The 57,016-nt window shown below is 46.5% G+C and overlaps 3 protein-coding genes across 4 annotated transcripts; 2 read left to right on the forward strand and 1 right to left on the reverse strand.

Moving 5' to 3' along the window:
- Positions 1 to 4,538: 4,538 nt before the first annotated feature.
- On the forward strand, positions 4,539 to 6,892 carry LOC115132672 (twist-related protein-like). Of its 2 annotated transcripts, XM_029665393.2 has the most exons (3): positions 4,551 to 5,233; positions 5,402 to 5,605; positions 5,802 to 6,892. In XM_029665393.2, the coding sequence occupies exons 1-2, from the start codon at positions 4,798 to 4,800 to the stop codon at positions 5,569 to 5,571; spliced, it is 606 nt and encodes a 201-aa protein (XP_029521253.1). In that variant the 5' UTR covers positions 4,551 to 4,797; the 3' UTR covers positions 5,572 to 5,605; positions 5,802 to 6,892. The 2 variants fall into 2 exon arrangements, with proteins under 2 accessions (XP_029521254.1, XP_029521253.1); XM_029665394.2 differs by lacking the exon at positions 5,802 to 6,892 and having other exon boundaries at positions 4,539 to 5,233; positions 5,425 to 5,587.
- A 1,541-nt stretch (positions 6,893 to 8,433) lies between these two features.
- Positions 8,434 to 16,035, forward strand: LOC115131261 (RNA polymerase I subunit F). The gene is made up of 4 exons (XM_029662836.2): positions 8,434 to 8,764; positions 14,030 to 14,171; positions 14,325 to 14,533; positions 14,973 to 16,035. The coding sequence occupies exons 1-4, from the start codon at positions 8,466 to 8,468 to the stop codon at positions 15,421 to 15,423; spliced, it is 1,101 nt and encodes a 366-aa protein (XP_029518696.2). The 5' UTR covers positions 8,434 to 8,465; the 3' UTR covers positions 15,424 to 16,035.
- A 17,898-nt stretch (positions 16,036 to 33,933) lies between these two features.
- LOC115132673 (transmembrane protein 196-like) lies at positions 33,934 to 46,236 on the reverse strand. The gene is made up of 6 exons (XM_029665396.2): positions 44,945 to 46,236; positions 44,383 to 44,861; positions 42,855 to 42,911; positions 34,953 to 35,088; positions 34,581 to 34,723; positions 33,934 to 34,454 (listed from the first exon to the last, which is right to left on the reverse strand). The coding sequence occupies exons 2-6, from the start codon at positions 44,545 to 44,547 to the stop codon at positions 34,386 to 34,388; spliced, it is 570 nt and encodes a 189-aa protein (XP_029521256.1). The 5' UTR covers positions 44,548 to 44,861; positions 44,945 to 46,236; the 3' UTR covers positions 33,934 to 34,385.
- Between the last annotated feature and the right edge of the window lie 10,780 nt (positions 46,237 to 57,016).

A 57,016-nucleotide genomic window follows, 5' to 3' on the forward strand; every position in this document is an offset into this window, starting at 1 on the left:
CCTGTGTTTCCTGTCTCTCTGTACTAGTGTATTTATCCCTGTGTTTTTCTCTGTCTGTATTTATCCCTGTGTTTCTGTGCCAATGTATTTATCCCTGTGTTTCCTGTCTCTCTGTACCAGTGTATTTATCCCTGTGTTTCCTGTCTCTCTGTGCCAGTGTATTTATCCCTGTGTTTTCTGTCTCTCTGTGCCAGTGTATTTATCCCTGTGTTTCCTGTCTCTCTCTGTGCCAGTGTATTTATCCCTGTGTTTCCTGTCTCTCTGTACCAGTGTATTTATCCCTGTGTTTCCTGTCTCTCTGTACCAGTGTATTTATCCCTGTGTTTCCTGTCTCTCTGTGCCAGTGTATTTATCCCTGTGTTTCCTGTCTCTCTGTACCAGTGTATTTATCCCTGTGTTTCCTGTCTCTCTGTGCCAGTGTATTTATCCCTGTGTTTCCTGTCTCTCTGTGCCAGTGTATTTAGTGTATTTATCCCTGTGTTTCCTGTCTCTCTGTGCCAGTGTATTTATCCCTGTGTTTCCTGTCTCTCTGTACCAGTGTATTTATCCCTGTGTTTCCTGTCTCTCTGTACCAGTGTATTTATCCCTGTGTTTCCTGTCTCTCTGTACCAGTGTATTTATCCCTGTGTTTCCTGTCTCTCTGTACCAGTGTATTTATCCCTGTGTTTCCTGTCTCTCTGTACCAGTGTATTTATCCCTGTGTTTCCTGTCTCTCTGTACCAGTGTATTTATCCCTGTGTTTCCTGTCTCTGTACCAGTGTATTTATCCCTGTGTTTCCTGTCTCTCTGTACCAGTGTATTTATCCCTGTGTTTCCTGTCTCTCTGTACCAGTGTATTTATCCCTGTGTTTCCTGTCTCTCTGTGCCAGTTTGTCTTGTATGTTAGTCAAGTCAACCAGCGTGTTTTTCACGTACTCCTTTTGCTATTCTCTTTTTGATAGTCCACCCGGTTCTGACCCCTGCTTGACTCTGGACTACTGACCTTGATTCTGTCAGCCCTTCGGTCGCTTTAGGACTCTGAACTGGTTCTGACCCTTTTGCCTGTCCACGACCATTCTCTTGCCTTCTCCTATTGGATGAATAAACATTGTAGGACTCCTATTGGATGAATAAACATTGTAAGACTCCTATTGGATGAATAAACATTGTAAGACTCCTATTGGATGAATAAATATTGTAAGACTCCAACCATCTGCCTCCTGTGTTTGCATCGGGGTCTCGCTTTGTGTCATGATAGATTAGTCAGACTGGTTAGATTGATTGATGCTTCCTTTCACCATCATCTACATTTCCTGTTAGAGAACACCTGATCAGATATTCATTTTATTGTTACGTGACTAGGAGTAGTGGGTGCAGAGGGTTAAGGACAACCTGTGAAAGAAAGGTCACGCCAAACCACCAGGCGCATAAAATGACCGGCCCAAAAACAGGACCCAAACAGTCCGGGAAAAATACAAAAATAACACATCCACAAAACCGAAACAGAGAAACAAGCCCGCACAAAAGCAGACGTGCATAACCGGGTTAAACAGCCCTAAACAAACCCCAAACAAGAAACAGATGTAACCAATAAAACAAAACCAACAGAAAACGGAAAAGGGATTCGGTGGCAGCTAGTAGACCGGTGACGCCGAGCGCCGCCCGAACAGGCAGAGGAGCCACCTTGTCACGTTCTGACCTTAGTTCCTTTGTTTTAGTATGGTCAGGGTGTGAGTTGGGTGGGTTGTCTATGTTAGTTATTCTATGATTTGCTATTTCTGTGTTTGGCCTGGTATGGTTCTCAATCAGAGGCAGCTGTCAATCGTTGTCCCTGATTGAGAACCATATTTAGGTAGCCTGTTTTCGATTGTGTTTTGTGGGTGGTTGTTTTCAGTCTTTATGTGTCTACACCAGACAGAACTGTTCCGGTTGTTTCTTTGTTGTTTGGTTATTCAGTGTTCAGTTTACCTTATTAAAAATATGAACAGGTACCACGCTGCGCATTGGTCCTCACCTTCTTCCACCACAGACGATCGTTACACACCTTTGGTGGAAGTTGTGACATTTATGGTGGACCTAGACTGGAAAACACTTGATCAGGATCTGAGTGATGAGATGTCAGACTGATGATATTGATTATATTATTGTTTTTATGGAATGTCACATTTTAATGGGTCTGTGGTAACTATTTATACTTTTTTATAGTGTTGTAAAAAGTGTTATTAGCATTGTTATCTTGCAAACACCTGGGTTCAGTTTACTTTTAATTCACCCCAAGTGAAATGATATGTGACTGAGCAAAACTACAACTCGTTTTGTTTTAATAGGTTGAACTGAGTTGATTGTCATGGGTTCAATTATCATGGGAAATCAATGAGAATAGAAAACTGAATTGATGTCATTGAAAAATGTGCTAGGCTAGAGGAGGAACAACAGTATCCAACTGAAAGAGGTTAGTCTGTAGAAAATGAGGGGATCCAGATTGGGACAGATTGTGTTGTTTCATCAGCATCTAATTGTGTGAGAGGGTTCCAGAGTACAGGTCATTGGAGAGAGGTGATTAGAGAGGGTTCCAGGATAGAGGTCATTAGATAGAGGTGATTAGAGAGGGTTCCAGGATAGAGGTCATTAGAGAGAGGTGATTAGAGAGGGTTCCAAGGTAGAGGTCATGAGAGGTCATTAGAGAGGGTTCCAGGGTAGAGATCATTAGAGAGGGTTCCAGAGTAGAGATCATTAGAGAGAGGTGATTAGAGAGGGTTCCAGAGTAGAGATCATTAGAGAGAGGTGATTAGAGAGGGTTCCAGAGTAGAGATCATTAGAGAGAGGTGATTAGAGAGGGTTCCAGAGTAGAGATCATTAGATAGAGGTGATTAGAGAGGGTTCCAGGATAGAGGTCATTGGAGAGAGGTGATTAGAGAGGGTTCCAGGGTAGAGGTGATTAGAGAGGGTTCCAGGATAGAGGTAATTGGAGAGAGGTGATTAGAGAGGGTTCCAGAGTAGAGGTGATTAGAGAGAGGTGGTTAGAGAGGGTTCCAGGATAGAGATGATTAGATAGAGGTGATTAGAGAGGGTTCCAGGGTAGAGGTCATTAGAGAGATGAGGGAAAACTACCGCATCAGCCTGTGTGTGCGCGTGTCACAGAAGTTCAGACCATGGAGTCTGTGACCTAGCCCTAGAGTGGTGTACTCTCCTATAAAAGGGCGGGCTAGGTCGCTGACCGGGCACTCCATGGTCTGAACTACTGTGACACGCACACACGGTTCAATATAATAATATAATGCCATCACCACTTATTATGGAGGCCTTTCATTATAACCAGGTGTATCTCTCTATAGGATACCAACCTAAACTGAAAAGGTTTCTGTGATTGTCACGAATTGCTCTTTTGCATAATATCTCAAATACATATTTAATCTTTCTCATGGCCTACTATTCATTCATGAGTCACTTGCAGGGTTATTTAATTATTTTACTAGACAAGACAGTTTTAAGAACAAATTCTTAGTTACAATGACGGCCTGGGTGGGTTATCTGCCTTGTTCAGGGGCAGAACGACAGATGTTTTCCTTGTCAGCTCGGGATTCAATCTAGCAACCTTTCGTTTACTGGTCCAATGCTCTAACCACTAGGCTACCTTCCGTTAATTGCGAAATGTATTAATGACGGTGGTCTTATGACGAAATCCGAATATAGTTTGGTCCCTGTGTGTGTGTGTGTGTGTATGCGTTCGCGCGCGTGTAGGTTCGCTCTCTGCGGCTTTCCCCTCCACGCACTTCCAATGTTTGCATTGCGCTCCAGCCGTCCACCGCATCAGCGACCCGCTGTGAGCTGGGATCCGCCCTGTGAGCTCCCTGGGCCGGCTTGCCTTTTAAACCTGAGCCGCTCTGCCGGGGTCCCAGCGGGGGGCAGAACCACTTAGCTGCATACCTTAGAGTAAAGACAAATAAACAGTCAATCTTCGGCTACGGAAAACCTGCTGTTTACCTTTCTCTTTTCTGATAGAAATGGCTGAAGTTCTCACTGGCTTGTCTTTGTAGCATAAAAAAAAGAAGATTTAACCTTTCTTTAACTAGGAAAGGCATAGAGTGATGCAGAATAGGTTATAGAATACATATATTATCTGAATAAGCTATTGTCTAGGTCTGTTTTCATGACCTCATACAGGAATTAAGGTAAATTAAACCTGACTGTTTTGCGTATAGAAATCCATAAATATGTGTGGTCGTTTTGACACATCTAATTGCGCATGAGTGCTCTATAGGGCAAAAACGCGAAGAGGAAGATCTGACACCCACGCTCCATCCCTTCCATTAGGTTTTTCAACAACTTGTCCGCTTTTAATACGTTAAAAGATAGAACATTTTACTTTTTAATAGCGACTGTGCTCATGCGCAAAACACAAAACATTCAGAAATAATTTCTGGGCGCTTTGTTGTTTTTGGCTCTCGCAAAGGTCTAACAGACTATGAGCGACCTTATCCCGCCCACCCACCCCCCTGACGTCACCTCACCATCTCACCCAATCACAGCGCTCCCCAAAATCCACACTCCCGCGCGCTGCATGGTTATAAAGATATCCAACCGGCAGAGTACCTTCTCCGTGACACACGGGGCTGGCGCGAGACTGGATCAATGTTAACTGTCTACACTCCTCTCTGAAAGGAACAAACGAGTGTGGGAGAGAGTGAGAGTGAGAAAAAGATAGAGAAATAAGGATCTTTACTCCTGTCTTAAAGGGACAGGATCCACCAGGTTTCCAGGATGCTGTGACCCTGGTCAGGGGTTTAGGTCATCGGTCAGGGTTTAAGGGATCAGGTTATGTTTGGGGACATGATGTGTTCCCCGGTGGGGTCTCGGTCTCCGGTCGACAGCGCTGGGAACAGTGAGGAAGAGATTGACCAACACCGGAGGCCACGTAGAGGCACCAGAAAACAGTGGGCAAGCCGAAGGAGACCGAGGGAGCAGGATGAAGATGAAGAAGATGAAGGGAACCAGAATATCCAAAGCCCGGGGAAGAAGAGGGGGAAGAGGAGAGGAAGTGACTGGAGTGACTGGAGTGACGTCAGCAGTGTGAGCGGCCTACCCAGGTCTCTGGAGGACACGCAGAATCAGCGTGTCATGGCTAACGTACGGGAGCGACAGAGGACCCAGTCACTCAACCAGGCCTTCGCCTCGCTACGACAGATCATTCCCACGCTGCCCTCAGACAAACTCAGCAAGATCCAGACGCTCAAACTGGCCACGCGCTACATAGGTAGGCTACTTTCTGTTGTTATACTCAATTAAGCAACCAATTAACCAATTATACATTTGAGGTGCCAATCCGTTAAGCACTTTGGGCTGTAAATGTCATTACAAAAGGTGTCAATCAAAAAAAAGATGATGAAAGTGATGAGAATGATGAAGATTATTCTTATTCTAGACTTCCTCCATCACGTGCTGCAGGGCGAGGGGATGGGCCTGGATTTGGACGAGGAGCATGTGTCAGGAGCAGCCAGCTGTGGTTACGTGGCCCATGAGCGTCTGAGCTATGTATTCTCAGTGTGGAGGATGGAGGAGGAAGCATGCTCGGGGTCTGCTACACCACACTAGTGCTCCCTCCACTGCAGGGGCACAACCAAACAGGGTAGGTTGTGGTTTTATTCCTCACAACTTTCTTACCCTCCTAACGTGATTGATGTACAACACACAAATAAAGGCAAGTTCGATTATCAAATGACACTAGTCAATATCTGTTTTTGAACAATATATTTAGTAACATGATTTAAATTTGATCAAAATATCAGACATGGTAACTAATCCAATATTTTATTTATCTACAGATTATCCAAGAGAATCCATATTGGTTGGGGTGGTTCAACATGCTACAACTGGACTGTGGTACACCGGAGAACGCAGGACTAAACGGCCTAGCATGATGGAACATCTCGTAACGACGAATGTTAGAGACATAAACAAAGATTTTACAACACTTTCTGTACTGTGTATCTCTATGGTGGGAGATATGCAGGATTGTTTCTGTGTGCTTGATTCCAACAATCCATAGGCCTTATAGGGGTCACACAGGGCAGATAATAGATCAAAAACCCATCCGTGGACAACTGTAGCTCATTTTGGTCTGTTCTAGACTTCACGCACAGACATAGAGACTGTCAGAATGCTCCACATGACCTCTACCACAGGAGGTTGGTGGCACCTTAATTGGGGGATAAGGGCTCATGGTAATGGCTGGAGCGGAGTTAGTGGAATGGTATCAAATACATGGTTTCCATGTGTTTGATGCCATTCCATTTGCTCCGTTCCGGCCATTACCATGAGCCGTCCTCCCCTCAGCACTCTCTACACTCTATTTCTCTCCATGGGGATTGGCAACAGATGAAGTTCCAGTCTTTGTATCAACAAACTCACACAAAGTTATACAGATTATTTTCTCCTGGCTTCTGAAATATCAATGTATTGATTGATGTTACAATGAAGAATGGGTCCATTTCTAAATGCATTTAAAATGTTGTAGTGTTGTAAATATCTTTAATTATCTTCTGAAATAACAATTAGTGTATGTTTGAATTGACATTTTTGTCATTTAGCTGATGGTTTTATCCAGAGCGTGTAAATATACAGTAACAGTAGACTACCGATGTTTGCAGGGTTGAGGAGGTTACTTTCTAAATATCATCTGTTACTTGTCCAAAATTGTCATCAGTAATTTAATTTTGGGATTACCCAAATTTAGTAACGTAAATCTGATTACTTTCCCCTTAACTGGCATTAGAAGACAAAAATGATCCATAAAATGCATTTGGTGTGTCATCATACTGGTCTCTGACTTGTGGTCAGACTCGCTCAGGTGGAACAAATGTAAACTTGCATCTTTTTTCTCCAATGCTGAATTGAACGTAATTGAGAAAACAAAGTGATGTCATAATGTTGTTGTTTTTTCTTCTCGCAAACATCCTTTCTGAATTTAAATCCAAGAAGTAATCATCAAGTTTTTCAAAGGTTATCTGTAATCTCTTTAGAATATTTTTGCTGGTAATGTAACTGATTAGTTTAGTTGTAATCAGATTACATGTAACTGAGTTACTAAACCCTGGATGTTTAAAAAGGGCCAAGCTGGAGCCATATCCCATACAGGACGCTGCCATCTAACGGTTCAAATGAAACTGACACTACATCGAGAGAACGCCTGTACATCCAACAGCACAGGGTAACACACCACTACCCCTCTAACTTCACCACTACTCCTATAACTTCACCACTCCCCTCTAATTTCACCACTACTCCTCTAACTTCACCACTACTCCTTTAACTTCACCACTACTCCTATAACTTCACCACTACCCGTCTAACTTCACCACTACTCCTTTAACTTCACCACTACTCCTCTAACTTCACCACTACTCCCAACTTCACCACTACTCCTCTAACTTCACCACTACTCCTTTAACTTCACCACTACTCCTCTAACTTCACCACTACTCCTTTAACTTCACTACTCCTTTAAACTTCACCACTACTCCTTTAACTTCACCACTACTCCTATAACTTCACCACTACTCCTTTAACTTCACCACTACTCCTATAACTTCACCACTACCCCTCTAACTTCACCACTAATCCTTTAACTTCACCACTACTCCTATAACTACACCACTACTCCTTTAAACTTCACCACTACTCCTTTAACTTCACCACTCCTTTAAACTTCACCACTACTCCTTTAACTTCACCACTACTCCTTTAACTTCACCACTACTCCTTTAACTACACCACTACTCCTTTAAACTTCACCACTACTCCTTTAAACTTCACCACTACTCCTTTAACTTCACCACTACTCCTTTAACTTCACCACTCCTTTAAACTTCACCACTACTCCTTTAACTTCACCACTCCTTTAAACTTCACCACTACTCCTCTAACTTCACCACTACTCCTATAACTACACCACTACTCCTTTAAATTTCACCACTACTCCTTTAAACTTCACTACTACTCCTTTAAACGTCACCACTACTCCTTTAACTTCACCACTACTCCTATAACTTCACCACTACTCCTTTAAACGTTACCACTACTCCTTTAACTTCACCACTACTCCTTTAAACTTCACTACTACTCCTTTAAACGTCACCACTACTCCTTTAACTTCACCACTACTCCTATAACTTCACCAATACTCCTCTAACTTCCTGTATAATGATTCTAGTGGAAAAACGGCATCATGACACACTATTATGTTTGAGTTTCTTGAATGCATTTCAATCATGGCACACAATCAATGAAGCGCTGTATCTGTCTAACCCAAACGCCTACGTAGAGAAGGGGGTCAGTGAACGTGGAATGGAAAGTGTGCAGGTTTAGTTTATGACTACTCCTCTCCGCTAGGAGACGACATAACAAAAACACCGACTGTCTAAACTCGCGGTCCCTCTTCACTACGGAAGTCTTCCCTCGTCGACTTCCTTCCTGCTGTCTCCAGCATCATGGCGAACTTGGAGCAGACAGAAGACGACCCAAAACACGCAAAAATGTCCACCGAAGTCTCAGTTTTAACAAATCCGACAGCAAACGGACCTTCTGCGGCAGGCGGTGGAGACCCAGGCGCGTTCCCAAGTCTGATCCCGTCGTTCGCTAGCGCATGCAAGTTGGTGTCAACGCCGTACTCGTGTCTGGTCATGGACACGCACAGAAGACATATTGCCCTGTCGCCCATGTACCTGAAGAAGAAACGGACAGGGATCCAAGAGGAACTGAACACCGAACTGCTAAGATACTCAGAAAGGTAAAGCTATGGGTTGAATATGCTAGTTAGTTAGCTCACGAAGTTGCTAGTTATCTGCGATGTGCTGTTGGCTTAAACGTGTTATAATACGCATGTAGCTCGTACTAGTGTAGATCCGACGCATGCGCACCAGAGGTAGTCTGGCGGTAAATATGTATTGCTCAAAAGTGCTTTATTTCGCACTTTGGATAAATGACAGTTTGCGCATACAGAAACATTTTGGCTACTCTAACGCTCTTCACTTTGGCGAGTTAAGAAAGTAGTTAGTTATGTTGAAGCAAGTCACTAAACAACTCGTTAGTGAGAGCGTAGCTGAACAACGCCATGGACCAGAGCTACCTAGCCACTATGCTTCCTACTTTGCAGTTGAAATCTATATCATTCCGAAATAGTTACTATTTAGAATATATTTGCTGTTGCATGCCTGATATCGAGAACAGTGTCACAAAAGACGTTGATGGTCATGGCCCTCTACCAAAACCTGCGCGCTCTCCTTCACTACAGCCAACATGAGTAAAACGTTTAAACGTGTTAACCCTCGCAAGGCTGCAGGCCCAGACCCCAGACGCGTCCTCAGAGCATGCGCAGACCAGCTGGCTGGTGTGTTTACGGACATATTCAATCAATCCTTATCCCAGGCTGCTGTTCCCACATGTTTCAAGAGGGCCACCATTGTTCCTGTTCCCAAGAAAGTGAAGGTAACTGAGCTAAATGACTACCGCCCCGTAGCACTCACTTCTGTCATCATGAAGTGCTTTGAGAGACTAGTCAAGGACCATATCACCTCCACCCTACCTGACACCCTAGACCCACTCCAATTTGCTTACCGTCCCAATAGGTCCACAGACGACGCAATCACACTGCCCTAACCCATCTGTACAAGAGGAATACCTATGTGAGAATGATGTTCATCGACTACAGCTCAGCATTTAACACCATAGTACCCTCCAAACTCGTCATTAAGCTCGAGACCCTGGGTCTCGACCCCGCCCTGTGCAACTGGGTCCTGGACTTCCTGACGGGCCGCCCCCAGGTGGTGAGGGTAGGCAACAACATCTCCACCCCGCTGATCCTCAACACTGGGGCCCCACAAGGGTGCGATCTCAGCCCTCTCCCGTACTCCCTGTTCACCCACGACTGCGTGGTCATGCACGCCTCCAACTCGATCATCAAGTTTGCAGACGACACTACAGTGGTAGGCTTGATTACCAACAACAACGAGACGGCCTACAGGGAGGAGGTGAGGGCCCTCGGAGTGTGATGTCAGGAAAATAACCTCCCACTCAATGTCAACAAAATAAAGGAGATGATCGTGGACTTCAGGAAACAACAGAGGGAGCACCCCCCTATCCACATCGACGGGACAGTAGTGGAGAAGGTGGAAAGTTGTAAGTTCCTCGGCGTACACATCACGGACAAACTGAAATGGTCCACCCACATAGACAGACAGCGTGGTGAAGAAGGCGCAGTAGCGCCTCTTCAACCTCAGGAGGCTGAAGAAATTCGGCTTGTCACCAAAAACACTCACAAACTTTTACAGATGCACAATTGAGAGCATCCTGTCGGGCTGTATCACCGCCTGGTACGGCAACTGCTCCGCCCACAACCGTAAGGCTCTCCAGAGGGTAGTGAGGTCTGCACAACGCATCACCGGGGGTAAACTACCTGCCCTCCAGGACACCTACACCACCCGATGTCACAGGAAGGCCAAAAAGATCGTCAAGGACAACAACCACCCGAGCCACTGCCTGTTCACCCCGCTATCATCCAGAAGGCGAGGTCAGTACAGGTGCATCAAAGCAGGGACCGAGAGACTGAAAAACATCTATCTCAAGGCCATCAGACTGTTAAAACAGCCACCACTAACATTGAGTGGCTGCTGCCAACATACTGACTCATCTCTAGCCACTTTAATAATGAAAGAGTTGATGTAATAAATGTATCACTAGCCACTTTAAACAATGCCACTTTATATAATGTTTACATCCCCTACATTACTCATCTCATTTGTATATACTGTACTCTATACCATCTACTGCATCTTGCCTATGCCGTTCGGCCATCGCTCATTCATATATTTCAATGTACGTATTCTTATTCATTCCTTTACACTTGTGTGTGTATAAGGTAGTTGTTGTGAAATTGTTAGGTTAGATATTACTGCATTAGCACTAGAAGCACAAGCATTTCACTACACTCGCATTAACATCTGCTAACCATGTGTATGTGACAAAACATTTGATTTGATGTAAAACACTACTAACATTGGGTGGGTTCCTTTTGGACTCCGTCGGCCTAAGGCAGCGCAAGAGGTGTCACTACAGACTAGAGGTCGATGATTTTTCAACGCCGATACCGATTTATTGGAGGACCAAAAAAGCCGATACTGACTAATCAGTCAAAATGTATTTAACATTTTTATTTGTAATAATGACAATTACAACGCTACTGAATGAACACTTATTTTGACTTAATATAATACATCATTAAAATCAATTTAGCCTCAAGTAAATAATGAAACATGTTCAATTTGGTTTAAATAATGCAAAAACAAAGTGTTGGAGAAGAAAGTAAAAGTGCAATATGTGCCATGTAAGAAAGCTAACGTTTAAGATCCTTGCTCAGAACATATGAAAGCTGGTGGTTCCTTTTAACATGAGTCTTCAATATTCCCAGGTAAGAAGTTTTAGGTTGTAGTTATTATAGGAATTATAGGACTATTTCCCTCTCTACCATTTGTATTTCATAAAATTTTGACTATTGGATGTTCTTATAGGCACTTTAGTATTGCCAGTGTAACAGTATAGCTTCCGTCCCTCTCCTCGCTCCTCTCTGGGCTCGAACCAGCAACACAACGACAACAGCCACCATCGAAGCAGCGTTACCCATGCAGAGCAAGGGGAACAACTACTAGAAGGCTCAGAGCGAGTGACATTTGAAACGCTATTAGCGCGCGCTAACTAGCTAGCAATTTCACTTCGGTTACACCAGCCTCATATCGGGAGTTGATGGGCTTGAAGTCATAAACAGCGCAATGCTTGATGCACAACGAAGAGCTGCTGGCAAAATGCACTAAAGTGCTGTTTGAATGAATGTTTACGCGCCTGCTTCTGCCTACCACCGCTCAGTCAGATACTTAGATACTTGTATGCTTTTATGCTCAGTCAGATTATATGCAACGCAGGACACGCTAGATAATATCTAGTAATATCATCAACCATGTGTAGTTCACTAGTGATTATGATTGATTGTTTTTTATAAGTTTAATGCTAGCTAGCAACTTACCTTGGCTTACTGCCTTCGCCAAACAGACAGTCTCCTTGTGGAGTGCAACGAGAGAGAGGCAGGTCGTTATTGCGTTGGACTAGTTAACTGTAAGGTTGCAAGATTGGATCCCCCGAGCTGACAAGGTGAAAATCTGTCGTTCTGCCCCTGAACAAGGCAGTTAACCCACTGTTCCTAGGCCGTCATTGAAAATAAGAATGTGTTCTTAACTGACTTGCCTAGTTAAATAAAGGTATAAAAAAAATCGGTGCCCAAAAATACCAATTTCCGATTGTTATGAAAACTTTAAATCGGCGCCAATTAATCGGCCATTCCGATTAATCGGTCGACCTCTACTACAGACCCTGGTTTGATCTCAGGCTGTATCACAACCAGCCGTGATCGGGAGTCCCATAGGGCGGAGCTGTCAAACCCTGGATTATATGTGTACCTGTGATTGCACATTTTGTGAACAAAAATACAGTTTTAAAATTTACACAATGTATGAACTTATTGCGACTGGGACAGACCCAACCCTGCTGGGTGTGCAGGCTTCTGTTCCAGCCCTGCACTAACACACCTGATTCAAAGTATCAAACCTAATAAGTTAACAGAAGTCTGCTCACCCAGTAGATCGGGGACCAGTGGAGCGAGGTTGGCCACCTACGTTTGATCTTTTAGCAGACGCTCTTATCCAGAGCGACTTACAGGAGCGATTAGGGTTAAGTACCTTACTCAAGGGCACATCAACAGAGTCTTGTCGGCTCTGGGATTCAAACCAGCAACCTTTCAGTTACTGGCCCAACGCTCTAACCACTAGGCTACTCCAGTCCTGTTATTTACTTTTTTTGTTCACCTGAAAGTGATAATGGTAATAATAATAATAATAGCCTAGTTTTACTAAAATGTCAAACTTTTACATATGATTTACCTTAATAGTACACTTTGAGATTATATGTAAGTGTTGATAATTTGAAGTGTTTAAACTTTTTAATTGTTAACTATTTTGGATGTTGAACTAGTGTTGATGGTGATTAAGCACAGATCACAATCCTGCAATAAAGAAAGGAAGGGACTCTAAGTTGTCTGTAATTATAATGGAAATGATGTTAACAGCTGGTTTGCACAACAGCTAATACTAAACTCGAAATCGATCCGACGTGACTTACCCGTGATTAAATGATCGTAGCAGACCCGTTACTGACAGCTGTCTGGGTTCAGGTCTTAATGGGTAAACTCGAAATCGATCCGACGTGACTTACCCGTGATTAAATGATCGTAGCAGACCCGTTACTGACAGCTGTCTGGGTTCAGGTCTTAATGGGTAAACTCGAAATCGATCCGACGTGACTTACCCGTGATTAAATGATCGTAGCAGACCCGTTACTGACAGCTGTCTGGGTTCAGGTCTTAACGGGTAAAAAGTTTTCTTCGCTTTTCTGACAGTTCTGGAGTCTTGGTGTTTTATGATTGTGGGAATCTGTAAAATAAAATATATATATATATAAAAAAAAATCTTTCCTGCCTTGTTAGAGCAACCAAATACTGAATCAACTAGTTTCAGGCACTGTTATCATGCAGTTTGGGGCAGCCCCTCGGCTGTTGTCAGAATAATTCATGTGGTGGTCTTCCAACATGGCCGCCAGAAGGTGTCGTTACGTCAACTGCCAGCCCTCTATAGCGTGCAGAATATATCAGATCTTTACCATGCTCTGAGAACTGGTATTGAACATCCCAGGAACCACATGAAATATGTTACATTGATCTTCTAACCTGCACAGGCCTGCACATAATCATCTGTGTATTTGGCGTGTTCTCTGCTGACGATAACACACCCGGGTCGTATTCTCTTAAGAAACCCAAACAGAAGCAAACTGGCGGGAGGGAACGGGAGGGACGTACCTTGAAATGGTGGTTTTTAAAAGTGTCCTGTTGCAAAAATGTTTTGCTACGGTGTTGCGCTAATGAATATGACCCTGTCTACCTGTGTTCCCTGTGCAGTCTGAAAGGTGTGCCTCTGGCCTATGATGAGGTCAGTTTGCTGGGGCAGCATGGAGACATCTACGACGATAACGGATACATTCACCTCGACATACAAGCCAACTTTGTCGTCTTCCAACCCCAGAGAGGACAGAAACTACTGGTGAGAGGCAAGCTGTTTGTGACTAACTGATACAGAACAGATGTGTTTCTTACGGAGAAGGGCACAGTGTTGATGTGTTGTAGCTAGTTACGATGGTAATCTATTCGATATGGAAAGAGTCAAGGTGCAGCTAACTCTATTCCCCCCCTCCAGGGTATAGTTAATAAGCTTGGTGTGAGTCACGTGGGCTGTCTGGTCCATGGCTGTTTCAACGCCAGCGTTCCGAAGCCAGCCCACGTCACCATGGAGACCTGGAGGGAGGCAGGACCCAGGATAGGGGCGGAGCTGGAGTTTGAGGTCTGTCAGCTAGATGCAGACATAGTCGGAGTACTGCTGATCAAAGGAAGACTTGGCAGGACACGGTAGGTTACAGTGTGTCTGAGATGGATTGCATTGCAGTCGGACTGTACAGAATCGCTGATCTACAAATCACTTTGCATCCCAGTTGCTGGATCGACTAATCAAGGTCAGTGATTCTGGGCCTCGCGCGGCAGGGGGCAAGCTGTACGGGCCTCGTGCGGCAGGGGGCAAGCTGTACGGGCCTCGCGCGGCAGGGGGCAAGCTGTACGGGCCTCGCGCGGCAGGGGGCAAGCTGTACGGGCCTCATGTGCAGGGGGCAAGCTGTACGGGCCTCGCGCGGCAGGGGGCAAGCTGTACGGGCCTCGCGCGGCAGGGGGCAAGCTGTACGGGCCTCGCGCGGCAGGGGGCAAGCTGTACGGGCCTCGCGCGGCAGGGGGCAAGCTGTATGGGGATGTTAGAGCTGTGTTATCTGAAGCTAAACAGTTGTGTTCTCTCTCTCAGGGTTCAGGAGCTGATGGCAGCTGGAGAGAGTTTTGATCCTACTGACCCCGCGGAACAGCTAGAGGAACCAGACGCAGAACCTGCTCTAGAACCCAACCAGGACTGGTCCGACGCCACCGTCAAACCCAAGAAGAAGAAGAAAAAGGAGAAACACAGAGAGGAGGTGGCTTCAGTACCAGCCCCCGGAGCCGTTGTCAGCAGAACAGCGGAGGACAGTAGCACTAACGGCCACACTGAGACGAGGAAGAAGAAGAGGAAGGAGAAACGACAGAACGAAGAGGATGAGGAGAAAGAAGTGGGGGGGGAGGGTCCCGTGGAGGTGCAGGGGAGCGACTCCAGTGGTTACCTTAGTGACAAGCCAAACAGGAAGAGGAAACAGGGTGACGATATCACGTCCTGTCTCCATGGAGATCCTGAAACGCCCAAAACTAAGAAGAAGAAAAATAAATGATGTCACTGCGACTAAAATTGAGTGAAACTGAATGAACATTAAAAGATGATGATGTTGCTATAATGGAATGTCTTAAGTACACCTGGTGACATAGTTTGGTTCCATTTTCAGCCCTATGTGGCCTCCCATACTGTTGGAGTGGTCTGTATCTCTCTTGATGCAGCTCTTTGTGTAGTTCCATTTACAAACCTGCAGAGGGAGCCAAATCATTTCTAGAAGCCTCCATGGCTCTTGGTAAAGAACTCCAGTGTTTGTTAGCCTGGTTTTACCCTTCTAGCTACCGTTAGAACGCATCAACATGCTGTAGGGCTATTCATCACGGCTTTACCACGGTCTTCAAATCTGAAATGGCACCCTATTCCCTACATTGTGCACTAGTTTGGGCTAGGGTCACATAGGGCTATCATATAGGTTGTTTGCCAAAAGTAGTGCACTATGTAGGGAATTGGGGTTTCATTTGGAACAGAGATGGTGTTTTGTTGTTCTCAAGGCCCCAGAGGGAAGAGATGTTGCCAGGGTCTAGTCTTTCTACATTTGGATAGGTGACACATTGAAGACTTCAGCAAAGCAGAGAAAAGTGTTTTTATTAATTAAATAATTATATATTTGGGAGTGACTGTGTTGTGCCTTTTTATAAGTTGGTGTGGTAGGAGATAGTTACAGTTGTAGATGTGGGTGATGACGCAGGTCCATGAGAAGGGCTTGCCAAGAACAACTGCCAAAGGGACTCATTTGAGGTATGTCCATCTCCCCAAGTCACCCGAGTGGGTGTTACATAATTGTACAGTTTGTCACGTTTTGTACTAGGAAGTTATCATTATGCAATCAGATCAGACGGCTTCATACCAGGGAAGAGGAGTGTGGAGACGGTAAATATGTTGAGCCACAACCCCCTCACTTAATCTGAGGTTTTTGACTAGGACCTACAATGTGTAGGATTATTCCATATCATTGGGTGAATCAAAACGAACACCTAACTGTTGTACATGCAGTTACACGAACACTCCCACTTGAATTTTCTTACTATGATTTGCAGATCGCTGCTTTGAGGAAAGTTTCACTTGCGATGACTAATGTGGTTGCAGCCTGGTTTCATAGACTAGACGTAGCAAAGTAAACATCCATTTTTGGTACTCTCAAATGACCTTGTTACATTTGGTATGGTTACTTAAGGTGAAAACGAAAGTAGGGTGGTTGGTCATGGTGGATGGGTAGGCGTATAACGTTTACGTCTAGCAAGCCAAAGGTTGTGCTTTCGAATCTCATCAGACAACTAGCATTTTAGCTAATTTGCAACTACTTTAACCTTAACCCCTAGCTAATGTTAGCCGTGTCCTGTTAGCCACTTAGCTAATGTTAGCCGCCTAGCTAATCTCAGCGTTAGCCACAACAAATCTTTCCTAACCTATAATATGTTTAGCAAAAGTGTAAGTATGAATTGCAATGCGTAACATATTGTACGACATGGATGATGGACATCCACAAATGAATACATACCATATGAAACAACATCATACTAATTGGAATGTCCCGGATTTACATTTACTATGTTACGTCTACCCCTGAGTCCAGGTTGGTGGTTGACTTAACTACCTACGTTGAATGCGCTGATTAAGTTTTTCTGGATAAGAGCATCTGCTGAATGATCAAAATGTAGTCTTGTGCACTTGGTGGGTGGAGTTTGCACACTTTAGACCATTCCATTGGTCCTAAAGTGAAATCTCTGCCCACCTGTAGCACTGGGTGAACTAACATTTTAATTAACCAGGCAAGTCCGTTAAGAACCAATTCTTATTTACAATTTCGGCCAAATCCTAATGATGACGGGCCAATTGTACACCACCCTATGGGACTCCCAATCACGGACGGTTGTGATACAGCCTGGAATCGAACCAGGAACTGCAGTGGCACCTACCCCCTAAAGTTATACCTACTCCTCCCCCCTAAAGTTATACCTACTCCTCCCCCCTAAAGTTATACCTACTCCTCCCCCCTAAAGTTATACCTACTCCTCCCCCTAAAGTTATACCTACTCCTCCCCCTAAAGTTATACCTACTCCTCCCCCTAAAGTTATACCTACTCCTACCCCCTAAAGTTATACCTACTCCTACCCCCTAAAGTTATACCTACTCCTACCCCTAAAGTTATACCTACTCCTCCCCCTAAAGTTATACCTACTCCTCCCCCTAAAGTCTATACCTACTCCTCCCCCTAAAGTTATACCTACTCCTCCCCCTAAAGTTATACCTACTCCTCCCCCTAAAGTCTATACCTACTCCTCCCCTAAAGTTATACCTACTCCTCCCCCTAAAGTTATACCTACTCCTCCCCCTAAAGTTATACCTACTCCTCCCCCTAAAGTATATACTCCTCCCCTAAAGTTATACCTCCTCCCCCTAAAGTTATACCTACTCCTCCCCCTAAAGTTATACCTACTCCTCCCCCTAAAGTTATACCTACTCCTCCCCCTAAAGTTATACCTACTCCTCCCCCTAAAGTTATACCTACTCCTCCCCCTAAAGTTATACCTACTCCTCCCCCTAAAGTTATACCTACTCCTCCCCCTAAAGTTATACCTACTCCTCCCCCTAAAGTTATACCTACTCCTACCCCTAAAGTTATACCTACTCCTCCCCCTAAAGTTATACCTACTCCTCCCCCTAAAGTTATACCTACTCCTCCCCTAAAGTTATACCTACTCCTCCCCCTAAAGTTATACCTACTCCTCCCCCTAAAGTTATACCTACTCCTCCCCCCTAAAGTTATACCTACTCCTCCCCCTAAAGTTATACCTACTCCTCCCCCTAAAGTTATACCTACTCCTCCCCCTAAAGTTATACCTACTCCTCCCCTAAAGTCTATACCTACTCCTCCCCCTAAAGTTATACCTACTCCTCCCCCTAAAGTTATACCTACTCCTCCCCCTAAAGTTATACCTACTCCTCCCCCTAAAGTTATACCTACTCCTCCCCCTAAAGTTATACCTACTCCTCCCCCTAAAGTTATACCTACTCCTCCCCCTAAAGTTATACCTACTCCTCCCCCTAAAGTCTATACCTACTCCTCCCCCTAAAGTTATACCTACTCCTCCCCCTAAAGTTATACCTACTCCTCCCCTAAAGTTATACTCCTCCCCCTATACCTACTCCTCCCCCTAAAGTTATACCTACTCCTCCCCTAAAGTTATACCTACTCCTCCCCCTAAAGTTATACCTACTCCTCCCCCTAAAGTTATACCTACTCCTCCCCCTAAAGTTATACCTACTCCTCCCCCTAAAGTTATACCTACTCCTACCCCCTAAAGTTATACCTACTCCTCCCCTAAAGTTATACCTACTCCTCCCCTAAAGTTATACCTACTCCTCCCCTAAAGTTATACCTACTCCTCCCCCTAAAGTCTATACCTACTCCTCCCCCTAAAGTTATACCTACTCCTCCCCCTAAAGTTATACCTACTCCTCCCCCTAAAGTTATACCTACCCTCCCCCTAAAGTTATACCTACTCCACCCCCTAAAGTCTATACCTACTCCTCCCCCTAAAGTTATACCTACTCCTCCCCCTAAAGTTATACCTACTCCTACCCCTAAAGTTATACCTACTCCTCCCCCTAAAGTCTATACCTACTCCTCCCCCTAAAGTTATACCTACTCCTCCCCCTAAAGCTATACCTACTCCTCCCCTAAAGTTATACCTACTCCTCCCCCTAAAGTCTATACCTACTCCTCCCCCTAAAGTTATACCTACTCCTCCCCCTAAAGTTATACCTACTCCTCCCCCTAAAGTTATACCTACTCCTACCCCTAAAGTTATACCTACTCCTCCCCCTAAAGTTATACCTACTCCTCCCCCTAAAGTCTATACCTACTCCTCCCGCCTCAAGTTATACCTACTCCTACCCCCTAAAGTTATACCTACTCCTCCCCCTAAAGTCTATACCTACTCCTCCCCCCCCTAAAGTTATACCTACTCCTACTCCCTAAAGTTATACCTACTCCTCCCCCTAAAGTTATACCTACTCCTCCCCCCTAAAGTTATACCTACTCCTCCCCCTAAAGTTATACCTACTCCTCCCCCTAAAGTCTATACCTACTCCTCCCCCTCAAGTTATACCTACTCCTACCCCTAAAGTTATACCTACTCCTCCCCTAAAGTCTATACCTACTCCTCCCCCTAAAGTTATACCTACTCCTCCCCTAAAGTTATACCTACTCCTCCCCCTAAAGTTATACCTACTCCTACCCCTAAAGTTATACCTACTCCTCCCCCTAAAGTTATACCTACTCCTCCCCCTAAAGTTATACCTACTCCTCCCCCCTAAAGTTATACCTACTCCTCCCCCTAAAGTCTATACCTACTCCTCCCCCCTAAAGTTATACCTACTCCTCCCCCTAAAGTTATACCTACTCCTCCCCCTAAAGTTATACCTACTCCTACCCCCTAAAGTCTATACCTACTCCTACTCCCCCTAAAGTTATACCTACTCCTACCCCCTAAAGTTATACCTACTCCTACCCCCTAAAGTTATACCTACTCCTCCCCTAAAGTTATATACCTACTCCTACCCCTAAAGTTTATACCTACTCCTCCCCCTAAAGTTATACCTACTCCTCCCCCTAAAGTCTATACCTACTCCTCCCCTAAAGTTATACCTACTCCTCCCCCTAAAGTTATACCTACTCCTCCCCCTAAAGTTATACCTACTCCTCCCCCTAAAGTTATACCTACTCCTCCCCCTAAAGTTATACCTACTCCTCCCCCCTAAAGTTATACCTACTCCTCCCCCTAAAGTTATACCTACTCCTCCCCCTAAAGTTATACCTACTCCTACCCCCTAAAGTTATACCTACTCCTCCCCCTAAAGTCTATACCTACTCCTCCCCCTAAAGTTATACCTACTCCTCCCCTAAAGTTATACCTACTCCTCCCCCTAAAGTTATACCTACTCCTCCCCTAAAGTTATACCTACTCCTCCCCCTAAAGTTATACCTACTCCTCCCCCTAAAGTTATACCTACTCCTCCCCTAAAGTTATACCTACTCCTACCCCTAAAGTTATACCTACTCCTACCCCTAAAGTTATACCTACTCCTACCCCTAAAGTTATACCTACTCCTCCCCCTAAAGTTATACCTACTCCTACCCCTAAAGTCTATACCTACTCCTCCCCCTAAAGTTATACCTACTCCTCCCCCTAAAGTTATACCTACTCCTCCCCTAAAGTTATACCTACTCCTCCCCCTAAAGTTATACCTACTCCACCCCCTAAAGTCTATACCTACTCCTCCCCCTAAAGTTATACCTACTCCTCCCCCTAAAGTTATACCTACTCCTACCCCTAAAGTTATACCTACTCCTCCCCCTAAAGTCTATACCTACTCCTCCCCCTAAAGTTATACCTACTCCTCCCCCTAAAGCTATACCTACTCCTCCCCCTAAAGTTATACCTACTCCTCCCCCTAAAGTCTATACCTACTCCTCCCCCTAAAGTTATACCTACTCCTCCCCCTAAAGTTATACCTACTCCTCCCCCTAAAGTTATACCTACTCCTACCCCCTAAAGTTATACCTACTCCTCCCCCTAAAGTTATACCTACTCCTCCCCCCTAAAGTCTATACCTACTCCTCCCGCCTCAAGTTATACCTACTCCTACCCCTAAAGTTATACCTACTCCTCCCCCTAAAGTCTATACCTACTCCTCCCCCTAAAGTTATACCTACTCCTACTCCCTAAAGTTATACCTACTCCTCCCCCTAAAGTTATACCTACTCCTACCCCTAAAGTTATACCTACTCCTCCCCCCTAAAGTTATACCTACTCCTCCCCCTAAAGTCTATACCTACTCCTCCCCCTCAAGTTATACCTACTCCTACCCCCTAAAGTTATACCTACTCCTCCCCTAAAGTCTATACCTACTCCTCCCCCTAAAGTTATACCTACTCCTCCCCCTAAAGTTATACCTACTCCTCCCCCTAAAGTTATACCTACTCCTACCCCCTAAAGTTATACCTACTCCTCCCCCTAAAGTTATACCTACTCCTCCCCCTAAAGTTATACCTACTCCTCCCCCCTAAAGTTATACCTACTCCTCCCCCTAAAGTCTATACCTACTCCTCCCCCTAAAGTTATACCTACTCCTCCCCCTAAAGTTATACCTACTCCTCCCCCTAAAGTTATACCTACTCCTCCCCCTAAAGTCTATACCTACTCCTACCCCTAAAGTTATACCTACTCCTCCCCCTAAAGTTATACCTACTCCTACCCCTAAAGTTATACCTACTCCTCCCCCTAAAGTTATACCTACTCCTCCCCCTAAAGTTATACCTACTCCTACCCCCTAAAGTTTATACCTACTCCTCCCCCTAAAGTTATACCTACTCCTCCCCCTAAAGTCTATACCTACTCCTCCCCCTAAAGTTATACCTACTCCTCCCCCTAAAGTTATACCTACTCCTCCCCCTAAAGTTATACCTACTCCTCCCCCTAAAGTTATACCTCCCCCTAAAGTTATACTCCTCCCCCTAAAGTTATACCTACTCCTCCCCCTAAAGTTATACCTACTCCTCCCCTAAAGTTATACCTACTCCTCCCCCTAAAGTTATACCTACTCCTACCCCTAAAGTTATACCTACTCCTCCCCCTAAAGTCTATACCTACTCCTCCCCCTAAAGTTATACCTACTCCTCCCCCTAAAGTTATACCTACTCCTCCCCCTAAAGTTATACCTACTCCTCCCCCTAAAGTCTATACCTACTCCTACCCCTAAAGTTATACCTACTCCTCCCCCTAAAGTTATACCTACTCCTACCCCTAAAGTTATACCTACTCCTCCCCCTAAAGTTATACCTACTCCTCCCCCTAAAGTTATACCTACTCCTACCCCTTAAAGTCTATACCTACTCCCCCCTAAAGTTATACCTACTCCTCCCCCTAAAGTCTATATACTCCTCCCCTAAAGTTATACTCCTCCCCCTAAAGTTATACCTACTCCTCCCCCTAAAGTTATACCTACTCCTCCCCCTAAAGTTATACCTACTCCTCCCCCTAAAGTTATACCTACTCCTCCCCTAAAGTTATACCTACTCCTCCCCCTAAAGTTATACCTACTCCTCCCCCTAAAGTTATACCTACTCCTCCCCTAAAGTTATACCTACTCCTCCCCCTAAAGTTATACCTACTCCTCCCCCTAAAGTTATACCTACTCCTCCCCCTAAAGTTATACCTACTCCTCCCCCTAAAGTTATACCTACTCCTCCCCCTAAAGTTATACCTACTCCTCCCCCTAAAGTTATACCTACTCCTCCCCCTAAAGTTATACCTACTCCTTCCCCTAAAGTTATACCTACTCCTCCCCTAAAGTTATACCTACTCCTCCCCCTAAAGTTATGCCTACTCCTCCCCCTAAAGCTATACCTACTCCTCCCCCTAAAGTTATACCTACTCCTACCCCCTAAAGTTATACCTACTCCTCCCCCTAAAGTCTATACCTACTCCTCCCCCTAAAGTTATACCTACTCCCCCCTAAAGTCTATACCTACTCCTACCCCCTAAAGTTATACCTACTCCTACCCCCTAAAGTTATACCTACTCCTCCCCTAAAGTCTATACCTACTCCTCCCCCTAAAGTTATACCTACTCCTCCCCCTAAAGTTATACCTACTCCTCCCCTAAAGTCTATACCTACTCCTACCCCTAAAGTTATACCTACTCCTCCCCCTAAAGTTATACCTACTCCTACCCCTAAAGTTCAGGGTGTCCCCCATTCATTGAACAGGTATACCTACTCTTCCCCCTAAAGTCTATACCTACTCCTACCCCTAAAGTTATACCTACTCCTCCCCCTAAAGTTATACCTACTCCTACCCCTAAAGTTCAGGGTGTCCCCCATTCATTGAACAGGTATACCTACTCCTCCCCTAAAGTTATACCTACTCCTCCCCCTAAAGTTATACCTACTCCTACCCCCTAAAGTTCAGGGTGTCCCCCCATTCATTGAACAGGTGTTGTCACTGCAGTTGTGAATGGAATATAGACAAGTGTTGCTGCACAGCTATTTTCAGGTCTTCAGAGACGTTTAATCAGGTTCAAGTCCTGGCTCTGGCTGGGCCACTCAAGGACAATCAGAGACTTTTCCTGAAGCCCCTCCTGCATTGTCTTGGCTGTGTGCTTAGGGTCATTTTCCTGTTGGAAGGGGAACCTTCGCCCCAGTCTGAGGTCCTGAGCACTCAGGAGCAGGTTTTCATCAAGGATCTCGCTCTACTTTTCTCCATTCATGTTTTGCTTGATCCTGAGTAGTCACCACCATGCTTCACCGTAAGGATGCTGTCACCACCATGCTTCACCGTAAGGATGGTGCCAGGTTTCCTCCAGACTTGACGCTTGGCATTCAGTCCAAAGAGTTCCATCTTGGTTTCATCAGAGCAGAGAATCTTGTTTCTCATGGTCTGAGTCCTTTAGGTGTATTTTGGCTAACTCCAAGCGGGCTGTCATGTGCCTTTTCCGTCTGGTCACTCTACCGTAAAGGCCTGATTGGTGGAGTGCTGCAGAGATGGTTGTCCTTCTGGTTGGTTCTCCCATCTCCACAGCGGAACTCTGGAGCTCTGTTAGTGTGACCAGCGTGGGACTTTATACAGACAGGTGTGTGTGCCTTTCTGATGTCCAATCAATTGAATTTACCAATCAAGTTGTAGAAACATCTCACGGACGATCAATGCAAACGGGATGCACCTGAGCTCAATTTTGAGTCTCATATCAAAAGGGTCTGAATACTTATTTAAAATGATGGAGTATTGTGTGTGGATTGAGGACAAAAAATAAAATAAAACATTTGGATCAATTTTAGAATAAGGCTGTAATGTAACAAAATGTGGAAAAGAATGAAGGGGTCTGAATACTTTCAGAAGGCTCTGAACAACACATTAACATCTGCTCTTTCCATGACAGACTGACCAGGTGAAAGATATGATCCCTTATTGATGTCACTTGTTAAATCCACTTCAATCAGTGTAGATGAAGGGGAGGAGACAGGTTAAAGAAGGATTTTTAAGCCTTGAGACACTTGAGACATGGATTGTGTATGTGTGTCATTCAGAAGGTGAATGAGCAAGACAAAAGATGTAGGTGCCTTTGAACAGGATATGGTAGTAGGTGCCTTTGAACAGGATATGGTAGTAGGTGCCTTTGAACAGGATATGGTAGTAGGTGCCTTTGAACAGGATATGGTAGTAGGTGCCTTTGAACAGGATATGGTTGTAGGTGCCTTTGAACAGGATATGGTAGTAGGGGCCTTTGAACAGGATATGGTAGTAGGTGCCTTTGAACAGGATATGGTAGTAGGTGCCTTTGAACAGGATATGGTAGTAGGTGCCTTTGAACAGGATGTGGTAGTAGGTGCCTTTGAACAGGATGTGGTAGTAGGTGCCTTTGAACAGGATATGGTAGTAGGTGCCAGGCGCACCGGTTTGTGTCAAGACCTGCAACACTGCTGTGTTTCCTATGTGTATCGAGCGTTCCATCACCCGAAGGGCATCCAGCCAATTTGACACAACTGTGGGAAGCGTTGGAGTCAACATGGGCCAGCATCCCTGTGGAACGCTTTCGACACCTTGTAGAGTCCATCCCTAACGTATTGAGGCTGTTCTGAGGGAAAAGGGGGGGGGGGGGGGGGGGTTCAGCTAAATATTAGGAATGTGTTCCTAATGTTTGGTACAAGATTTGAAAATGGCTGTCTAGCATTCCTAATCTGTCTGTCTGTTCCTAATCTGGCTGTCTAGCATTCCTGATCTGGCTGTCTAGCATTCCTGATCTGGCTGTCTAGCATTCCTAATCTGTCTGTCTGTTCCTAATCTGGCTGTCTAGCATTCCTGATCTGGCTGTCTAGCATTCCTGATCTGGCTGTCTAGCATTCCTAATATGGCTGTCTAGCATTCCTGATCTGGCTGTCTAGCATTCCTAATATGGCTGTCTAGCATTCCTCATATGGCTGTCTAGCATTCCTAATCTGGCTGTCTAGCATTCATAATCTGGCTGTCTAGCATTCATAATCTGGCTGTCTAGCATTCCTGATCTGGCTGTCTAGCATTCCTAATCTGGCTGTCTAGCATTCCTGATCTGGCTGTCTAGCATTCCTGATCTGGCTGCCTAGCATTCCTAATCTGGCTGTCTAGCATTCCTAATCTGGCTGTCTAGCATTCCTAATCTGGCTGTCTGTTCCTAATCTGGCTGTCTAGCATTCCTAATCTGGCTGTCTAGCATTCCTAATCTGGCTGTCTAGCATTCCTAATCTGGCTGTCTGTTCCTAATTTGATGTTGGTCCCATTCCCTTTTTAAAATGTAGTTCCATGTTTAGTATGATAAACCAATAGAAAACTATTACAAGCACTGCTCCAGATCACTTGATATCCACAACAAGAGGGACAGAAGAGGGAAAGGGACAGAGACCAAACTAAACTGTCTCATAGAGCGGGTCAGAGACCGCACGCTCAAGTGTTTTGTCTGATTCAGCTCTGGGCGCCTGTGTTCAGAACCACACACACACACACTAGAGCAGGTGGTGGTGTTCTTCTGGGTGTGTATGTTGTTGTCACGGTGATAAATAGTAACGCAGCTCTCCTTAGTCAGCGAAAGAGCCCCTTGCTGAATCTGTTGGCGCTGTCCCTGTCAACAAACACACACAGTTTTACCTTGGTTAGTTACTGTAACAGACTCTGGTTGCTGTGTTTCTCCTGTCTATAGTAAGGACTAGTAACAGATCAGTAAGGTTAACTAAGTACTCTGGTTGCTGTGTTTCTCCTGTCTATAGTAAGGACTAGTAACAGATCAGTAAGGTTAACTAAGTACTCTGGTTGCTGTGTTTCTCCTGTCTATAGTAAGGACTAGTGACAGATCAGTAAGGTTAACTAAGTACTCTGGTTGCTGTGTTTCTCCTGTATATAGTAAGCACCCTCATACTACTCCTTCTCTGTTCTGCGGGTGATGTGGAGGTAAACCCAGGCCCTGCATGTCCCCAGGTACCCTCATTTGTTGACTTCTGTGATCGAAAAAGCCTTGGTTTTATGCATGTCAACATCAGAAGCCTCCTCCCTAAGTTTGTTTTACTCACTGCTTTAGCACACTCTGCTAACCCTGATGTCCTTGCCGTGTCTGAATCCTGGCTCAGGAAGGCCACCAAAAATTCAGAGATTTCCATACCCAACTATAACATCTTCCGTCAAGATAGAACTACCAAAGGGGGCGGAGTTGCAGTCTACTGCAGAGATAGCCTGCAAAGTAATGTCATACTTTCCAGGTCCATACCCAAACAGTTCGAACTACTAATTTTGAAAATTACCCTCTCCAGAAATAAGTCTCTCACTGTTGCCGCCTGCTACCGGCCACCCTCAGCTCCCAGCTGTGCCCTGGACACCATTTGTGAATTGATCGCCCCCCCATCTAGCTTCAGAGTTTGTTCTGTTAGGTGACCTAAACTGGGATATGCTTAACACCCCGGCAGTCCTACAATGTAAGCTAGATGCCCTCAATCTCACTCAAATCATCAAGGAACCCACCAGGTACAACCCTAACTCTGTAAACAAGGGCACCCTCATAGACGCGTCATCCTGACCAACTGGCCCTCCAAATACACCTCCGCTGTCTTCAACCAGGATCTCAGCGATCACTGCCTCATTGCCTGTATCCGCCACGGAGCCGCAGTCAAACAACCACCCCTCATCACTGTCAAACGCTCCCTAAAACACTTCTGTGAGCAGGCCTTTCTAATCGACCTGGCCCGGGTATCCTGGAAGGACATTGACCTCATCCCGTCAGTTGAGGATGCCTGGTCATTCTTTAAAAGTAACTTCCTCACCATTTTAGATAAGCATGCTCCGTTCAAAAAATGCAGAACCAAGAACAGATACAGCCCTTGGTTCACTCCAGACCTGACTGCCCTCGACCAGCACAAAAACATCCTGTGGCGGACTGCAATAGCATCGAATAGCCCCGTGATATGCAACTGTTCAGGGAAGTCAGGAACCAATACACGCAGTCAGTCAGGAAAGCTAAGGCCAGCTTCTTCAGGTAGAAGTTTGCATCCTGTAGCTCCAACTCCAAAAAGTTCTGGGACACTGTGAAGTCCATGGAGAACAAGAGCACCTCCTCCCAGCTGCCCACTGCACTGAGGCTAGGTAACACGGTCTCCACCGATAAATCCACGATTATCGAAAGCTTCAATAAGCACTTCTCAACGGCTGGCCATGCCTTCCGCCTGGCTACTCCAACCTCGGCCAACAGCTCCGCCCCCGCAGCTCCTCGCCCAAGCCTCTCCAGGTTCTCCTTTACCCAAATCCAGATAGCAGATGTTCTGAAAGAGCTGCAAAACCTAGACCCGTACAAATCAGCTGGGCTTGACAATCTGGACCCTCTATTTCTGAAACTATCTGCCGCCATTGTCGCAACCCCTATTACCAGCCTGTTCAACCTCTCTTTCATATCGTCTGAGATCGCCAAGGATTGAAAGCTGCCGCAGTCATCCCCCTCTTCAAAGGGGAGACACCCTGGACCCAAACTGCTATAGACCTATATCCATCCTGCCCTGCCTATCTAAGGTCTTGAAAGCCAAGTCAACAAACAGGTCACTGACCATCTCGAATCCCACCGTACCTTCTCCGCTGTGCAATCTGGTTTCCGAGCCGGTCACGGGTGCACCTCAGCCACGCTCAAGGTACTAAACGATATCATAACCGCCATCGATAAAAGACAGTACTGTGCAGCCGTCTTCATCGACTTTGCCAAGGCTTTCGACTCTGTCAATCACCATATTCTTATCGGCAGACTCAGTAGCCTCGGTTTTTCGGATGACTGCCTTGCCTGGTTCACCAATTACTTTGCAGACAGAGTTCAGTGTGTCAAATCGGAGGGCATGCTGTCCGGTCCTCTGGCAGTCTCTATGGGGGTGCCACAGGGTTCAATTCTCGGGCCGACTCTTTTCTCTGTATATATCAATGATGTTGCTCTTGCTGCGGGCGATTCCCTGATCCACCTCTACGCAGACGACACCATTCTATATACTTTCGGCCCGTCATTGGACACTGTGCTATCTAACCTCCAAACGAGCTTCAATGCCATACAGCACTCCTTCCGTGGCCTCCAACTGCTCTTAAACGCGAGTAAAACCAAATGCATGCTTTTCAACCGATCGCTGCCTGCACCCGCATGCCCGACTAGCATCACCACCCTGGATGGTTCCGACCTTGAATATGTGGACATCTATAAGTACCTAGGTGTCTGGCTAGACTGCAAACTCTCCTTCCAGACTCACATCAAACATCTCCAATCGAAAATCAAATCAAGAGTCGGCTTTCTATTCCGCAACAAAGCCTCCTTCACTCACGCCGCCAAGCTTACCCTAGTAAAACTGACTATCCTACCGATCCTCGATTTCGGCGATGTCATCTACAAAATGGCTTCCAACACTCTACTCAGCAAACTGGATGCAGTCTATCATAGTGCCATCCGTTTTGTCACCAAAGCACCTTATACCACCCACCACTGCGACTTGTATGCTCTAGTCGGCTGGCCCTCGCTACATATTCGTCGCCAGACCCACTGGCTCCAGGTCATCTACAAGTCCATGCTAGGTAAAGCTCCGCCTTATCTCAGTTCACTGGTCACGATGGCAACACCCATCCGTAGCACACGCTTCAGCAGGTGTATCTCACTGATCATCCCTAAAGCCAACACCTCATTTGGCCGCCTTTCGTTCCAGTACTCTGCTGCCTATGACTGGAACGAACTGCAAAAATCGCTGAAGTTGGAGACTTTTATCTCCCTCACCAACTTCAAACATCAGCTATCCGAGCAGCTAACCGATCGCTGCAGCTGTACATAGTCTATTGGTAAATAGCCCACCCATTTTCACCTACCTCATTCCCATACTGTTTTTATACTGTTTTTTTTTATTTTTTTATTTACTTTTCTGCTCTTTTGCACACCAATATCTCTACCTGTACATGACCATCTGATCATTTATCACCCCAGTGTTAATCTGCAAAATTGTATTATTCGCCTACCTCCTCATGCCTTTTGCACACATTGTATATAGACTGCCCATTTTTTCTCTACTGTGTTATTGACTTGTTAATTGTTTACTCCATGTGTAACTCTGTGTTGTCTGTTCACACTGCTATGCTTTATCTTGGCCAGGTCGCAGTTGCAAATGAGAACTTGTTCTCAACTAGCCTACCTGGTTAAATAAAGGTGTTCTCAACTAGCCTACCTGGTTAAATAAAGGTGTTCTCAACTAGCCTACCTGGTTAAATAAAGGTGAAATAAAAAATAAAAAACTAGTGACAGATCAGTAAGGTTAACTAAGTACTCTGGTTGCTGTGTTTCTCCTGTCTATAGTAAGGACTAGTGACAGATCAGTAAGGTTAACTAAGTACTCTGGTTGCTGTGTTTCTCCTGTCTATAGTAAGGACTAGTGACAGATCAGTAAGGTTAACTAAGTACTCTGGTTGCTGTGTTTCTCCTGTCTATAGTAAGGACTAGTGACAGATCAGTAAGGTTAACTAAGTACTCTGGTTACTAACTGTGTTGACCTTAGTGACAGATGTGTGTGAATAGGGTTAACTAAGTCAGATTTCAGGGGACCAATTGAGAAGTCCTTTGATTAAAAGCACAATTGACAGGCACACACACAGGCATATGAGATCAATAATCTCCGTTCCTCCCACAGCAATACTTCCCCCAGCAGAGAGCATGTCTCCTCTCGTAAGATATCAAGATGGATGCCTGAGGTCAGTGTGTGTACGGCAACCAGTAGTTTCTCTCAGCTGTCCCAGGAACTGTCTATGAAATCTACACCACCATCTAGCGTTTCCATAGTTTTATTTCAATGTTATAAGAAGCCTATAGAAAAATATTGTAACTCCATAATGATTGTTTTCCTGATATACAGTACAAGCATGAATATACAGCAGGAGTGGAAGGTAACCTGCCTCCTGGAGAGTTACTGGGTGTGTAGGCTTCTGCTTCGGGATCTGGTTAGAGCACTGCTGGAGAAAAGCAGCTCTCCAGGAGGAGGGTTACCCACAGCAGCTCTACAGGAGGGTTACCCACAGCAGTTCTACAAGAGGAGGGTTACCCACAGCAGCTCTACAGGAGGAGGGTTACCCACAGCAACTCTACAGGAGGTGGGTTACCCACAGCAGCTCTACAGGAGGAGGGTTACTCACAGCAACTCTACCCACAGCAGCTCTACAGGAGGATGGTTACCCACAGCAGCTCTACAGGAGGAGGATTACCCACAGCATCTCTACAGGAGGAGGGTTACCCACAGCAGCTCTACAGGAGGAGGGTTACCCACAGCAGTTCTACAAGAGGAGGGTTACCCACAGCAGCTCTACAGGAGGGTTACCCACAGCAGCTCTACAGGAGGGTTACCCACAGCAGCTCTACAGGAGGAGGGTTACCCACAGCAGCTCTACAGGAGGAGGGTTACCCACAGCAGCTCTACAGGAGGAGGGTTACCCACAGCAGCTCTACAGGAGGAGGGTTACCCACAGCAGCTCTACACGAGGAGGGTTCCCCACAACAGCTCTACAGGAGGAGGGTTACCCACAGCAGCTCTACAGGAGGGTTACTCACAGCAGCTCTACCCACAGCAGCTCTACAGGAGGGTTACCCACAGCAGCTCTACAGGAGGGTTACCCACAGCAGCTCTACAGGAGGAGGGTTACCCACAGCAGCTCTACAGGAGGAGGGTTACCCACAGCAGCTCTACAGGAGGAAGGTTACCCACAGCAGCTCTACAGGAGGAGGGTTACCCACAGCAGCTCTACACGAGGAGGGTTACCCACAACAGCTCTACAGAAGGAGGGTTACCCACAGCAGCTCTACAGGAGGGTTACTCACAGCAGCTCTACCCACAGCAGCTCTACAGGAGGGTTACCCACAGCAGCTCTACAGGAGGGTTACCCACAGCAGCTCTACAGGAGGAGGGTTACCCACAGCAGCTCTACAGGAGGAGGGTTACCCACAGCAGCTCTACACGAGGAGGGTTACCCACAACAGCTCTACAGGAGGAGGGTTACCCACAACAGCTCTACAGGAGGAGGGTTACCCACAGCAGCTCTACAGGAGGGTTACCCACAGCAGTTCTACAAGAGGAGGGTTACCCACAGCAGCTCTACAGGAGGAGGGTTACCCACAGCAACTCTACAGGAGGTGGGTTACCCACAGCAGCTCTACAGGAGGAGGGTTACCCACAGCAGCTCTACCCACAGCAGCTCTACAGGAGGATGGTTACCCACAGCAGCTCTACAGGAGGAGGATTACCCACAGCATCTCTACAGGAGGAGGGTTACCCACAGCAGCTCTACAGGAGGAGGGTTACCCACAGCAGTTCTACAAGAGGAGGGTTACCCACAGCAGCTCTACAGGAGGGTTACCCACAGCAGCTCTACAGGAGGAGGGTTACCCACAGCAGCTCTACAGGAGGAGGGTTACCCACAGCAGCTCTACAGGAGGAGGGTTACCCACAGCAGCTCTACAGGAGGAGGGTTACCCACAGCAGCTCTACACGAGGAGGGTTACCCACAACAGCTCTACAGGAGGAGGGTTACCCACAGCAGCTCTACAGGAGGGTTACCCACAGCAGTTCTACAAGAGGAGGGTTACCCACAGCAGCTCTACAGGAGGAGGGTTACCCACAGCAACTCTACAGGAGGTGGGTTACCCACATCAGCTCTACAGGAGGAGGGTTACTCACAGCAGCTCTACCCACAGCAGCTCTACAGGAGGATGGTTACCCACAGCAGCTCTACAGGAGGAGGATTACCCACAGCATCTCTACAGGAGGAGGGTTACCCACAGCAGCTCTACAGGAGGAGGGTTACCCACAGCAGTTCTACAAGAGGAGGGTTACCCACAGCAGCTCTACAGGAGGGTTACCCACAGCAGCTCTACAGGAGGGTTACCCACAGCAGCTCTACAGGAGGAGGGTTACCCACAGCAGCTCTACAGGAGGAGGGTTACCCACAGCAGCTCTACAGGAGGAGGGTTACCCACAGCAGCTCTACAGGAGGAGGGTTACCCACAGCAGCTCTACACGAGGAGGGTTCCCCACAACAGCTCTACAGGAGGAGGGCTACCCACAGCAGCTCTACAGGAGGGTTACTCACAGCAGCTCTACCCACAGCAGCTCTACAGGAGGGTTACCCACAGCAGCTCTACAGGAGGAGGGTTACCCACAGCAGCTCTACAGGAGGAGGGTTACCCACAGCAGCTCTACAGGAGGAAGGTTACCCACAGCAGCTCTACAGGAGGAGGGTTACCCACAGCAGCTCTACACGAGGAGGGTTACCCACAACAGCTCTACAGGAGGAGGGTTACCCACAGCAGCTCTACAGGAGGGTTACTCACAGCAGCTCTACCCACAGCAGCTCTACAGGAGGGTTACCCACAGCAGCTCTACAGGAGGGTTACCCACAGCAGCTCTACAGGAGGAGGGTTACCCACAGCAGCTCTACAGGAGGAGGGTTACCCACAGCAGCTCTACAGGAGGAGGGTTACCCACAGCAGCTCTACACGAGGAGGGTTACCCACAACAGCTCTACAGGAGGAGGGTTACCCACAGCAGCTCTACAGGAGGGTTACCCACAGCAGTTCTACAAGAGGAGGGTTACCCACAGCAGCTCTACAGGAGGAGGGTTACCCACAGCAACTCTACAGGAGGTGGGTTACCCACAGCAGCTCTACAGGAGGAGGGTTACCCACAGCAGCTCTACCCACAGCAGCTCTACAGGAGGATGGTTACCCACAGCAGCTCTACAGGAGGAGGATTACCCACAGCATCTCTACAGGAGGAGGGTTACCCACAGCAGCTCTACAGGAGGAGGGTTACCCACAGCAGTTCTACAAGAGGAGGGTTACCCACAGCAGCTCTACAGGAGGGTTACCCACAGCAGCTCTACAGGAGGGTTACCCACAGCAGCTCTACAGGAGGAGGGTTACCCACAGCAGCTCTACAGGAGGAGGGTTACCCACAGCAGCTCTACAGGAGGAGGGTTACCCACAGCAGCTCTACAGGAGGAGGGTTACCCACAGCAGCTCTACACGAGGAGGGTTACCCACAACAGCTCTACAGGAGGAGGGTTACCCACAGCAGCTCTACAGGAGGAGGGTTACCCACAGCAGCTCTACAGGAGGAGGGTTACCCACAGCAGCTCTACAGGAGGAGGGTTACCCACAGCAGCTCTACACGAGGAGGGTTACCCACAACAGCTCTACAGGAGGAGGGTTACCCACAGCAGCTCTACACGAGGAGGGTTACCCACAACAGCTCTACAGGAGGAGGGTTACCCACAGCAGCTCTACAGGAGGGTTACCCACAGCAGTTCTACAGTGTGCATCGTTGGTTGTATGTCTGATACTTTAAAGAATTCCATATTCTGCTCTGCATGAGATCGCTAAAGCACTGTTCCTTCATACACCTACATTCATATAGCCAGAACCAAGGGGAGAGAGAGGAATAGGAGAGAGAGGAATGGGAGAGAGATTTAAAATAAATTGCATGCGTGTTTTGTGATCATTAGTTTGAAGTGTCTGATTGGCTGTCTGTCCCTCCTGTCTGTGAGGGCATATGTCATGTGACTCTGTGTATTGGGACTATCAGAACTCGTAACAACTTGTCCAAGAATAGCGTTCATTGTTGTTTTATTTTGGGAAACTTCTTCCATCTGTGTTGAAGTTCTCTACACACAGCTGTGTAATAATGCTGCTCAGCTCTGTTACACGATGTCACTCCGTTGTCAGGGCAACAAGGTGTGTACATCATCAGGGCAACAAGTTGTGTCCATTGTCAGAGCAACAAGGCGGTTCCATTGTCAGGGTTACAAGATGTGCCAGTTGTCAGGGCAACAAGGTGGTTCCATTGTCAGGGTTACAAGATGTGCCAGTTGTCAGGGCAACAAGGTGTGTCCATTGTTAAGGAGATGTGGTGTTAGCATTGTAGGAGATCTGGGGAATCCCATTGCTGGAGTTGTCAAGGATCTCCTGTTGGAAACACACACACACACACACACACATTAGTATCACTCAGCTGTGGATTGTCACTGAGGAGCAATTAAGAGTAATGTATGATTGCTGTCCAAGCTTGTGAATGTGTGTTTTGTTTCTTACGAAAGATCCGTGTGTGTATGAATCCTTCTCAGCCATCTCGTGTGAGTGATGTAGTGAGTGTTCTCTCTCCAGAAACATCCTCTGTTGTTCTGAATTGGCCAGACGACAGGTTAACCAGGTTGAGAGAGTACAGGAAGAGATACCTACGGGAGAGAGGGAGATGACTAATTGAATTTAATGATGTCAGAATCTGAATGTTACCTTTTCATATACAGACAGAGACGTTTTCATGCAGGTTAGAGGAGGTATTGGGTCAGCGTCGCACACCTCAACTACCTGGAGTTGGAATGAGTTGATAATAGTGTCATGTAATGTAATATAATGTTTAACTATGTTTCAAAGTGTTTTCTAGTGTTTCATAGCGTTGCAAACCCAGGCAGGCAATAGTCATGGCTGCTAGGTGCAGGGAACGTAGAGAGTCTGGTCGTCGTGACAACGCCCTAACGAACTGGAAGTTGAGAATCCCTCCAATCAGACCACAGATACAGCAAGCTGAGAACAGAATCATCTGGAGAGGGAGAGAGGGAGGGAGAGAGACAGAGAGGAAGAGAGATTGAAAGAGACAGAGAGAGGGAGGGAGAGAGACAGAGAGAGAAAGAGAGGGAGAGAGATTGAAAGAGACAGGGACAGAGAGAGGGAGGGAGAGAGATTGAAAGAGACAGAGAGAAAGAGAGGGAGGGAAAGAGATTGAAAGAGACAGAGAGAGAAAGAGAGGGAGGGAAAGAGAGAGGGAGAGAGATTGAAAGAGACAGAGAAAGAGAGGGAGGGAGGGAAAGAGAGAGGGAAAATGGAGAGAGAGAAAAAACAAGAGAAAGAATAAAGCGCTATAAATACAAACAGACTTAAATGACTGCTCCTGCAAATACTACAGCCACCTTGTCAGCAGAAGAAATACATGGTGAAATGGAACACGGTTTATAGTTTCCTGCTCTATACCTGTAAATGAGATGGAACACGGTTTATAGTTTCCTGCTCTATACCTGTAAATGAGATGGAACACTGTTTATAGTTTCCTGCTCTATACCTGTAAATGAGATGGAACACTGTTTATAGTTTCCTGCTCTATACCTGTAAATGAGATGGAACACTGTTTATAGTTTCCTGCTCTATACCTGTAAATGAGATGGAACACTGTTTATAGTTTCCTGCTCTATACCTGTAAATGAGATGGAACACGGTTTATAGTTTCCTGCTCTATACCTGTAAATGAGATGGAACACGGTTTATAGTTTCACGCTCTATACCTGTAAATGAGATGGAACACGGTTTATAGTTTCACGCTCTATACCTGTAAATGAGATGGAACACGGTTTATAGTTTCCTGCTCTATACCTGTAAATGAGATGGAACACTGTTTATAGTTTCCTGCTCTATACCTGTAAATGAGATGGAACACGGTTTATAGTTTCCTGCTCTATACCTGTAAATGAGATGGAACACGGTTTATAGTTTCCTGCTCTATACCTGTAAATGAGATGGAACACGGTTTATAGTTTCCTGCTCTATACCTGTAAATGAGATGGAACACGGTTTATAGTTTCCTGCTCTATACCTGTAAATGAGATGGAACACTGTTTATAGTTTCCTGCTCTATACCTGTAAATGAGATGGAACACGGTTTATAGTTTCCTGCTCTATACCTGTAAATGAGATGGAACACACTGTAAATACTGGGTTGTGGTTCAGTACTATACATGACTCCACACATTGTTTTTAAAACGTGCAAAATGAATTATGTTCAGCATAATTATCCACACACTCACACTTCTGACTTTTCCTGGGTTACAGTGAACAAGCCTCTAAGTACCCTCTCCCACTCAGAACCCCCACATCCTTTATGTGTGTGTGTGTGTAGATAGACACGTTAGGTTTCCTAATGTAACACATGCCTTCACTAAATGTCCGCATGGAAAATCAGAGCTCCTGTTTCAGTCATTATCCATTGTTTGGAAACACACCAGACTCCAGAGAAACACTAACCTAGCATAACCTAATCACCACACAGAGATTGAGGGAGGATAGGAGATGGAGAGCCAGAGGAGAGAGGGGGTTAACTGCTGAGAGAAGAGGATGGAGAAGGGGAGAGCGAGACATACGCCCAGGCCGTGAGCCAAGCAACAGCCCCATCCTCAGATGCTCAGCATGCTTTGCTCAAACCTAATCGTCCGGGCCTAAACCACATGAATAACAACACTGGACACTATAGACCACAAAGCATCCTGGAATATACATGGTCTGAGGTCATCTGCCTTTGGCCTAAAGAGCAGGAACCCAGACTTCAACAAAGAAATCAGAAATACAGACATTGTAATTTTGCAAGAAACCTGGTATTGAGGAAATGGACCAACTGATTGCCGACTAGGTTACAGAGAGTTGTAGTCCCATCCACCAAACTACCAGGTGTGAAACAGGGAAGAGACTCAGGGGGTATGCTAATTTGGTATAGAGCAGACCTAACCCATTCTATTAAATTAGTCAAAACAGGAATATTTTACATTTGGCTAGAAATGGAAATAATCTCAACAGAGAATAGTGTTCTCCTGTGTGCTACATATATCCCCCCACTAGAATCCCCATACTTTAATGAAGACAGCTTCTCCATCCTAGAGGGGGAAATCAATCATTTTCAGCCCAGGGACATGTATTAGTCTGTGGTGACCTAAATGCCAGAACTGGACAAGAACCCAACATTCTCAGCACACAGGGGGACACGCACCTTCCTGGAGGTGACAGCATTCCTTCTCAAAATATGCCCCCCTAGACAAAACTACGACAAAACAACCAACAAAAATGTGTCACCACTCCTGCAGCTCTGTCGCACGCTGGGTCTGTACATAGTCAATGGTTTGCTTCGATGATACTCCTTTAGTAGGTACACCCTCAGCTCATTCCCTGGCAGTGGTCGACTACTTCATCACTGAGCAATCCAGAGTCTCTCAGAGAGTTCACAGTCAGCCAACTAACACCCCTATCAGATCACAGCGAAATCACAATCTCCTTGAACAGAGTAATACTCAACCATGAGTTATCGAAGCTGAACAAACTGCTGGTTGTTAAGAAATGCTATAGATGGACAGAGGTTAGTGTAGAAATCTACCAACTAACAATAAATCCCTCCTAGGCAATTTCCTGGACAAAATGTTTCCCTGCAATAGTGGTGTAAACTTAGCAGTATGAAGCCTGAACAGTATATTTGACATATCAGCTAACATATTAGAGTCCAGGCTCTGTCTCAGGGGTCTAAAGCCCCCCCTAAAGCTGTGCCACTGGAGATTCTGGGTTCGAGTCCAGGCTCTGTCTCAGGGGTATAAAGCCCCCCCTAAAGCTGTGCCACTGGAGATTCTGGGTTCGAGTCCAGGCTCTGTCTCAGGGGTTTAAAGCCCCCCCTAAAGGTGTACCACTGGAGATTCTGGGTTCGAGTTCAGGCTCTGTCTCAGGGGTCTAAAGCCCCCCCTGAAGCTGTGCCACTGGAGATTCTGGGTTCGAGTCCAGGCTCTGTCGCGACAGGGAGACCCATGGGGCGGCACACAATTGTCCCAGTGTCATACGGGTTTGGCCGGCAGGGATGTCCTTGTCCCATCACACACTAGCAACTCCTGTTGTGGGCTGTGTGCAGTGCACGCTGACACGGTCACCAGGTGTACAGTGTTTACTCCACCACATTGGTGAGGCTGGCTTCTGGGTTAAGTGGGCATTGTGCCAAGAAGCAGTGTGGCTGGGTTGTGTTTCGGAGGACGCACGGCTCTCGACCTTCACCTCTCCGAGTCCGTATGGGAGTTGCAGCAATGAGACAAGACTGTAACTACCAAGAATTTAAAAAATATATTTAAAAAAAACGAAGAAAATGAACAACAATGAGAAATGGTTTAATGAATAAAGCAAAAACCATTGAAAGATATCGAGAATATCCAACCTGTCACGTTTACTCACGCTCCCCCTCTCTGGCGCACGTCGCCAGTGTGGTGATTATTACACGCACCGGTCACCATCATTACACGCACCTGTCACCATCGCTACACGCACCTGTCACCATCGCTACGCGCACCTGTCACCATCGCTACACGCACCTGTCACCATCGTTACGCGCACCTGTCACCATCGCTACGCGCACCTGTCACCATCGCTACACGCACCTGTCACCATCGCTACGCGCACCTGTCACCATCGCTACGCGCACCTGTCACCATCGCTACACGCACCTGTCACCATCGTTGCGCGCACCTGTCACCATCGCTACGCGCACCTGTCACCATCGCTACGCGCACCTGTCACCATCGTTACGCGCACCTGTCACCATCGTTACGCGCACCTGTCACCATCGCTACACGCACCTGTCACCATCGCTACGCGCACCTGTCACCATCGCTACGCGCACCTGTCACCATCGCTACACGCACCTGTCACCATCGCTACGCGCACCTGTCACCATCGCTACGCGCACCTGTCACCATCGCTACACACACCTGTCACCATCGTTACGCGCACCTGTCACCATCGCTACGCGCACCTGTCACCATCGCTACGCGCACCTGTCACCATCGTTACGCGCACCTGTCACCATCGTTACGCGCACCTGTCACCATCGCTACGCGCACCTGTCACCATCGCTACACGCACCTGTCACCATCGCTACGCGCACCTGTCACCATCGCTACGCGCACCTGTCACCATCGTTACGCGCACCTGTCACCATCGTTACGCGCACCTGTCACCATCGCTACACGCACCTGTCACCATCGCTACGCGCACCTGTCACCATCGCTACGCGCACCTGTCACCATCGCTACACGCACCTGTCACCATCGTTACGCGCACCTGTCACCATCGCTACACGCACCTGTCACCATCGTTACGCGCACCTGTCACCATCGCTACACGCACCTGTCACCATCGTTACGCGCACCTGTCACCATCGCTACACGCACCTGTCACTATCGTTACGCGCACCTGTCACCATCGCTACACGCACCTGTCACCATCGTTACGCGCACCTGTCACCATCGCTACGCGCACCTGTCACCATCGTTACGCGCACCTGTCACCATCGCTACGCGCACCTGTCACCATCGTTACGCGCACCTGTCACCATCGTTACGCGCACCTGTCACCATCGCTACGCGCACCTGTCACCATCGTTACGCGCACCTGTCACCATCGCTACGCGCACCTGTCACCATCGCTACGCGCACCTGTCACCATCGTTACGCGCACCTGTCACCATCGCTACGCGCACCTGTCACCATCGCTACGCGCACCTGTCACCATCGTTACGCGCACCTGTCACCATCGCTACGCGCACCTGTCACCATCGTTACGCGCACCTGTCACCATCGTTACGCGCACCTGTCACCATCGTTACGCGCACCTGTCACCATCGCTACGCGCACCTGTCACCATCGCTACACGCACCTGTCACCATCGCTACGCGCACCTGTCACCATCGTTACGCGCACCTGTCACCATCGCTACGCGCACCTGTCACCATCGTTACGCGCACCTGTCACCATCGTTACGCGCACCTGTCACCATCGTTACGCGCACCTGTCACCATCGCTACGCGCACCTGTCACCATCGCTACACGCACCTGTCACCATCGTTACGCGCACCTGTCACCATCGCTACGCGCACCTGTCACCATCGCTACGCGCACCTGTCACCATCGCTACGCGCACCTGTCACCATCGTTACGCGCACCTGTCACCATCGCTACGCGCACCTGTCACCATCGCTACGCGCACCTGTCACCATCGTTACGCGCACCTGTCACCATCGCTACGCGCACCTGTCACCATCGCTACGCGCACCTGTCACCATCGCTACGCGCACCTGTCACCATCGCTACGCGCACCTGTCACCATCGCTACGCGCACCTGTCACCATCGTTACGCGCACCTGTCACCATCGCTACGCGCACCTGTCACCATCGCTACGCGCACCTGCTACTCATGAGACTCACCTGGACTGCATCACTTCAATTATTTCCATCCCTCTATCTGTCCCTCGGGTTCGTTCCTCAGTCAGCCTTGTTGTCATGTTCCTGTTCTTATGTCCAGACCCCATTTGTGTTTTGTTTTCATGTTTATTTATTATTAAAACCACACCCCCGTACTTGCTTGTCGTCTCCCAGCATCTGCGTTACACAACCAAACACACAGAGACCCAGAAAAGGATAACCTTCACTATGGGGAATCACTAAAACAATACAGATATACACTACGAGGAAAGAACAGCAGGTCAGACATCAGCTCAATGTGATTGAAGAATCCGTAGAATCTGACCACTTCTGGGAAACACTAAACAAACAACATGAAGAGTTATCTATCCCAAACGGAGATGTGTGGATAAACCACTTCTCCAATCTGATTGGCTCTATAACAAACAACATGAAGAGTTATCTATCCCAAACGGAGATGTATGGATAAACCACTTCTCCAATCTGATTGGCTCTATAACAAACAACATGAAGAGTTATCTATCCCAAACGGAGATGTATGGATAAACCACTTCTCCAATCTGATTGGCTCTATAACAAACAACATGAAGAGTTATCTATCCCAAACGGAGATGTATGGATAAACCACTTCTCCAATCTGATTGGCTCTATAACAAACAACATGAAGAGTTATCTATCCCAAACGGAGATGTGTGGATAAACCACTTCTCCAATCTGATTGGCTCTATAACAAACAACATGAAGAGTTATCTATCCCAAACGGAGATGTATGGATAAACCACTTCTCCAATCTGATTGGCTCTATAACAAACAACATGAAGAGTTATCTATCCCAAACGGAGATGTGTGGATAAACCACTTCTCCAATCTGATTGGCTCTATAACAAACAACATGAAGAGTTATCTATCCCAAACGGAGATGTGTGGATAAACCACTTCTCCAATCTGATTGGCTCTATAACAAACAACATGAAGAGTTATCTATCCCAAACGGAGATGTGTGGATAAACCACTTCTCCAATCTCCCTTCAACACAAAAAGGCCTGTGGTGTTGTTGACCTACTAATCAAAATGATAAAATATACAAACCACAAATTAAAATGAGCTTTTCTTGAATATTTTAACATTATCCTCAGCTCTGGCATCTTCCCCAGTGTTTCGAACCAAGGTCTGATCAATCAATCCACAAAAGTAGAGAGAAATTTGACCCCGAAAAGCTTTTGACTCAATTTGGAATGACGGTCTGCTTTACAAATGGATGGAAAGGGGTTGTTGGGGGATAAACATATGACATAAAATCAATGTACATAAACAAATGGATGGAAAGGGGTTGTTGGGGGATAAACATATGACATAAAATCAATGTACATAAACAAATGGATGGAAAGGGGTTGTTGGGGGATAAACATATGACATTAAATCAATGTACATAAACAAATGGATGGAAAGGGGTTGTTGGGGGATAAACATATGACATTAAATCAATGTACATAAACAAATGTGCAGTTAAAAAACATTTATTTCCACAGGCCCATGGGGTGAGACAGGCATGCAGCTTGGGCCCACTGTTTGCAGATGATCTGATGCATCTGTCACCAACCAAGGAGGGCCTACAGCAGCACCTAGATCTTCTGCATAGAATCTGACAGACCTGGGCCCTGACAGACCTGGGCCCTGACAGACCTGGGCCCTGACAGACCTGGGCCCTGACAGATCTGGGCCCTGACAGATCTGGGCCCTGACAGATCTAGGCCCTGACAGACCTGGGCCCTGACAGATCTGGGCCCTGACAGATCTGGGCCCTGACAGACCTGGGCCCTGACAGATCTGGGTCCTGACAGATCTGGTTCCTGACAGACCTGGGCCCTGACAGATCTGGGCCCTGACAGATCTGGGCCCTGACAGTAAATCTCAGTAAGACAAAAATAATGGGGTTCCATAAAAGGTCCAGTTGCCAGGACAACAAATACAAATTCCATCTAGACACCGTTGTCCTAGAGCACACCAAGAATTATACCTTTATGTTGATGTTGTTTATTATCTATTTCACTTGCTTTGGCAATGTAAACATATGTTTCCCATGTCAATAAAGCCCCTTTGGGGAGCGAGAGCGACTTCGGACAGGAGGGTAAGAGAGAGTGTGTGTGTGTGTGTGTGAGCGTGTGTGTGAGCGTGTGTGAGCGCGCGCGTGTGTGAGCGTGTGTGAGCGCGCGCGTGTGTGAGCGTGTGTGAGCGCGCGCGTGTGTGTGTGTGTGTGTGTGTGCGTGTGCGTGTGTGTGTGTGTGGGTGTGTAAGCGTGTGTGTGTGTGTGTGTACTCACGATGAGTCCAGTCCTCTTCTTGGAACAGAGCACTCCACACATCCCACAGATTAGAAACTGAGAGAGAAAGAACAGAACCCAATCAGATCCGAATCCAAACTGGCTTTCATTGGTGGGAGCGCGGAAAAGTAATCTGAAGGGGAGACATGTAGAGAGCGGGAGACCTCACTGTATGAGGGATTCCTGAAAGACAGGACAGTCTCCACTTTTCTTCTTTTTTTCCTTTTTTTTTTACAAATGGTTTTCGTAATTTCAACAACATTGTATATTTTGACAGACAAATGTATCAGCTATCATACCATGTGAAGTAGCAACTGCCTCATTATTGATTTTTTTTTCTCATAAAATGGAAGTTACTGGATTTAGGGCCACTCTTGTCACACACTATAAAAGGCATTTAATTTTTTTTTTTTTTAGTTTAAAAAAAATAGTTTTTAAAGGCATTGATTATTTAATTCTAACGTTAGATTATTCAAATATGTTATAAAAATCTTTTAACTATTTAATGCTCCAGGGCTAATTTCGTTACCATTGTGGCATGGTTTTCTAGATGTAGAACATACAGAGCCCTCGGAAAGCATTCACACCTCTTGACTTTTTCCCACATTTTGCTGAATTTAAAATGGATTAATTTGAACATTTGTGTCACTGGCCTCTACACCCGATATCCCATAATGTCAAAGTGGAATTATGTTTTCACCAATTAATTCAAAATGAAAAGTTGAAATGTCTTGAGTCAATAAGTATTCAACCCCTTTCTTATGGCCTAAATAAGTTCAGGAGTAAAGATTTGCTTGACAAGTCACGTAAATAAGTTGCATGAACTCACTGTGTACAATAATAGTGTTTAACATGATTTTTGAATGACTACCGCATCTCTGTACCCCAAACATACAATCTGTAAGGTCCCTCAGTCGAGCCAGGTGGAGTTGACGGTTTATGCTTGTTGCCATGGTGATTCCAATACTGTTTGTTTAAATCTATCATAAGTAGAGAATTTTCTAGAGCATGAGTGGTCTTGTTGCACTAATGGGTAGATGAGAAGGGGTCCTTATGGCGTAGCTGACCCTACTCATGCCCGATTCATTTAGGATTTAGACAAATCTGAACGACTTGACCAAATCTCCGGACACATCTTTAAGGAATTACAGTTTTAAGAAAAATATGATTTAAAGTCACAGGGGGCTATTGCATCTACATCTAATCCTTTTTCAGTTAATGTCAATTATTGCTAGTTCCTTTTAAAAATTGTAAACACTTTTTTTGAAATTTGAGTTTGAAATGATCAATCTCTGCTCCAGACAAGGGCATTTCCAGGCATAGAGCCAACATGGAAATTAATACTTAAAGTTTTTTAAATTCACACCCAACACACACACACACACACACACACACACACACACACACACACACACACACACACACACACACACACACACACACACACACACACACACACACACACACACACACACACACACACACACACACACACAGAGACAGATGGTAAACTAAAAGTTGTACGTACACACATGCCACTCCAGACGGGAGAAGCGTCTCCTTGCTGCAGCTTGTGTTCCTCCGTGACCCGGTTGAGCCCCACAGCTCCCAGGACGATACTGGTCACCCCCAGACCCACCTCCAACACTGACAGCAGCAGCAGGCTCCACAGGATCTTCCGGCTAGAGCACATCCTGCCCGAACATCCTCCTGGAGACCAGCCGGTCTGTCCTCCTAGGTTGGCCTCAGTCAGGAGGGTCGGCAGCAAAACGTTTTGAAACGAAAACTAGCGTTTCTTAAGCTACTCCCCGGATAACAGTCACTACTCTGATTAAATAAAGATGAACTGAAATGGATAAGTTCAGGTACCTCCCTGTTTCATCCCGTTTCAAAAAATGTCATGTTTTTGTGCCAACTAGCAACCCGAGCCTGGAGGAGCCGGTGTCCGCCTGTCGGCCCTTGGCGGGTGGCGGGATGTTAGTCCATATCCCGGTGCTGAGGAAAGTTCTGGAAGAGGAGATCAGAGAATGATGTCGAGTAGATTTTCAATTTTTTTTTTTTAGCTATATATTTTTTTATCAGACACTAACCTGCATGAACAAAGACTAGATCATGATTTCCAAATCCAAAAGTGAGTCGTCTCTGTCGCTGGCAACGGGAGCTCCTCCGGTCAACACTGAGAGGAGAGCAGGCTGCTCTAAACCTCCCGCTGGTTGGTTGTTAACGAGACTGGCTCCCGGTTGCTGTCCATGGTGCTTAAACGCTTGCGCAGACACACTCCCCTCTGCGACCTGAGCCACACGCACTCCAGTTCTCTCTCTGACACACACACACACAGAGACACACACACACACACAGAGACACACACAGAGACACACACACAGAGACAGAGACACACACAGAGACACACACAGAGACACACACACACACAGAGACAGAGACACACACAGAGACACACACAGAGACAGAGACACACACAGGGACACACACAGAGACAGAGAGAGAGAGACTCACTCAGACAGTGGGACTCCTCCTCCTCCGGTCTTTCAGTTTAGTTTAGACTCCAGAGACTCTCGGATCCCCGCGCGACTCCCGGGCAGATTCACAGACACGAGCTGGTGTCATTAGCACAACCCTGGTAAACACAACAACACTGGGCTCATCTTTCTCTCAAAGCCACACACACACTGAACTGAACAGCCAACTCCCATAGACAGTAACCTACACAATCACCTGTAATGATGTGTAGAGGAGTGAAAGAAAATAGGTTTTGTGACGTTGCACTTCCTGGTCCTTGTGGCTCTGAATGGGTAGTTTGTTTAAGAGAAGCAGGAGACATCAGCCCATTCAACATCCGAGACAAGAGTCTAAATATAAAAGTATATCCGTTTGACTAAAATTCACCATATTTTACTTGTGACTTTTGAAAATGAATGTCTTATTTTTGCCTTTTGGTAGCAGCTGTTTTCCTGTTTGAGCACAAACCTCCTGTTTCGTGTTTCTAAATCAACCCACCTGTTTCAATTTGCCATGCTACCTCATTGTATCCTTGTTGACACTGACCTGTCGCCACCTCTTCTATAGGCCTACCGATGACTGGCCCACTGTTCCCCCCTGTTACATAAAGGTCCGTTTCCGTGCGCTTCTCTGCTCTGTGTGTAGTTACAGTGTAATGAATGGACTGATGCTATCTAAGAAACACAGATGATTAACATAACCGCTTTCTACTGTTATGAATTAATATTCAGTAGAAATGAGGATGCCTGGAGGGGGGAAGGGGTCTGACAAAGTACTCAAAATATATATATTTCTCTCTCTCAAATCAATTCAATTTAAGTACAAAACGGAAAATAAATTAACATTAATATGGGTTGTATTTACAATGGTGTTTTGTTCTTCACTGGTTGCCCTTTTCTTGTGGCAACAGGTCACTTGCTGCTGTGATGTCACACTGTGGTATACAGTGCCTTGCGAAAGTATTCGGCCCCCTTGAACTTTGCGACCTTTTGCCACATTTCAGGCTTCAAACATAAAGATATAAAACTGTATTTTTTTGTGAAGAATCAACAACAAGTGGGACACAATCATGAAGTGGAACGACATTTATTGGATATTTCAAACTTTTTTAACAAATCAAAAACTGAAAAATTGGGCGTGCAAAATTATTCAGCCCCTTTACTTTCAGTGCAGAAAACTCTCTCCAGAAGTTCAGTGAGGATCTGTGAATGATCCAATGTTGACCTAAATGACTAATGATGATAAATACAATCCACCTGTGTGTAATCAAGTCTCCGTATAAATGCACCTGCACTGTGATAGTCTCAGAGGTCCGTTAAAAGCGCAGAGAGCATCATGAAGAACAAGGAACACACCAGGCAGGTCCGAGATACTGTTGTGAAGAAGTTTAAAGCCGGATTTGGATACAAAAAGATTTCCCAAGCTTTAAACATCCCAAGGAGCACTGTGCAAGTGATAATATTGAAATGGAAGGAGTATCAGACCACTGCAAATCTACCAAGACCTGGCCGTACCTCTAAACTTTCAGCTCATACAAGGAGAAGACAAGAGGCCCATGATCACTCTGGATGAACTGCAGAGATCTACAGCTGAGGTGGGAGACTCTGTCCATAGGACAACAATCAGTCGTATATTGCACAAATCTGGCCTTTATGGAAGAGTGGCAAGAAGAAAGCCATTTCTTAAAGATATCCATAAAAAGTGTCGTTTAAAGTTTGCCACAAGCCACCTGGGAGACACACCAAACATGTGGAAGAAGGTGCTCTGGTCAGATGAAACCAAAATTGAACTTTTTGGCAACAATGCAAAACGTTATGTTTGGCGTAAAAGCAACACAGCTCATCACCCTGAACACACCATCCCCACTGTCAAACATGGTGGTGGCAGCATCATGGTTTGGGCCTGCTTTTCTTCAGCAGGGACAGGGAAGATGGTTAAAATTGATGGGAAGATGGATGGAGCCAAATACAGGACCATTCTGGAAGAAAACCTGATGGAGTCTGCAAAAGACCTGAGACTGGGACGGAGATTTGTCTTCCAACAAGACAATGATCCAAAACATAAAGCAAAATCTACAATGGAATGGTTCAAAAATAAACATATCCAGGTGTTAGAATGGCCAAGTCAAAGTCCAGACCTGAATCCAATCGAGAATATGTGGAAAGAACTGAAAACTGCTGTTCACAAATGCTCTCCATCCAACCTCACTGAGCTCGAGCTGTTTTGCAAGGAGGAATGGGAAAAATGTTCAGTCTCTCGATGTGCAAAACTGATAGAGACATACCCCAAGCGACTTACAGCTGTAATCGCAGCAAAAGGTGACGCTACAAAGTATAAACTTAAGGGGGCTGAATAATTTTGCACGCCCAATTTTTCAGTTTTTGATTTGTTAAAAAAGTTTGAAATATCGAATAAATGTCGTTCCACTTCATGATTGTGTCCCACTTGTTGTTGATTCTTCACAAAAAAAGACAGTTTTATATCTTTATGTTTGAAGCCTGAAATGTGGCAAAAGGTCACAAAGTTCAAGGGGGCCGAATACTTTCGCAAGGCACTGTATCAAAAGATATGGGAGTTTATCAAAATAGTTTGTTTTCAAATTCTTTGTGGATCTGTGTAATCTGAGAGAAATATGTGTCTCTAATATGGTCATACATTTGGCAGGAGGTTAGGAAGTGCAGCTCAGTTTCCACCTCATTTTGTGGGCAGTGTCTTCTCTTGAGAGCCATGTCTGCCTACGGCAACCTTTCTCAATAGCAAGGCTATGCTCACTGAGTCTGTACATGGTCAAAACTTTCCTTAGGTTTGGGTCAGTCACAGTGGTCAGGTATTCTGCCACTGTGTACTCTCTGTTTAGGGCCAAGTAGCATTCTAGTTTGCTCTGTTTTTTTGTTAATTCTTTCCAATGTGTCAAGTAATTATATTTTTGTTTTCTCATCATTTGGTTGGGTCTAATTGTGATGCTGTCATGGGGCTATGAGGGGTGTGTTTGTGAACAGAGCCCCAGGACCAGCTTGCTTAGGGGACTCTTCTCCAGGTTCATCTCTCTGTAGGTGTTGGCTTTGTTATGGAAGGTTTGGGAATCGCTTCCTTTTAGGTGGTTGTAGAATTTAATGGCTCTTCTCTAGATTTGGATAATTAGTGGGTATCGGCCTAATTCAGCTCTGCATGCATTATTTGGTGTTTTCCGTTGTACATAGAGGATATGTTTGCTGAATTCTGCATGCAGTCTCTCTCTCTCTCTCTCTCTCTCTCTCTCTCTCTCTCTCTCTCTCTCTCTCTCTCTCTCTCTCTCTCTCTCTCTCTCTCTGTACAGGTTTGTACAGTGTTTACGAGTAATGTTGGGTGTTAGATGTTTGTTACTTACCTGGCAGCTTGGCTGTGAAGTTGTCACTGTGAGACAGTGTGAGTTGGGATTTACAGTCTGTTGGAGCGTTTTAAAGCTTTATACCTAAAGCACCCAAAATACCCAAGATGCACATCTAGTTTGAGTTCCAGTGTCTCCCTCTCTGACCCCTCACCCTCTGTTCAGACACCCTCTCTGACCCCTCACAATCTGTCCAAACACCCTCTCTGACCCCTCACCCTCTGTCCAGACACCCTCTGTCCAGACACCCTCTCTGACCCCTCACCCTCTGTCCAGACACCCTCTCTGACCCCTCACCCTCTGTCCAGACACCCTCTCTGACCCCTCACCCTCTGTTCAGACACCCTCTCTGACCCCTCACCCTCTGTCCAGGCATCTGTTTCATCTTCTGCTCCAGGCTGACTGTGACCTCCTCTGACATGGTCCTGGTCAAGTTAAGGTCCTGGTCCTGGTCAAGTTCAGGTCGGGTCGGGTCCTGGTCCTGGTCAAGTTAAGGTCGGGTCCTGGTCCTGGTCAAGTTAAGGTCGGGTTCTGGTCCTGGTCAAGTTAAGGGCTGGTCCTGGTCAAGTTAAGGTCTGGTCCTGGTCCTGGTCAAGTTAAGGTTGGGTCCTGGTCAAGTTCAGGTCTGGCCCTGGTCAAGTTCAGGTCTGGCCCTGGTCAAGTTAAGGTCTGGTCCTGGTCAAGTTAAGGTCGGGTCCTGGTCCTGGTCAAGTTCAGGTCTGGTCCTGGTCAAGTTCATGTCTGGTCCTGGTCAAGTTAAGGTATGGTCCTGGTCAAGTTAAGGTCGGGTCCTGGTCCTGGTCAAGTTCAGGTCTGGTCCTGGTCAAGTTCAGGTCGGGTCCTGGTCAAGTTAAGGTCGGGTCCTGGTCAAGTTAAGGTCGGGTCCTGGTCCTGGTCATGTTAAGGTCGGGTTCTGGTCAAGTTAAGGTCTGGTCCTGGTCAAGTTAAGGTCGGGTCCTGGTCCTGGTCAAGTTAAGGTTGTGTTCTGGTCCTAGTCAAGTTAAGGTCGTGTCCTGGTCAAGTTAAGGTCGGGTTCTGGTCCTAGTCAAGTTAAGGTCGGGTTCTGGTCCTAGTCAAATTAAGGTCGGGTCCTGGTCCTGGTCAAGTTAAGGTCGTGTCCTGGTCAAGTTAAGGTCGGGTTCTGGTCCTAGTCAAGTTAAGGTAGGGTTCTGGTCCTAGTCAAGTTAAGGTCGGGTCCTGGTTCTGGTCAAGTTCAGGTCTGGTCCTGGTCAAGTTCAGGTCTGGTCCTGGTCTGGTCAAGTTAAGGTCGGGTCCTGGTCAAGTTCAGGTCTGGTCCTGGTCAAGTTAAGGTCGGGTCCTGGTCAAGTTAAGGTCTGGTCCTGGTCAAGTTAAGGTCGGGTCCTGGTCCTGGTCTGGGTATATTAGAAAAGACTGCATCCACGAGAGCTGCAGAACTGTCTCTTATCACCAGGCCAGTTACAGGTCAATGACAGATCAGAGGACAGGACAGAGAGAGGATATTAACAGGCAGTGACTATAACTATAGAAAAAACACTGTATTTGTATTTATTATGGATCCCCATTAGTTCCTGCCAAGGCAGCAGCTACTCTTCCTGGGGTTTATTATGGATCCCCATTAGTTCCTGCCAAGGCAGCAGCTACTCTTCCTGGGGTTTATTATGGATCCCCATTAGTTCCTGCCAAGGCAGCAGCTACTCTACCTGGGGGTTTATTATGGATCCCCATTTAGTTCCTGCCAAGGCAGCAGCTACTCTTCCTGGGGTTTATTATGGATCCCCATTAGTTCCTGCCAAGGCAGCAGCTACTCTTCCTGGGGTTTATTATGGATCCCCATTAGTTCCTGCCAAGGCAGCAGCTACTCTTCCTGGGGTTTATTATGGATCCCCATTAGTTCCTGCCAAGGCAGCAGCTACTCTTCCTGGGGTTTATTATGGATCCCCATTAGTTCCTGCCAAGGCAGCAGCTACTCTTCCTGGGGTTCAGCAAAATTAAGGCAGTTTTACAATTTTAAAAACATTACAGAACATTCACAACAGATTTCACAACAAATGAAGTGTGTGCCCTCAGGCCACTACTCTACTACCACATATCAACAACACAAACTAATAGGAAGTGGTACTGGAAGGGAAACATATGATGTTATTAAATCAATGTACACTTAACTTAGTGGTTAGAGCGTTGGCCTAGTAACCGGAAGGTTGCGAGTTCAAACCCCCGAGCTGACAAGGTACAAATCTGTCGTTCTGCCCCAGACAGGCAGTTAACCCACTGTTCCCAGGCCACCATTGAAAATAAGAATTTGTTCTTAACTGACTTGCCTGGTTAAATAAAAGTAAAATTAAAATAAAAAAATTAAAAAATGAAAAAATAAAAAATGTGAGGTCAACATTGGCAACAAGGCAACAGACTTCTTCTCTCAGGGACATGGAGTGAAACAGGGCAGCCCAATAAGTCCAACACTATTTAACATCTACATTCATGAACTGGCCAAAACAGTAGAAGAATCTGCAGCACCTGGTCTCAGCCTACACAACACTGAAATCAAGGCACCATTAATCATAGGTTCTGTCAGACCTGGGCTCTGACCGTTAATCACAGGTTCTGTCAGACCTGGGCTCTGACCGTTAATCACAGGTTCTGTCAGACCTGGGCTCTGACCGTTAACCACAGGTTCTGTCAGACCTGGGCTCTGACCGTTAATCACAGGTTCTGTCAGACCTGGGCTCTGACCGTTAATCACAGGTTCTGTCAGACCTGGGCTCTGACCGTTAATCACAGGTTCTGTCAGACCTGGGCTCTGACCGTTAATCACAGGTTCTGTCAAACCTGGGCTCTGACCGTTAACCACAGGTTCTGTCAGACCTGGGCTCTGACCGTTAATCACAGGTTCTGTCAGACCTGGGCTCTGACCGTTAACCACAGGTTCTGTCAGACCTGGGCTCTGACCGTTAATCACAGGTTCTGTCAGACCTGGGCTCTGACCGTTAACCACAGGTTCTGTCAGACCTGGGCTCTGACCGTTAACCACAGGTTCTGTCAGACCTGGGCTCTGACCGTTAACCACAGGTAACCTCAACATTTTCCAATCAGTTATACAACTGTGTCCAAATATAATTTATATCTGTGATCCTGATTCCCAGACCTCTTTTGGCGAAGTATGGGGCCCACTCTCTAATAATGAATTTACCAAATGGAACAAACATCCAATCGAAATACTGCATGCAGGGTTTTGCAAGACTGTATTGCAAGTCCAAAGAAAACCTCCAAATAACGCATGTAGAGCAGAATTGGGCCAAAACCCCCTCCGTATTCAAATAGAAAAAAGAGCCATCACATTTTACAGCCATCTTAAAACAAGTGACCCCAAAAGATTCTATCACACAGCTCTACAATGTCAAGAGATGAAACAAGAGTAGAGTCCCCTCGGCCAGCTGGCTCTGAGGCTCAGTTCACCAACCCAAACCAACCCCATAGCGCCTCAGGACAGCACTCAGAAAATCTGTCCCAACCAAATCATCACAAAGCAAAAATATAAATATATCACACCTATTTGAAAGACTTCACAAAAAAATCAAAGTAAACAGACAGTAAATGGTGGTAGACTATCTGACCACTGTGACTGATAGAAAACCGAGGAAACCACTGACTAGGCACAGACTCAATGAGCACAGTCTGGCTATAGAGACCGGTCGTCACAGACAGACCTGGCTGCTCAGAGAGGACAGTCTGGCTATAGAGACCGGTCGTCACAGACAGACCTGGCTGCTCAGAGAGGACAGTCTGGCTATAGAGATCGGTCGTCACAGACAAACCTGGCTGCTCAGAGAGGACAGTCTGGCTATAGAGACCAATCGTCACAGACAGACCTGGCTGCTCAGAGAGGACAGTCTGGCTATAGAGACCAATCGTCACAGACAGACCTGGCTGCTCAGAGAGGACAGTCTGGCTATAGAGATCGGTCGTCACAGACAAACCTGGCTGCTCAGAGAGGACAGTCTGGCTATAGAGATCGGTCGTCACAGACAAACCTGGCTGCTCAGAGAGGACAGTCTGGCTATAGAGACCAATCGTCACAGACAGACCTGGCTGCTCAGAGAGGACAGTCTGGCTATAGAGATCGGTCGTCACAGACAAACCTGGCTGCTCAGAGAGGACAGTCTGGCTATAGAGATCGGTCGACAAACCTGGCTGCCCAGAGAGGACAGTCTGGCTATAGAGACCGGTCGTCACAGACAAACTTGGCTGCCCAGAGAGGACAGGCTGTGCTCACTCTGCTCTAGGGGAGAGGTAGAGACAGAGCTGGCTGCCCAGAGAGGACAGGCTGTGCTCACTCTGCTCTAGGGGAGAGGTAGAGACAGAGCTGGCTGCCCAGAGAGGACAGGCTGTGCTCACTCTGCTCTAGGGGAGAGGTAGAGACAGAGCTGGCTGCCCAGAGAGGACAGGCTGTGCTCACTCTGCTCTAGGGGAGAGGTAGAGACAGAGCTGGCTGCCCAGAGAGGACAGGCTGTGCTCACTCTGCTCTAGGGGAGAGGTAGAGACAGAGCTGCATTTCTTATAACACTGTGACAAATACTCAGACCTAAGAGAATCTTTCTTTCCCAAAATTATCATTCAGTACAAATAATTTCAAACTATAAAATATTATGAAAAAACAAATATTTATTGGGTGAAAAGCCAAAATGTTCAGTTTTGGCATCCAAATGTGTGTCCCACTGCCACAACTTGAGGGACAGCCAGTGAAAAGTGCAAAGTAATGTCAATAATATTCCCCATTTTGGTTTAGTTTTGTCTTTCATACCACGTCATGTGTCTTCTCAGTCATGTTGACACTGGTCCACTACCACGTCATGTGTCTTCTCAGTCATGTTGACACTGGTCCACTACCACGTCATGTGTCTTCTCAGTCATGTTGACACTGGTCCACTACCACGTCATGTGTCTTCTCAGTCATGTTGACACTGGTCCACTACCACGTCATGTGTCTTCTCAGTCATGTTGACACTGGTCCACTACCACGTCATGTGTCTTCTCAGTCATGTTGACACTGGTCCACTACCACGTCATGTGTCTTCTCAGTCATGTTGACACTGGTCCACTACCACGTCATGTGTCTTCTCAGTCATGTTGACACTGGTCCACTACCCATGTGTCTTCTCAGTCATGTTGACACTGGTCCACTACCAGGTCATGTGTCTTCTCAGTCATGTTGACACTGGTCCACTACCACGTCATGTGTCTTCTCAGTCATGTTGACACTGGTCCACTACCATGTCTGCTCAGTCATGTTGACACTGGTCTACTACAGGTCATGTGTCTTCTCAGTCATGTTGACACTGGTCCACTACCAGGTCATGTGTCTTCTCAGTCATGTTGACACTGGTCTACTACCACGTCATGTGTCTTCTCAGTCATGTTGACACTGGTCTACTACCAGGTCATGTGTCTTCTCAGTCATGTTGACACTGGTCTACTACCACCATGTGTCTTCTCAGTCATGTTGACACTGGTCCACTACCACGTCATGTGTCTTCTCAGTCATGTTGACACTGGTCCACTACCACGTCATGTGTCTTCTCAGTCATGTTGACACTGGTCCACTACCACGTCATGTGTCTTCTCAGTCATGTTGACACTGGTCCACTACCACGTCATGTGTCTTCTCAGTCATGTTGACACTGGTCCACTACCACGTCATGTGTCTTCTCAGTCATGTTGACACTGGTCTACTACCAGGTCATGTGTCTTCTCAGTCATGTTGACACTGGTCCACTACCACGTCATGTGTCTTCTCAGTCATGTTGACACTGGTCCACTACCACGTCATGTGTCTTCTCAGTCATGTTGACACTGGTCCACTACCACGTCATGTATCTTCTCAGTCATGTTGACACTGGTCCACTACCACGTCATGTGTCTTCTCAGTCATGTTGACACTGGTCCACTACCACGTCATGTGTCTTCTCAGTCATGTTGACACTGGTCCACTACCAGGTCATGTGTCTCTCAGTCATGTTGACACTGGTCCACTACCACGTCATGTGTCTTCTCAGTCATGTTGACACTGGTCCACTACCACGTCATGTGTCTTCTCAGTCATGTTGACACTGGTCCACTACCACGTCATGTGTCTTCTCAGTCATGTTGACACTGGTCCACTACCACGTCATGTGTCTTCTCAGTCATGTTGACACTGGTCCACTACCACGTCATGTGTCTTCTCAGTCATGTTGACACTGGTCTACTACCAGGTCATGTGTCTTCTCAGTCATGTTGACACTGGTCCACTACCACGTCATGTGTCTTCTCAGTCATGTTGACACTGGTCCACTACCACGTCATGTGTCTTCTCAGTCATGTTGACACTGGTCCACTACCAGGTCATGTGTCTTCTCAGTCATGTTGACACTGGTCCACTACCACGTCATGTGTCTTCTCAGTCATGTTGACACTGGTCCACTACCACGTCATGTGTCTTCTCAGTCATGTTGACACTGGTCCACTACCACGTCATGTGTTTTCTCAGTCATGTTGACACTGGTCCACTAACGTCATCAGTCATGTTGACACTGGTCCACTACCACGTCATGTGTCTTTCAGTCATGTTGACACTGGTCCACTACCACGTCATGTGTCTTCTCAGTCATGTTGACACTGGTCCACTACCACGTCATGTGTCTTCTCAGTCATGTTGACACTGGTCCACTACCACGTCATGTGTCTTCTCAGTCATGTTGACACTGGTCCACTACCACGTCATGTGTCTTCTCAGTCATGTTGACACTGGTCCACTACCACGTCATGTGTCTTCTCAGTCATGTTGACACTGGTCTACTACCAGGTCATGTGTCTTCTCAGTCATGTTGACACTGGTCCACTACCACGTCATGTGTCTTCTCAGTCATGTTGACACTGGTCCACTACCACGTCATGTGTCTTCTCAGTCATGTTGACACTGGTCTACTACCACGTCATGTGTCTTCTCAGTCATGTTGACACTGGTCCACTACCAGGTCATGTGTCTTCTCAGTCATGTTGACACTGGTCCACTACCACGTCATGTGTCTTCTCAGTCATGTTGACACTGGTCCACTACCACGTCATGTGTCTTCTCAGTCATGTTGACACTGGTCCACTACCACGTCATGTGTCTTCTCAGTCATGTTGACACTGGTCCACTACCACGTCATGTGTCTTCTCAGTCATGTTGACACTGGTCCACTACCACGTCATGTGTCTTCTCAGTCATGTTGACACTGGTCCACTACCACGTCATGTGTCTTCTCAGTCATGTTGACACTGGTCCACTACCACGTCATGTGTCTTCTCTCAGTCATGTTGACACTGGTCCACTACCACGTCATGTGTCTTCTCAGTCATGTTGACACTGGTCTACTACCACGTCATGTGTCTTCTCAGTCATGTTGACACTGGTCCACTACCACGTCATGTGTCTTCTCAGTCATGTTGACACTGGTCCACTACCACGTCATGTGTCTTCTCAGTCATGTTGACACTGGTCTACTACCAGGTCATGTGTCTTCTCAGTCATGTTGACACTGGTCCACTACCACGTCATGTGTCTTCTCAGTCATGTTGACACTGGTCCACTACCACGTCATGTGTCTTCTCAGTCATGTTGACACTGGTCCACTACCACGTCATGTGTCTTCTCAGTCATGTTGACACTGGTCTACTACCAGGTCATGTGTCTTCTCAGTCATGTTGACTCTGGTCCACTACCACGTCATGTGTCTTCTCAGTCATGTTGACACTGGTCTACTACCAGGTCATGTGTCTTCTCAGTCATGTTGACACTGGTCCACTACCACGTCATGTGTCTTCTCAGTCATGTTGACACTGGTCCACTACCACGTCATGTGTCTTCTCAGTCATGTTGACACTGGTCCACTACCACGTCATGTGTCTTCTCAGTCATGTTGACACTGGTCCACTACCACGTCATGTGTCTTCTCAGTCATGTTGACACTGGTCCACTACCACGTCATGTGTCTTCTCAGTCATGTTGACACTGGTCCACTACCACGTCATGTGTCTTCTCAGTCATGTTGACACTGGTCCACTACCACGTCATGTGTCTTCTCAGTCATGTTGACACTGGTCCACTACCACGTCATGTGTCTTCTCAGTCATGTTGACACTGGTCCACTACCACGTCATGTGTCTTCTCAGTCATGTTGACACTGGTCCACTACCACGTCATGTGTCTTCTCAGTCATGTTGACACTGGTCTACTACCACGTCATGTGTCTTCTCAGTCATGTTGACACTGGTCCAC

This window comes from Oncorhynchus nerka, linkage group LG7 (genome assembly GCF_034236695.1).
Source record: "Oncorhynchus nerka isolate Pitt River linkage group LG7, Oner_Uvic_2.0, whole genome shotgun sequence".
NCBI classification, from domain to species: Eukaryota; Metazoa; Chordata; class Actinopteri; order Salmoniformes; family Salmonidae; genus Oncorhynchus; species Oncorhynchus nerka.

Coding starts and splice junctions, on each gene's coding strand:
- LOC115132672 (XM_029665393.2), top strand. CDS start 4,798: ATGTTTGGGGACATGATGTGTTCCCCGGTGGGGTCTCGGTCTCCGGTC. Junction 5,234..5,401: donor ACTGGCCACGCGCTACATAG/GTAGGCTACTTT, acceptor TTCTTATTCTAG/ACTTCCTCCATCACGTGCTG.
- LOC115131261 (XM_029662836.2), top strand. CDS start 8,466: ATGGCGAACTTGGAGCAGACAGAAGACGACCCAAAACACGCAAAAATG. Junction 8,765..14,029: donor CTGCTAAGATACTCAGAAAG/GTAAAGCTATGG, acceptor TTCCCTGTGCAG/TCTGAAAGGTGTGCCTCTGG. Junction 14,172..14,324: donor AGAGAGGACAGAAACTACTG/GTGAGAGGCAAG, acceptor CCCCCCCTCCAG/GGTATAGTTAATAAGCTTGG.
- LOC115132673 (XM_029665396.2), bottom strand. CDS start 44,547: ATGTGCTCTAGCCGGAAGATCCTGTGGAGCCTGCTGCTGCTGTCAGTG. Junction 34,724..34,952: donor CATGACTATTGCCTGCCTGG/GTTTGCAACGCT, acceptor TCTCTCCCGTAG/GTATCTCTTCCTGTACTCTC. Junction 34,455..34,580: donor CATACACACACGGATCTTTC/GTAAGAAACAAA, acceptor TGTTTCCAACAG/GAGATCCTTGACAACTCCAG.